Source organism: Anomaloglossus baeobatrachus, chromosome 2 (assembly GCF_048569485.1).
Source record: "Anomaloglossus baeobatrachus isolate aAnoBae1 chromosome 2, aAnoBae1.hap1, whole genome shotgun sequence".
Lineage (NCBI taxonomy): Eukaryota > Metazoa > Chordata > Amphibia > Anura > Aromobatidae > Anomaloglossus > Anomaloglossus baeobatrachus.
The window spans coordinates 637,769,903-637,841,991 of NC_134354.1; positions in this window are offsets into that span (position 1 = coordinate 637,769,903).

The following is a 72,089-nucleotide window of genomic DNA, read 5'->3' on the forward strand; positions in this document are numbered from 1 at the left end:
GCGGTGTCCAAGTGAGCTGGGCCTTTATTTTTGCCGTGACTTATGGTACTAAGTGAGAGACTAGCTCATTACTATGATCATTTTCAGTGTAGTGTTTTTCAACCTAACCACATAAACGATCTGCAAGCGTAAATAGATTGTGAGGTATAACCTTATTGTTTAATAATATAGTGTGACAACAGCAAAGGGCGATTGACACTCCCCTGACTGAAGGACTGGGAACAGCTTATTGCTGACAGGTTTTATTTATGATAGTATTCAGTGATTGCATGTATTTGATCAGTAGTGTGCAACTGTGAAACGTACCAACTGGCATTTAAAGGGGTATTCCCATCTCCAAGATCTGTGTACGCAGATTGGCAACCGCGGCCATTTTCTTGAAGTCCATTGCGTCAACCGCCGGCAATTGAAAGCAGCCCACAGTCCGCTAACAGATGAATAGCACTCGCCACCGCGACACCCCCCACGAGCCCGCAGTATCGCTCACCCTCCGCTGCCGCACACAGACCCTCTTGAGCCGCGACACCACCTTCTCTGAGCCCGCCGGCAGATCAATGACACCTGCCACCATGACAACCCATGAGCCCACAGTATTGCCAACCCTCCGCTACTGCACACTGACCCTCCTGAGCTGCTTCACTGCACTGACACCCCCTCCTAGTTCTCCGTATCGCCGACCCTGCACCACCACTACCGCCCCGGTAAGCCATATGCCCCCAGATATAGGGGAAAAAAGTGCGTCTTACAAACCGGAAGATACGATAACATTTACCTCATGTGTTTTTTTTACATCAGCAGCATCTGTAAAATGTTCTTTTATTTTGTTAGAAGCTTTAAAATTCTAGCAGTATTTTTTTCCACGAAATTTACAAAACCTGTTTTTTTTAAGGTATCTATTCAGTTTTGAAGTGATTTGGGGGAATCTATATATATTAATACCATTTTAAAAACAGAACCCTTCAACATATTCAAACCAGCTGTCTGTCGGTAGTTTATTAACTCATCAGGTGCGTTTCAGGAATTAATGCAAAGTGGCATGACATTAAAGAAAAATGGTATTTTTACCACCTAAATGTAGCTAACTTCTGCAAAGGTCACTATCTGGCAGCCTCTGAGGCCATTATTTGGCTGTGAATTGGCATGGGAACAATCGTGACTGCACAATCATGATCTCAAGATGTCATAGGGGTTCAAAAGGCTTCCCCACACGGTGTTAACCATCTAGATGCCACAGTCACTTTGCAGCATCTAAGGGGTTAAAAGACAATGGTTGGTGCCAACAGCAACACTGATCGTGTCAGCTATAGTGTACAGCCAACAGTTGCTGCATTTTCACACTTCGGGGATGCTATTCAGTTTTAAGTCAAGTTGGTGGTCGCCAAAGGGTTAATTTATTTGAGCCTGCGGGGAACAGTTTTGTGAAAAGGGACAAGCCCTTTATGAGTTCTGGGAATGGCGGTTACATTATATAATGCTGTCCATATTGTTCCCATCAGGGCCAAAGTATACAAAATCTCAGAAAAAGAGATTGTGAAGCCAGTTCACTTTGTATAAATAAAGAATAGTAATTATATCGTATGAATAATCCCTTAGGCACTAGGTGATCAGTAGAAACTCATTTCTGGCATTGCTGCTCGAGAAACGTTGCAATGATCTGTAATAACACGGTGCCAAACGGCAGTGAATACACTGTACATCTGTGCTCCTGTGTTGTGTAATTCACGCTGCCTGTGTAAGTAGTGGCCTTTTTACGTATATGACTTGCGTAATTCATTTATTGGAACGTTTCCTTTAGGTCATCCAGGTTTAGATGTCCTTTATGAAACATAAATAATCCTAATTTATGACATGACCGAGCACAGTTTTCACGGTTATAGCATTTTAACTCTTTTCCATATTTTTTTAAATTAATTTTTACTTAAATCTGTAATAGTTGTGGCATCCTTCCTGTAGACTAATTCCTCTTTTACTATTGTATCTGCAGGTATGTGTGGTGCCCCTGAGGCTTCAGTCGCCACAGGGTACTGCACCTCACTTAAGGTGCAGTATTCATCTCAGGTAAGGAAGGGGTTAATCACCAGTGTTTCCACATTCCACCTTACATACAGCTTTGGTGCTTTCTCACTGGGGGGCTGGACTAGGGTAGGCGGGTGGTGGCCATCCAGATGCATGGGTCTTTCCCAGTCACTAGGACAACTACCTGGGGGCAGGCACCACTTGGGGTAGAAGTAGGAGCAACCTTTACACAATCTTCAGCCAAGTTGGGACTTCAGTTCTGACAAAAGCACACCAGCATCTTCCTTCTTTCTTCTCTACGGGGCTGTGCCTTGGAACGAGATCTCAGCCCAGGTTCCTCACTTCCACAGGGGCAATTCTTAGGAAAGGACATTTCCAAATACCGGTGGCTATCTCCAACTTATCCGAGATTGACTGGGGCCCATCATGGTGGTGACCGGTATCTCCTGGGCGAACCAGGACTATGAGTAAAGAAAGCTTGAACCTGCAGAGACTGTCCTTGCCGGCGCCCTGCACTTCAGTGCACGCCATCAATACCACCCTCATCATCCTCCCCGGGGCCCGATCCACCTGTGCAGAGCAGAAACATCTTAGCTGCTATAACCATCCGCCCCGGAGGACAGCGACAGCAGTGGCGGCTATTCCTTGGCCGCGTACCGCAGGTGGCGTCACGAGACAAACCAACCTCCACCATCATCACCCTTCCCACTTCTTTATTGTACGCCTAGGGCGAGGGCCACCCGTGACATCCCCAGACACATAAAAAATGGTGGACCCTAGCTCTAGTGAGTGAGGACACCTCCTGCACTCATCTGCCGCTGACCCTACGCTCCTAACCAGGCCCTATACAGTCTCCTCAACTGTCACCAAACAGGAACCTGTGACCCTAAGAAAAACCCTGTAGTGGCCCTGACTAGTGCGTTGGCTGGTGGCAGACGCTAGCTCCATGGCTGCACTAATACGCATAGGTAAAGGAAAGACAAACGGGGAAAACAACAAAGCATAAAGTCCAAATGCATGAACAAGCCTTCACAGGTCCTTTCACCAATGTGGACAGAGAACAAATTGCTTTGTTTCTTTATCAAAGCTTGCTGGGAGACCTGGCTATTGAAGCACAAGGGGGTGTGTCTACAAAGCAGGTACAGCTAACCTCAACTGCAGCAGAGACTGCTGGAGAAGCTGCCAGCAGAAAACTGACATTACCTATTTAGGTACTGAAGGAAATGAAACTACATTTAAATATGGATAACCTGATAGAGATGAGAGGCTGTCACTAGTCTCCAAAAACAGGGAGATGACCTCGACAATTTGATCCTTTGTCATTGTTCCATATTTACATTTAGGCTATGTGCCCACGGGAGCTTGCTCCTGCGGATTTTGCCATGGAAAACCTGCGGATTTATCTGGATTTTCCAGATAAATCCGCAAGTTTGAGCAAGTACAGACACTCCCCATGTTACCCTATGGGACATGGGGAGTGTTTGTGTCCATGCTGCGGAATGTGCGGCTGCTGAATATGCTGCGGATGTCTCGCAGCCGCACATAACTGCATGTCAATTATTCCTGTGGATTTACCTGCGGAAATCCAGTCTCTCCACTATGCAGATAGAGGCTTACCTGCCTTGGTCCCATACTTGCCTGCCTTGATAGCAGACACCCGAGTCACTTTTCCTCCCGGTGCAAAGGACGTCACGGCAGTGGAGCTAGGAGCAGGAAGGAGGAAGTGGGCGGGGCCTGCATGAGCTCAGGTCATGTGACAGCCACAGCTAGTTCAGGCCCGCCCACCTTCTCCTGCACAGTGCAGACGCTGACAGACACGGTCGCCAAAAAGTGAAGTGCTGCGTGATGGAGGTAAGTATGAACTCCCCCGATCACTCAGCACTTGTTCTGCATTGAGAGATGCAATGCTGAAGCCATGGTACTGTATCCTCAATACAGAATGCCCGCAGCACATCCGCAGCATGTAAACAGACAAAAGTTGTGCTGCAGATTTCTGGGATCTCCTGTGGAATGTCCTGCGGATATAACCGCAGGACACTTTCCCCGTGGGCACATAGCCTTAGGCCGGCTTTGCACACTACGACATCGCAGGTGCGATGTCGGTGGGGGTCAAATCAAAAGTGACACACATCCGGCGTCACTTGCGATGTCGTAGTGTGTAAAACCTTTTGATACGATGAACGAACGCAAAAGCGTCGTTATCGTATCAACTGTTTAGTCTCCAACATTTCCATAATGCCGATGCAGCGACAGGTACGATGTTGTTCCTCGTTCCTGCGGCAGCACACATCGCTGTGTGTAAAGCCGCAGGAGCGAGGAACATCACCTTACCTGCGTCCTGGCTGCTATGAGAAGGAAGGAGGTGGGCGGGATGTTTACATCCTGCTCATCTCCGCCCCTCCGTTGCTATTGGCCGCCTGCCGTGTGACGTCGCTGTGACGCCGCACGGCCCGCCCCCTTAGGAAGGAGGCGGTTTGCCAGCCAGAGCGACGTCACAGGACAGGTGAGTGCATGTGAAGCTGCCATAGCGATAATGTTCGCTACGGCAGCTATCACAAGATATCGCACGTACGACGGGGGCGGGGACTATCGCACTCGACATCGCAGCATCGACATGCGATGTCGTAATGTGCAAAGCCCGCCTTAGTGTACAAAGACAGATGGGTGAGATAAAGAGGGGAAAGTGAGTCAGAAAGGAGAAGGAAAAGGAAAAAAAAGTTACAAAAATGTAACAGTAATAGAAAAGAAAGAAAAAGATGGACGGAAAAATGGAGAAAAAGGGTGAAGGATAAAGAATAAGATGAAGGAAAAGAGAAGGAAAAAGCTGGTGTAAAAAAAAAAAAAAATCACAATTTTATTTATTGCGCAAATTTTACAACATTTTTACCCCGTTTTTTTCTTGAGTAAACTGTTAAATTATTTCCACCTACAGGGTGAGAACTGTTATGACAGCCCACTCACACAAGGATGAACAAACCAGGAGAGATATAATACCTGCAATCAACAGATCCCTAGTCAGACTAGTAGAAGCCAAAAATCTGACCTTGAAGTGTTCCTGCCTGACTGTGAAGGTTGGCACCCTAAGAATATGCAATAGTGCCCCACTCAAAGTTGGCTGACATTGAGTGACCTTGTCTGTACCTTCAACTATAACCAAAGTATAACATAAAACAACAATGACCATAAAGGAAGTGTACACAGGCAGAGGGTTAGACACCAGGCTAATAACGTGTAAATGTGGCACCCCTGAAGCTCTGGTTGCCAAAGGGTACTGCACCTCCATTAAGGTGCGGTATCTATCTCAGGAAAGGAGGGGGTTAATCACTGGTGTAAAACATTCATTCACACTACATACAGCTTAGAAGCCTTCACATAGGGTGGGTTGGCTGAGGGTAGGCAGGGGGTGGTTATAACGGTAATGGGACTTCCTGGTCACCTGGGGGGTGGGTTCCACTTGGGGTAGAAATAGGCACAACACACTCACAACAGAAACAGACCCATCAGTACCATAGTTCTGGCAATGCATCTTGGGAAGAATTGGACTTTACTGGGCCCAGGGGCTTGGAGCGGGAGCTCAGCCAGTGTACCTAACTGCTGAGGGGGACACCATAGAAATAGGACACTCTTACTCTCCTTCTCCTTTCACAACGCCGGTGGTGACCTCTTACCGAATCTGGGATTGACCGAAGCCCATCACGGCAGTGAGCAATGTGACCGGGCTGGCAGCTGAAGTTGTGAGAAAACTATACCATGAACCCGCAGAGACTGTTTTGGCTCTTCCTTTCTGCTGCCACCGCCCAGCGATAAGCACCAACGGCTATTACAACCCTCTTCATCCACCCAGGGCCCGCTCCGCCTATGGGGAGCGACACCATCCCGGCTGCCATAACACCTGCCCCGGAGAGGAACCTGGCAGCGGTGGCTATTTCCTGACCGCATACCACAGGTGGCGTCACGACAAACTTTTCCTAATACCCCGCTTCCCCCACCATTTAACTGTACGCCTCGAGGCAACGGAACCGGGCAAGGCCACCTTGTGACAATGCCTGACCTGACCTGAAACGGCCCGGCCCAGCGACGAGTAGGTTAACCGCCTGCCCCGTGGGGCGCTACATAAACACAGGGAACATATACTGTAGAAAAACAAAAGAAAGTCAAAAGATTTATGGAATACATGGAAAACCCCCAAATCCCAAACGTAACAGACAGTGAAGGATACTGGGAAGGGAAACTCACTAACAAAGCGCAAGGAAAAGCAAATGAGAATTATTCAGCAAGGTAATCCTTAACTGAAGATCTGGGACTCCAAACATTTTTCCAGGGATATATTCAGCGATAAAGGCATGTGCATGGTGAGTATAATTAGCATCTCCCAAGATGTGATATGGTAAGCAAAATAAAAAACTGAATGAAAGTTAAAAGAAGAGTAAAGCAAAACAAAATAACCATCATCATTTACAGGTTGTGGTTCAATACAGAGGGAAACCGACCACACACCACAAGGTCACCAGATCGAGCCCTGGAATCAAGCCATGATAAGACTATGTGGACGTCTATATGCATCCTCTACATCAGGGGTCTCAAACACGCGGCCCGCGGGCCGCATGCGGCCCTTCAGGTGGCTTCTTGCGGCCCGCAGGCCCGTGGACCTGGTAAAGATGGCGACCGGTGCAGGGGCCACAGCTGCCAGTTATTTATTTCAGCCTACAGTTTTGTCTTTGCCGCGCACAGTGAAGTTCTCGCTGCAGAACGCAATAACAGCTGCCTGCCAATCAGAGGCAAGCACCTGCTGCATATGACCTCAGATGATTGCCTGTGATTGGCCAGTGGCTGTTGTGCAGTGAGAACTGCTCTGCACGCGCCGGCGGAAAGTTCAGCGATGACAGCAGTTGTGATCATTACCGGGTCCACGTGCCTGCGTGCCGCTGACAGCAGGTGCGAAGAATGTTTTCGTGTGTGTGTGGTGTGTGTGTTTCTGTTGCTGGATGAGGCTGATGAGTGTGTGTGTGTGTGTGTGTGTGTGTGTGTGTTAGCTGAGGCTGCACAGGGTGGGGGGTGTGTGTGTTAGCTGAGGCTGCACAGGGTGGGGGGGTGTGTGTTAGCTGAGGCTGCACAGGGTGGGGGGGTGTGTGTTAGCTGAGGCTGCACAGGGTGGGGGGGTGTGTGTTAGCTGAGGCTGCACAGGGTGGGGCGGTGTGTGTCAGCTGAGGCTGCACAGGGTGGGTGTGTGTGTGTTAGCTGAGGCTGCACAGGGTGGGGGGGGTGTGTGTTAGCTGAGGCTGCACAGGGTGGGGGTGTGTGTGTTAGCTGAGGCTGCACAGGGTGGAGGGGGGGGTGTTAGTTGAGGCTGCACAGGGTGGGGGGGGTGTTAGCTGAGGCTGCACAGGGTGGGGGGGTGTGTTAGCTGAGGCTGCACAGGGTGTGGGGGGGTGTTAGCTGAGGCTGCACAGGGTGGGGGGGGTGTTAGCTGAGGCTGCACAGGGTGGGGGGGTATTAGCTGAGGCTGCACAGCGTGGGGGGTGTGTTAGCTGAGGCTGCACAGGGTGGGGGGGGTGTTAGCTGAGGCTGCACAGGGTGGGGGGGGGTGTTAGCTGAGGCTGCACAGGGTGGGGGGGGGGTGTTAGCTGAGGCTGCACAGGGTGGGGGGTGTGTGTGTTAGCTGAGGCTGCACAGGGTGGGGGGGGTGTTAGCTGAGGTTGCACAGGGTGGGGGGGGTGTGTTAGCTGAGGCTGCACAGGGTGGGGGTGTGTGTGTGAGCTGAGGCTGCACAGGGTGGGGGGGTGAGCTGAGGCTGCAGAGGGTGGGTGTGTGTGTGTGTGTGAGCTGAGGCTGCACAGGGTGGGGGTGTGTGTGTGTGAGCTGAGGCTGAAGTGGTGTGTGTGTGTGAGCTGAGGCTTGAACAGGGTGGTGGTTGTGTAGTGAGCTGAGGCTGCACAGGGGTGGGGTGTGGTTGTGTGTGTGTGAGCTGAGGCTGCACAAGGGTGGGTGTGTGTGTGTGTGTGGTGTGAGCTGAGGCTGCACAGGGTGGGGTGTGTGTGTGTGTGTGAGCTGAGGCTTGCACAGGGTGTGGGGTATGTGTGTTGGTGAGCTGAGGCTGCACAGGGTGGGGTAGGTGTGTGTGATTAGCTGATGCACATGTGTGTGTGTGCTGTGTAGGTGTGTGTTGTGGTGTGAGTGTGAGGCTGAGGCGTGCTCAGTGTGTGTGTGTGTGTGTGTGAGCTGAGGCTGCACAGGGTGTGTGTGTGTGTGTGTGTGTGAGCTGAGGCTGCACAGGGGTGTGTGTGTGTGTGTGTTAGCTGAGGGCTGGGGCACCATTGCTACTGGTAGTGTGTGCATGTAAGATGCTCATTGGTGGCACATAAGGGGACATTACATGACAAAGATGTGCCACATTACTCATGCGATGTATTGTCAAAAAGCCTGTATTACTTACAAAAAGGGGAAAGAATGTAGAAAAAAGTGTGTATGTATGTATATATATATATATATATATATATATATATATATATATATATATATACACACATACACATTTGTTATAATGGACAAATGAAAAATGTTCAAAAACAGTGATTCAAGGGTGTATAGAAAGAAAAAATGGTACCACTACCAATGTCACTTTGTCCTGAAAGGAATGCGGCCCCTCAAATTATTTTTTTCCTGTGTGCGGCCCATACACCCAGCCGAGTTTGAGACCCCTGCTCTACATTATGTTTTTTTTTCCAGGCAGGTCTGCTCTGAAACTTTCCTGGAAAAATGGACTAACTTAATTTTCAAAAGAATGAATGTATGCATTTCTACGTAAAATTACTAGCTAATCATATTTTCAGCGCCTATTTAATGCTTCAAGGTTTCCAAAGACACCAAGCAATTAAAAGAAGCGAACTGAAAATTCTTCAGTTGTCTTTTTCTTTGAAGATCCTCCATGCTTGCAATATAAGTCAATGGGAAGGCTCATAAGCTACCTTGGTATCTTTTTAAACATTTTGCTAGGGTTTTCCTTAAAAAACTCTAGCATTTTCTTCATTGTTAAATTGAGTTACAAAAGAAACATCTGTAAAAAATATATGCCAAAAACACTTGAAAAAAAATTAAAGCTAAAAATACACCCAAGGCCAAAATCATTGAAACAATGTTCAGGGACAACAACAAAAGAACTACTAAAAAAGACACTTCAGAAAGAAATGCCAATATTTCTTGAAGTGTCTTTAAAGGGTCTTGTTTAAAAAAACTTGATGGTTTCACTCGCCTGAAAAACACATGCGCAATAATACATTTCTGATTAATTTTGTAAAAGCATAAGAAAAAACTGTCAACCACTTATATTAGAAGACAGTCATATTAACTATAAAACAGAGGCAATTCTGGTACAATTTTTTTACTATGTTGGGAGGTAATACACCTCTGAAAGTCATAAGTGATGACAGTTTGAATATTTTTTTTAACGTCTTCACCACCTACCCTGTTTTTACCTTCTTGACCGGGCCAATTTTTTCTATACTGACCGGTGTCATTTAACTCTGGAACACTCAACGAACCCTATTGATTCTGAGACAGTTTTTTTTGTGACATATTGGACTTCATGGTAGTGGTAAATTTAGGATATTTTTTGTGTTTATTTATGAAAATATTGGAAATTTGGCAATATTTTGAAAATTTCGCAATTTTCAAACTTTGAATTTTTATGCCCTTAAACCAGAGAGTTATGTCACACAAAATAGTTAATAAATAATATTTCCCATGTCTACTTCACATCAGCACAGTTTTTGAAACATCATTTTTTTGTTAGAAAGTCAGATGGGTTAAAAGTTTTTCACCAATTTCTAATTTTTCCAACAAAATTTACAAAACAATTTTTTTAGGGACCACATCACATGTGAAGTGACTTTGAGAGGCCTAGGTGACAGAAAATACGCCAACGTGATACCATTCTAAAAACTGCAGCCTTCATACAGCTTAAAACCTCATCCAAGAAGTTTATTAATACTCTAGATGCTTCACAGGAACTAATGCACTGTGGAAGGAAAAAATGAAAATTTGACTTTTTACCCCAAATTTTGCATTTTCACAATGGTAACAAGAGAAAATGCGCCTTACAATAATTGTGCAATTTCTCCTGAGTATGCTGATACTCCACATGTAATGGAAAACTACTGTTTGGGTGCACGGCAGGGCTCGGAATAAAAGGGGCACCATTTGAATTTTAGACCGCAAAACTGTCTGGAATAGATAGCGGATGCCACGTCATGGTTGGAGAGCCCTCAGCTACAGGATACAGCCTGACTCCATCCTGATTTCGTCAGTAGTAGTTAGAGTGTAGAAAAGTGTACAAGTGGGTAGTATAGCGAGCAGGAGAAGTGTGCAAGCAGTCACATATCTGGCCCCGAAGAAAGTGGGTGTTTGTGGCATTCGAGACCTGATCCTCAGGTTCAAACTGGGAGCAGAGCACGTGAGAAGGACTCCAGTTGGGGACGGGTAGAGGGTCACCACGTTCTGCAGTCATATGAGATCCAAACGCTATAGAAGTTTCCCGGTCAGTGGGCTTATTCCAGCGGTACTAGTGCTCAAGTGTAGGCTTGGTATAGACGTGGGTGAACAGGTTGGCACCGAAACCATGGTAGACGAGGCAAGTCTGATGGCGGTCAACATCGTTATAGAGAACAAGTCCTTGTGGGTGGGACGAAATCCTGACAAGGGAGGACTATATGACTTTATCATGTGGGACTCTTTTGCCAGACAGTAAGGAGGAAGATGGACAAACAGCAATAGTAGTAACAGGAATTATAGAGCAGCCTACAGTAAAAGTGTCTCTTAAAGTGGAATATGCTGTACAGAATATGCCCTAGTATTTTGCCAGCATTATTGATGTGTTCAAAGTACTGTGCATAACTGTTAGTAAAAGAAAGAAATGAAACAAGTAGCCGTGTCTGTGACTCCCATGCGGGAAAGTACTGGTCTGCACGATGGTCTAATCACATGTATGGCTGGCAGTGTCACACACAAAGACCACACACCCAGCCAGGATTACAGTGAAAAATCCCTTTTCCCTTGCATTTTGGAGGTGGCCCTGGGCGCAGACCACTGAAGGACTGCTAAGATGACCAAAAGTTTGGACACACCTTCTCATTCAAAGAGTTTTCTTTATTTTCATGACTCTAAAAATTGTAGATTCACATTGAAGACATCAAAACTGTGAATGAAAACATGTGGAATGAAATACTTAAAAAATGTGAAACAACTGAAAATATGTCATATATTCTAGGTTCTTCAAAGTAGCTACCTTTTGCTTTGATTACTGCTTTGCACACTCTAGGCATTCTCTTGATGAGCTTCAAGAGGTAGTCACTGGAAATGGTTTTCCAACAGTCTTGAAGGAGTTCCCAGAGATGCTTAGCACTTGTTGGCCATTTTGCCTTGACTCAGTGGTCCAGCTCACCCCAAACCATCTCGATTGGGTTCAGGTCTGGTGACTGTGGAGGCCAGGTCATCTGGCGTAGCACCTCATCACTCTCCTTCTTAGTCAAATAGCCCTTAGGCTGTGTCCGCACTTTGCAGTTCTATTCCGCAGCGTGTAAGTCACTGCGTGTGCGTCTCAGAACGCAGCCGAAAAAGCTGCGCTCTGAGACGCATTCGGCAGAACGCAAAGTGCGGACATTCTTGGAAAGAATTCATGCATTTTGGATGCTTTCTCTGCCATAGACAGAGTGGGAAAAGCATCCAGAACGCACATTTTTCACAGTACGCACCCACTTGGCTCTGCAGCATCCCCATAGACTCTCAGAAGAGCCGAGTGGGACCGCACTGTCATTGACATGGCTGGATGCGGGACAGTGCCGCGCGATCAGAATGAACTCGGATGAACTTCACCCGACTTCATTGTGATCGCGCGGCTCTGTGCGTGTGCCGCGGCTTGATTTGCGGTCACACGAGAAGGACTCACCTGTGATCGCAAATCCCCTGAGTGACTGCAGTGAGCCACGCGATCAGCTGTGCTTTCACTCAGGTTACTCGCGGTCACAGCTGCAGTCCTCCACCTGAGAGCGGTGGCTGCGAGTAACCTCAGTGACAGCACAGCTGATCTCGCCACTCACCTCAGTTGCTGCATGGAGTTCACAGGAGCGGCGGTGGTCTACTTCCGCTCCTGTCAGCTTCCGATGTAGCAGAGCTGGAAGCGTCGTGGAACCTTGCGTGGATTACGTCGGACCTGGAGGTGTTTTTGAGGGATTAATAAAGTGGTGAAAGAGGGTGTTTTCTTGTCTTTAATTTCAAATAAAGGATTTTTTGGATGTGTGTGTTTATTTACTTTAACTTACAGGTTCATCATGGAAGGTATCTTAGGGAGACCCCTGCATGAATAACCTAGGACTTAGTGGCAGCTATGGGCTGCTGCCATTAACTCCTTATTACCCCGTTTGCCACCGCACCAGGGCAATTCGGGATGAGCCAGTAAAGTCCCAGGACTGTCGCATCTAATGGATGCGGCAATTCCAGGCGGCTGCTGGCAGATATTGTTAGGCTGGGGAGCTCCCCATAACGTGGAGCTCCCCATCCTGAGAATACCAGCCTTCAGCCATGTGGCTTTACCCTGGCTGGTATCCAAATGGGGGGGGACCGCACGTCGTTTTTTTTTCATCTATTTATTTTTTTTCCTGCTCGATATAGATATGCCCACCGGCGGCTGTGATTGGTTGCAGTGAGACAGCTGTCATTCAGCGTGGGGGCGTGTCTGACTTCTACCAATCATAGGCGCCGGTGGGCGGGTAAAGCAGGGAATACGTAATGGATTACTGAGCTGCCGGCATTTTCAAAAGAGAAGCCGCCACAGTGTGAATGCCGTGCAGCGCCGCGCCGGTGATCGTGGATCGGTGAGTATAAGAGAGGGGGTGGGAGGGAGAGACCGACATGGACAGAGAAAGAGATAGAGACAGAGACAGAGAGAGAGACAGACCGACCGACAAAGAATGAAAGACCTGCCTTTGTTATGTTAAATAAAAACATGTGGATTGCAATAATAATGCAATGCAAGCGCACTGCTTAAAATTTTGGCAGCGATTTACTACAACTCATTGATTTCAATGGGTGTAGAACGCAGCCAAAATGGCAAAAACAATTGACATGCTGCTTCTTTGAACTCATGGTTTTTGCCCAAAATTATGCAAATTAAACGCAGCGTTTGGAAACGCAAAGTGCGGACAAGAAATTCACATTTTCCATAGACTTTGCTGGAAAATCAAAACGCATGCCTTTTGGCAAAAAAACGCTGCAATTCAAAACGGACCTAAAAAGCAGCTGAAAAGCAGGTGGAAACGGAAAGTGCGGACACAGCCTTACACAGCCTGGAGGTGTGTTTGGGGTCATTGTCCTGTTGAAAAATAAATGATGGTCCAACTAAATGCAAACCGGATAGAATAGCATGCCGCTGCAAGATGCTGTGGTAGCCATGCTGGTTCAGTATGCCTTCAATTTTGAATAAATCCCCAACAGTGTCACCAGCAACACACCCCCACACCATCACACCTCCTCCTCCATGCTTCACGGTGGGAACCAGGCATGTAGAGTCCATCCGTTCACCTTTAAGATGCCTTCTGTTTCCCCATGCCTTGAATAACATACATACCAATTTTCAGCCAGTTCTGTCCAGTCGGTCAGTCTGCACACGGCTACAAACACCTTAGGTTATTTTATGGCCACCTTGTACCCTGCACAGTACCTATCCTGTTGTCGGATGGGCTGCATTGGATTTTGGAAGGGTAATTTTTGATTTAGTATTTTCTACATTCATATCTAATATATAAAAGCTGAATGTGTGTGTGTGTGTGTATGTGTGTATGTCCGGGATTGGCATCTGCACCGTCGCAGCTACAGCCACAAAATTTTGCACACTCACACGTCTGGACCCCGAGAGTGTCATAGGCTATGTTTTGAGGGGAAATTTTAACCCCGCGCTTTACAGTTATTCGCCAAAAAACCTGCCTTCATTAAAGCGAATGGAGCTGGAAGCCACAGTGCAGCCAGAACTTCAGAAGAATGCGCAGCCATGCCCTTATATGGAATGTTGGCGTGTCACAATGCAGCCAGGGAAAGAGGCAGACACAGAGAGGGTAAGAAACAGACATAGACAGGGTTAGAGACAGACACAAAGAGACAGACACAGACAAAGAGACAGAGTGACAGGGAAGAGAGGGAAAAAGAGAGACAGGTTAAGAGACAGACACAGACAGGTAAAGAGACAGACACAGACAAAGAAACAGAGACAGACACAGGGAAACAGACAGACAGGGAAAGAGAGGGAAAGAGACAGACAGGGTAAGAGACAGACAAAGACAGGTAAAGAGACAGACAAAGAGACAGACACAGGGAAAGAGACAGAGGGAAAGAGGGAAAGCGACAGACAGGGAAAGAGAGGGAAAGAGACAGACAGGGAAAGAAAGGGACAGAGACCGACAGAAAGAAACAGACAGCAAAAGTGACAGAGATAGATAGACAGACAGGGAAAGAGATAGACAGATAGGGAAAGAGATTGAGACAGACGGAGAAAGAGACAGAGACAGTCAGAGACAGACAGTGAAAGAGACAGACAGAGATAGAGAGAGAGACAGAGATATATACAGAGGGGGAGATAGACAGAGAATGGGAGAGAAACAGAGAGACAGTTACTATCCCGGTGTAATACTTATATATGTTCTGAGGATTTCGATAGCGTAGGGCAATGACAATCAGAGACGAGTTCTTGGTACAAGATATTTTATAATATGTAACCACGGTAGATACACAACGGAAAACACAGCGGTACAAATACACACAATACCTTCCCGAAACGGAGCGAAGGGAATTCCCGGGGCCACGCACCGAACTCCCCCAGGGAGACCACCAGAGCGAACCCCTATACAGGGACTGTCCGGCAATCACCCCGGAAGGCCTAAATGCGCAGCAGCCGGGACACAAGGGGCAAGCGGTAAAAGTCCAGGAGTGTCCGTACGGAATGAATGTCCAGAGTGGTTACGAACCAGAGAGAACCGGGCAGAGTGCTGACCGAAGATGGCAGACGGAATCCGGGCACAGCTTGAGAAACCGGGTAAGGTCCAGAGTCGGTCGGTCGGTAGTCTTTAGGAGGATCCAAAGGCAAACAGGATTAGCAGCAGCAAAGCAGGAGCACACAGCAAGCAGTATACTCAGGCACTGGACTAGGCTTAGAGGCGGCCTTTTAAGCAGCTGGACAGGAAGTAGGGCAACAGAACAGTAAACTCCATGTTAACCGAGGGCAAGCTCATTCAAAAGAGAACTGGAAAACCTGGAAACCTGACACCCGGACAGCGGATATTGTGTGCAGAATAAATTTTTGTTAATACATTCTATTTTGTTAACAACAGTTATTAACCCGGGCGAAGCCGGGCAGTACAGCTAGTGGGCTAATAAAAATAAATCTTGAAAAACCTGTTTACATTGGTTATCCCAAGTTTGGAAGTTATTCCCTATCTTCTGAATAGGTGATGACTTTCTATTGACTGTGGATCTGACCAATCCCGAGAAAGGTAGCTTTGAAGAGCACCATCTAACTGGAGCTGTGGTCGATCATACGCACTGCTGCACCATTCACATGTGACTCTTCAAATAACTCCTTAAAGTGAGGGGTGGGGGGCATGACAACGTAAACACAAAATTCACTTATCAGGTCGGGGGGGTTATAGTATGTGGGCTGGTGGGGTTTGTGCACCCGGACTTTGTTTTGGTCCCAGTCTGGCCATTTCTGTAATTAGAGTTTTACCTCACATAAGAGCTGATTCAGATAAACACAGCTCAGCTCTGCTGTATAATGTCCTCAAGTTGCTTGTTAGCTAAAAAGAGTAGGCATTCCCATCTGTTTGCTGTGTTGTCTATGGGAGTAATCACTGCAGCTCGTGCCCCTCCCCGAATTACCAGTTTGCGAGATATCAATAGAGCATGCATAAGTCACATGATGATGTTATTCATCATGTACACAGAACACCTTATTCTGAAAAGAACAGTTAGGGTACTTTCACACATCCGGATTTTTGCTCTGCGGCACAATACGGCGTTCTGCAGAAAAACCGCAACCGGCTTTTGTAACGCCGATTGCGGTTTTTTTTGCATTGACTTACATTAGTGCCGCATTGTGCCGTAGGGGCTTGCGTTCGGTCCGGTTTTTGCCGCATGCGGCAGATTTAGCCGATGCGGCGGCCGGATCGAACGTACCCTGCAACGTTTTTTGCTCCGGCAAAAAACACCGCATCGCGCCGCATCCGGCCGCTGCGGCGCATTTTTCAATGCATCCCTATGGAGGCCGGATGCGGCGCGATGCGGAAAAAACCGCATCCGGTCGCCGCATGCGGTATTTTCCACTGCGCATGCTCAGTAGCATGCCGCAACCGGAAAAAACCGGACCGGCCGCATGTAAAAACTGATGCAAAGGATGCGGTGTTTTCACCGCATCCGTTGCATAGTTTTCACAGCCGGATTGAGCCGCAGGGCTCAAACCGGATGTGTGAAAGTAGCCTTACCCTCTAACTTCCTATCAGTGTTTTAAATGTTGTGTCACAGTAAGCCCACATGGGGGTGCCAATGTGTTATTCTGTTATTCATGTGTAAATAGGATGGTGTTTACATGTGTAATTTTCATACAGGAGACAGAAGACTAGTGGGATTAGGATTTATTCTGGTTTAATGACCGTACTGTGCAATAGCTGTAATTCAGGAAAATCAGTGCATATTAATGTCTAATGCAGTAAAATTTAAATACACAATAGGTAAAAGGAAAACATGCTTTTTAAAGGGGTTGTCCACTTCATGGGGGAAACAATCCCTGTTTCTCCCATGTAATATAATGACACTTAGGATATGTTCACACGAGCGTATGACTCAGATGAGTGTAGTGTAAGAAAATCTGACATTTCACTCGGACCAATGTTATTCAATGAGAGAGAGCAGATTCTGGATGAGAGAAAAGTCACAGCATGCTACGATTGTGAGTGAGAGCCGTGTCACTTGCACCCATATAAGTCTATGGGTGCGAGTGAAACATCGGACTGCACTCAGATGAAATCCGAGTGTAGTGCGATAACTGCATCAGCTGACAATGGAGGAGATGGGGTGATTAATCCCTTGCTCTACTCCGTAGCTCTCACCCTCTCCTCTGCAGCTGTGAGCTTAACGCAGGATCAAATCCCAGTTGCATGACACTCAGCTCATGCTGGCAGCACAGCGGGAGCCAAGAGTCATTAGCATACTACATCCGATGCACTCGCAACGGGTGCCAAACGATCATGTGAATACAGCCTTATACTCACCTACGGTGCAGGCGGCATTCCAGTGATGTCGGCATTGGCTTACCCGGGGATCATGTGATGCGATCCCTACAGCCAATCAGTCCTGGTTTCACTCTCCCCTCCTTTGAGCAAATCAGACACGTCCAGAGGAAATGAGAGCTATTGCTGCTTTCTCTCTTCCTGCAGATGTCAATTACGTCCATAGGAGGGGGAAAGTGAAGCCAGTGCCTATTGGCCACATTAATCGGGAACCCTGGGAAAGCCTGTCAGGAGAGTATAGTGTTAACATTTTACTCATCCTGATTGTTCTTGTACAGTGGCAATTGGGGTAATGTAAAGGGTTAAAGACAGCTGTGATTTGTAAAAAATCACAGCTGCCACACAGCCCTGGATTAGTAATGGGGAGAGGTCTATGAGACCCCCCTATTACTAACCCTGAGAGTAAAAAGAAATAAAAACAAAACAGAGAAAAATTCTTTATTAAAAAAACACAACCCTCCGACACCCTTTTTCTCCAATTTATTAACTCCCAAATCACTCAGGTCCAACGTAATCCACACCACGTCCCATGATGATCCCGGCTCTGCTACATACTGAAGTTCGCAATGCGTGGGCACATTATAGAACATGACCGCCCGCTGCATCTTCAGGCAGACACTCACTGATCTGCAGCAGTGAGCAGTGACGCTCCTGAGTTTACCTGCAGTCACAGCTTGAGGTTCCCACAGTACCCCACCTGTGACCACAGTGAAACTCCCCTCATGATCTCAATGAGACCTGTATCTCCTGGCAGTATAATTCATTTTTTCTGCCAAGAGATGCAGATTTGGTGCTGGAATTTACACCCCAAATTCCTCCACCAATACTGCATCTCATGGCAAAAAAATGCATCAAAACCACAGTTCTGATGCTATTTTAGTGTGGTTTTCTGCAAGGAGACGCAGTTTGGTGCAAAAATATGATGCAGACATTTTTGCACCAAATCTGCGTCTCCTTGCAGAAAACTGCACCTAAACTGAATATTTTTCCAGGAGATGCAGATTTGGTGCTGAAATGTATGTGATCCGCCCCACTCGGTACTCGGTTCCGGGAGTTGGTTAATGGGATTATGTCACGGGGGCCTGTGCCCGGTACCGTGGCCCTGGTGGTCGCTGAAAGTCAGTAAATAATAATAATAATAATAAAAAAAAAAATAGAATAAAAAAATAAAAGTATTTCGTAACGCCACCTACGGTTCCAGTATGGTTACTGGGGCTGCAGGTCAGACCTCCGGAGAGATGGGACGGCAGCCAGTTGTTTACGCTTCCCGTAGGTGAAGCGGGATCCCCAGGGCAGTTATAGTAGTCTTTACACAGATATGGCAGTTTTTCTTCACAGCCTTTTCAACTGTCACTTTAGTGCAGCAGCGTATGGCTCCTCAGATGAGAGAAATGTCACACCAATTGATTAACTCTGACCAGGTTTTACTTGCAGGTATTATTAAAAGGGATACAGTTTCTGATGTGACAGCTTTTAGTGATCTGGGAACAGTTCAGGATCTCTGCACCAGGTTAGTTGTGAGGCCTCCATGCTGCGCTGTGTCTCTCCTTGGTCCTAGGCTGCCTGGAGCTATACCTTGTCCCTTTCTTTCTCTCTTCACCTGTATGGCAGGTGGCGGGAGCTTCTCTAAGGGGCACTGCTGTACTCACTGCGGTCCCAAAGCTCTGTGTAGCGGCTTTGCCTTCAGGTGCTGCTGCGGCCAGGAGATCTGTAGTCTCCTTGGCCTCCGGTCTTTATTGCTGGGCAGATTAGATCCCTTACAATCTCGGACGCCGGTGTCCAGTAGTCAGCGCTGTTCCTCGGCGATGAACCGGTCTGGCTCCACCTTCCCGGTCACTCCTCTTTATTCTGACTCTTGGATCCCTCAGTCTGTCTCACAGCTACTCGTACGGGCTAAGAACAGCCCTCTCCATCTTGATGTGTTCAACTCCTTGCTCGAGCTCAACTCTCAACTGTCTGACTCCACCTCCAGACCTGGATTTAAAGGGGACTTCACCTGAGCTTGGCTTGTAGAGCTCCCCCTCCAGGCTTGGAGTGGAAGTGTTGTTTGTGGGATTACCTGATGTGGAGATCCTTCCCAGTCCCAGGTACAGGTATATTTGTGGCAACCGAACCCTGGGGTGCCACATGTGCACCAAATTCCTGCACCAAATCTGTATCTTCTGGCAAAAAAACACATCAAAATGCCGTGTGAACCCACATTAAAGGCACAAAGACGACCAAGGATGTATATACTGTATATGTCCTTGTCCTTGTTTGTGAAGGAGTTAAAAGTTGTGATCAGTTCCACAGTCAGCTCCTGGCCTTGTTTTCATGGTAATTATCAACTGTGATGCCCTGGCAAAATCAGGTAGTCTCAGATGACTGTACCCCCCTCCTGGGTGCAGGAATCACCTTCTCCTTGGGATTCCACCAACACACCACAGACAGGTAACACCAGCCACAAAAGCCTTGTCACCCCCCCCGGGACAATAGGGACACACCAGTGGGCAGGACCAGGCGGATGGGAGCGTCCACCTAGGGGTCCTGAGGTGTCAGGGGAGGGAACACGTTAGTTGAAGTCAGAACATAGTAGACAGTGGCGTGGAGAGGAGTGTGAAGTGTGGTCAGGGGTTTGAGCCCCTGGACTACCGGACTACCTGAGCTGACTAGGTGGCAGACAGCAGAGCAGGGCCACAGGCGACGGAGATCCGGTCATGGGAGACCTTAAGTAGACCGGGGCAGGGTTGTAGCCCGCCGGTGCCGACAGCGGGGATCCAGTCCAGAGGCCGTGCACAGTCGGGGTACCTGGACTCCAGGGCAAGGACCGCTTCAAGCACCTTACCGATTAGCCAGCAGGGGACAAGGTTCCAGACTTTGTCCCACAAGTAGCCCAGAGAGCGAAACGGAAGCCCAACGTGGTGGATAGGGTGTCCGCCAGAACCCACAGAAATCCCAAGGGTCAGATTTTGCGGGCAACGGTTCCCACTGTATACAAGACACAGGGGAGTGGATTTCTCCCGTTTTATGCGGGTTAAGTCAACACACAAGAAACTACAAGTGCAGGAGGAAGGGCCCCTGCCCTGTCAACCCATGTGCGGGACCAGCACACCCCTCCAGAGGCTTCCGGCATCCGGCCTTGGTTTACTACATGGACTTTGTGTGATTTATTACCACAGTGAGTACACCGGTGCCATCCGGTCCATTTGTAAAGACTGCGCCCTGCGATCCCGCACCATCCTCTGGGCCCCTGGACTACACCTACCCTACCCGTGGAGGGGAATCCACCTTGCTGCCCAGCTCCATCAGCCCCGGGCGTCCCATACCAAGGCAGTGGCGGTGTCTCCAACCCTCACCGCAACCCACGGGTGGCGTCACTGACAAACTCTTCCCCTGTAAATAACCCCCTTTTATTTGTTGTAGGCAACGGGCCGCTGCATGAGCCCCGGATCCGGCTGCCACTCGAGCCCCAGCCACGATCCCGGATCCGAGCGCCTCGGGCAGCCCTTCCTGACGTGGTCAGTCACCCCCCTGCCCGCGACACAACGACCTCCCTCTTTGGGGAACACATATGTAGTCAATCTGTTTCTTTTAGGCCCCTTTTGATGATATCCATGTGTAGAGTCTCTGTGATTTTGGAGGAAGGTGTTAATGATGGAGTTGATTTGTCATTCAAAAGTGAATGAATCTTCCTCTAGTCTTGTTTCATTCACCAAGGCCAAAGTTTCAAACAATGGTACCATGTTTGCCGTGGCCCACTTTAGCATGCAAGTTTCCCATGATAATGGGTAAGTTTTCTTTTGGCATCTTGTTTCCTCTTGAACTTCGTAGAATAGTTCAAAGCCTTCCTCCTCAGCATCTGTTGGTGCGTAGACTTGTATAACTGTGACATGGATTGGCGCTCCTTGTAGTTGTCATCGGGATGACTCTATCACTGACTGCATTGTATTTTTGGACAGTGCTGGCCAATCTTCAGTTGAGAATAAAAGCAATATTGTTTTGTCTTAGATTATTGTTGCCAGAAATGTTCACCCAATGTTTGTTTGCCGGCAAATATCTGGATTAAGTCCATCTTAATTCAGGTCGAGTTCGGTTCTGACCATTTTGGCTTTGATGATGTCGAGTTTGCCTTGGTTCATGCTTTGTACATTCCAAGGTCTCAACTTTATAATATCTATGCAGCTATTGATCTTCTCTTGCGACCAAGCAACACCAGCACCAAGATGACCTTGTGGCTGTGATTCTGACACGTCATGAGCATTGATCATACTTAGGTTGACTATCGGCTCGTAGCCACAAACATTTTGGGTGCCTTCTGATCTAGAGGCACATCCTCCAGCTCTCTATTGAATTCTTTTAGTTGTACTTTCCATAAAGTTTGTACTTTCCATCTGGCAGTGCCAATACTGAGATTGAAACTCAGCCTTAAACTTAGAAACCACACACCATGCTGCCCCACGTCTCTAGATGTGGGTCTCTATTGCTATTATTACCTGCTTACAGGAAATTAATATTTACTACAAGACCTTTTTTCCAATGATATCACTATATAAGATTTATTATTATTATTATTATTATTATTATTAATAATAATAATAATTAATAATAATATCCATACCCCAAAAAATAATATTATAATATTACAGACAAATACCATCAGACCATAACCAAATAATATTTACTCATAAGGAAGTTATCAACTATCAAAAAAACACTAATGTGGTCTCAAAGTGTCTCCAATCAAGAATCCATATCAAACACTTCAAAAGACCATATTAAATTTTGAATTATCAATCTTTATTAACATGTTAATAAAGATTGATAATTCAAAATTTAATATGTTCTTTTAAAGTGTTTGATATGGATTCATAACCAAATAATACCAACATATAAACAGAATTGAAAATAATGCCATATTGATCATCAAAACCACTGTACTAGGACTAATATAACAACCAAGAGGGACTATATAAATGGTAATGCCAGTTGTACACCAGTTCTCTGCTGACTATACACTGATGAGCAAAAGGATAAAAATATTTTGACTTTTAGACTCCATATCTCACCATCTCACCATCAGCTTTGAGCGAGAGACTACCTTCATTTTATAGACAATCATCTTGGCTATCTCACACATAAATTAATTTGCAACTATTTAGCATATGATTAGTTATGCAGAATCTTATCATGTCACTGCACTGTTACTGTATTGCTCCTAAAAATAAAAATGTAAACTTTTAATTTTTTGTTAGTATTTTGTAAATCCACCTTTGGCTTTCAACATTGCATGAATCCTTCTGGGCATAGTCTTGATCAGATTCAAGCATCTAAAATCTGATCCCATGTCTCTTCTACACGTTTGCAATGTTGGTGCATACTGGTCGACTCACTTGGCTATGTATACAGCTTTTTCTTCAACTCTACCCACAAGTGTTTGATTGGGCTGAGGTCTGGGGATGGTGGGGGCCAATCCAGCACCTCTACTTCATTGTCATTGAACCATTTCTTCACCAATTTCGACGTATGCTTTGGGTCGTTGTCCTGCTTGAATATTATGTCATCCTTTTCCTACACATAGTACTCGAGCGTACAAAGTAACTCCTCTTGTAGGACACTCACATATAGCTCATCATTGAGACCTCCATCAATCCTGGTGACATATCTAACACCTTTGGCTGTGAAACATCCCCATATCATCACTCTTCTGCCCCTCTCACAGATACCAAAATTTTAACAATCAACAGGCAACCTTGGAACACGAGCCAGACTAAAGAACTGAGACGGGCTTCCTGAATTGCTGAGCACAGGTGGAAGAGGTCTCATTCCACTGCGCACTTCATTGCATATAAACAGCCCTCACCACTTTCAAGTCTGCACTCACTGCTGCAAAACAAACCTACTTCTCATCCCTCATATCCTCTCTATCTCACAACCCTAAACAGCTATTCAACACTTTCAATTCTCTCCTCCGTCCCCCAGCACCACCTCCCTCTCCTTTCATCTCAGCTAAAGACTTTGCCTCTTTCTTCAAGTAGAAGATTGATAACATCAGAGCAAGCATTGGCTCACAATCCCCACAGCCCCTAATCATATCTTCTCAGCCCTTTTCCTCCAAATCCAGCTTCTCCCCCATGAAAGAAGATCATCTTTCCACTCTACTCTCAAGATCATGACTCACTCCAGGGCTATGGGTTACTCGGTCCCGAATGGTGTATCGCTGGGATATGTCACTGGTTGGCCGTTGCCCAGTTCCGTGACCCTGGGGATCACTTTAAAGAGGGGTTATTTACAGGGGAATTTTAGTTAAAGTTTTTGTCGTGATGCCACTTGCGGGTTGCTATTTTAGTGGAGCCGCTACTGGGGCTGGTGGTAGTGGCAGCCTGGATGTTGGGCCCACCACAAGTAGGGCCAGGCCCCAGGGGATAGATGATATTGTTGGGCACGGAAAGAATGTATGCCACACAAGGGATTGCAGTGTAACTGGTTCCTTTTACTTACAGCGTTGTTATGGCTTGCAACCCGATGAAGGCTGGTCCTCACCACTGGTCCCCTTAGTTCCAGTGTCGGTGTGATGACCTGGTGGCTGTCTTCACCTGCACCTTTCTCTGGTTGGTGGGTCCTCATGGCATGGAGCATCTGGGGGTCCCCTCCTGGTAGTTTCTTTCAGTCTTAGTCCGTATAACAAGTAGCTTGAACCCAGTGGGGTCAGTTTCTCTGGTCCTTTTCCCCAGTTCTCCCGTTGCTACTGTGTCCCGAACTTTAAGGGCAGTGAGGTCCTGGATGGTCCCCTCACTGTACAGATTTTATCAGGTCTGCCTGGAGAGTTTGTCTGACCTAGGTCTCTGTACCGCGTTGGTGCTATGGTTCCGAGAGTACTCCACCGTACTCCACCGGTAACCACACGCCTGGGCCCTCAGGTCACCGTTACACTCTCCTGTCAGTACGGTTACGTCACCTCTCACTTCCATTTACTGACTGTCTGATCCCTCCCCCCTGGTTGTCGTCAAGTGGACTGGATCAGCTCCACCCCTAGGTGACCATCCATTGGGTCCAACCCTAGTCTGTCACCAGTCTTTGGGAATGGGCAAAAACAGGGAATAGAATAAATGTGTTGCTGTTACCGGCACTGGTCTTCTGGGTCCCTGGGGGTAGGCCTTGCATCCTGGCTAAGATGCAGTTTCCTGTAGCTCCTGATGGCTTCAGTGGCACTACAATCACACCTAACCACCTGTGCACTTGACCCACTCCCGTCGCACCTCATCCCCAACATCCCCGCAGTCCGCATCCCAGCCGTAACCCATCTCTTCAACCTATCAATAACAACTAGTGTATTCCCTTCATGCTTTAAACATGCTTTGATCACACCCATCCTCAAAAATCCCTCTCTTGACCCATCCTCTGTGTCTAGCTACCGCCCCATATCACTTCTCCCCTATGCCTCAAAACTACTGGAACAGCATATCCATCTTGAACTGTCCTCATACCTCTCATGCTGCTCCATCTTTGACCAGCTACAATCTGGCTTCCGACCGTATCACTCTACTGAAACTGCCTTAACTAAAATCACCAATGACCTACTAACTGCCAAGCGACACTACTCCATCCTCCTTCTCCTGGACCTGTCCTCTGCCTTTGACACAGTAGACCACTCACTCCTATTACACATTCTCTCCTCTCTGGGCATCACAGACTTGGCCCTATCTTGGATCTCTTCACAGTTTACCGACCGAGCTTTCAGCGTCTCCCACTCTCACACCACCTCCTTATCCCACCCTCTATCCGTTGGTGTCCCACAAGGTTCAGTTCTTGGACCCTTGCTGTTCTCCATCTACACCTTCGGCTTGGAACAGCTCATAGAGTCCCATGGCTTTCAGTATCATCTCTATGTTGATGATACGCTGATCTACCTCTCTGGACCTGACATTACCTCCTTACTAACCAAAATCCCACAATGTCTGTCTGCTATTTCATCCTTCTCTGCGCGATTCCTAAAGCTTAACATGGACAAAACAGAACTAATTACCTTTCCTCCTCCTCATTCAACTCCTCCACCAAGCCTATCCATCAAAGTTGATGGCTGCTCACTCTCCCCAGTCTCACAAGCTCGTTGCCTTGGAGTAACCCTCGACTCTGCTCTATCCTTCAAGCCGCACATCCAAGTCCTCTTTACTTCATGCCGACTACAACTCAAAAATATCTCCCGGATCTTTCCTTAACCAAGAATCAGCAAAAACATTAGTACATGCCCTCATCATCTCCCGCCTCAACTACTGCAATCTCCTGCTCTCTGGCCTCCCTTCCAACACTTTTGCACCCCTCCAATCTATCCTTAACTGTGCGGCCTGCTTAATCCACCTCTCCCCTCACTATTCCCCAGCCTTGCCACTCTGCCAATCCCTTCACAGGCTTCCATTGCCCAAAGACTCCAGTTCAAATCATTAACCATGACCTACAAAGCCATTCACAACCTGTCTCCTCCTTAGATCTGTGACCTAGTCTCCCGGTACCTATCTGCACGCAACCTCAGATCCTCACAAGATCTCCTTCTCCACTCCTCTCTTATCTCCTCTTCCCAAAATCGCATACAAGATTTCTCCCGTGCCTCCCCCATACTCTGGAACGCTCTACCCCAGCATATCAGACTCTCTCCTACTGTATAAAGCTTCAAGAGGAACCTGAAGACCTACCTCTTCCGACAAGCCTACAACCTACAATAATCCTCAGTCCAGTACACCACTGCTCTGTCCTCATCTATTGTACCCTCATCCACTCCCTGTAGACTGTGAGCCCTCGCGGGCAGGGTCTTCTCTCCTCCTGTACCAGTCTGTTTTGTGTTGTTAATGATTGTTGTACTACTTTATGTATACCCTTTTCACTTGTACAGCGCCATGGAATAAATGGCGCTATAATAATTAATAATAATCTATATATATAATTGCCTTATTCTGTCTGTCTGTCTTGCACCAAAATTGTGTCCTTACGGTGACACAAAGCTGATTGGCCGCTGGGCTCGCCATGGCCCCGCCCCCCGCACGGATTGGCCGCTCGCCCAGGCAACTCGCCCACGCCCCGCCCCCTTCACGCAATGCACGCTCGCTCTGGCCCCACCCCCCGCACGCATTCCCCGAACCGACTGACACGGAGCCACGACTCCCAGGTGAGTACTGTACCCCCGGGAGCCCACATCAGCGTACGCCACCAACCCAGCCGAAACATACCCTCGCATTGCTGGGGTTGCCGCCGTATGCTGGTGTGGGCTCCCGTGCGAGCGGGGGACGGGATACGCTGGTAACCATGGTAGCATAGTTACCAGCGCATCAAGGTCCTGCAGCGGCGGAACATACACACACGCACGCACACACACCACACACACATCAGATCACATCGCATCCACACACTCACAACATCCTGGGATATCGCTTGCTTCTCGGCGGCGATACTGTGCAGTGAACTTCCAGGACCTGCCGGAGGATCACATGGCCAGAAGCATGTGGTATCTCCGGATGTTGTGAGTGTGAGCGCGTATGTGCAATATCGTCAGTGTGTGTGTGCGTGTATGCGATCGGGTGTGTGTGAGTGTATGCGATCGGGTGTGTGTGAGTGTATGCGATCGGGTGTGTGTGAGTGTATGCGATCGGGTGTGTGTGAGTGTATGCGATCGGGTGTGTGTGTGTGTATGCGATCGGATCTGTGTCGGGAGAGGAGCACGGCGTGCTGGAGGAGGCTGGGAGGAGAGAGGCTGATCCTGGGGAAGGCTGGGAGGGGGAGGCTGAGAGAAGAGAGGCTGATGCTGGGGGAGGCTGAGGCTGGGGTAGGCTGGGAGGAGAGAGGCTGATGCTGGGAGGAGAGAGGCTGATGCTGGGAGGAGAGAGGCTGATGCTGGGGAAGGCTGGGAGGGGGAGGCTGAGAGAAGAGAGGCTGATGCTGGGGGAGGCTGAGGCTGGGGTAGGCTGGGAGGAGAGAGGCTGATGCTAGGGACAGAAAAGGCTGATGCTGGGAGGAGAGAGGCTGATGCTGGGAGGAGAGAGGCTGATGCTGGGAGGAGAGAGGCTGATGCTGGGAGGAGAGAGGCTGATGCTGCAGGCAGAGAGGCTGATGCTGCGGGCAAAGAGGCTGATGCTGCGGGCAGAGAGGCTGATGCTGGTGCAGCATGGGGGATGGAGCACGATGGGGGGGGTGCGCAGCATGGGGGATGGAGCACGATGGGGAGTGCGCATCATGGGGGATGGAGCACGTTTGGGAGTGCGCAGCATGGCGGATGGACCACGTTTGGGAGTGCGCAGCATGGGGGATGGAGCATGTTTGGGAGTGCGCAGCATGGCGGATGGAGCACATTTGGGAGTGCGCAGCATGGCGGATGGAGCACGTTTGGGAGTGCGCAGCATGGCGGATGGACCACGTTTGGGAGTGCCCAGCATAGCGGATGGACCACGTTTGGGAGTGCGCAGCATGGGTGATGCAGCACGATGGGGAGTGCGCAGTATGGCGGATAGAGCGCGTTTGGGAGTGCGCAGCATGGCGGATGGAGCACGTTTGGGAGTGCGCAGCATGGCGGATGGAGCACGTTTGGGAGTGCGCAGTATGGCGGATAGAGCACGTTTGGGAGTGCGCAGCATGGCGGATGGACCATGTTTGGGAGTGCCCAGCATAGCGGATGGAGCACGTTTGGGAGTGCGCAGCATGGCGGATGGAGCACGATGGGGGGGTGCGCAGCATGGGGGATGGAGCACGATGGGGAGTGCGCATCATGGGGGATGGAGCACGTTTGGGAGTGCGCAGCATGGCGGATGGACCACGTTTGGGAGTGCGCAGCATGGGGGATGGAGCACGTTTGGGAGTGCGCAGCCTGGCGGATGGACCACGTTTGGGAGTGCGCAGCATGGCGGATGGACCACGTTTGGGAGTGCGCAGCATGGCGGATGGAGCACGTTTGGGAGTGCGCAGCATGGCGGGTGGAGCACGATGGGGGGTGCGCAGCATGGCGGATGGAGCACGATGGGGAGTGCGCAGTATGGCGGGTGGAGCATGTTTGGGAGTGCGCAGCATGGCGGATGGAGCACGTTTGGGAGTGCGCAGCATGGCGGATGGAGCACGATGGGGAGTGCGCAGCATGGCGGATGGAGCACGTTTGGGAGTGCGCAACATGGCGGATGGAGCACGTTTGGGAGTGCGCAGCATGGGGGATGCAGCACGATGCGGAGTGCGCAGTATGGCGGATGGAGCACGTTTGGGAGTGCGCAGCATGGCGGATGGACCACGTTTGGGAGTGCGCAGCATGGAGGATGGAGCACGTTTGGGAGTGCGCAGCATGGTGGATGGAGCACGATGGGGAGTGCGCAGCATGGGGGATGGAGCACGATGGGGGGTGCGCAGCATAGGGGATGGAGCACGATCGGCGGTGCACACCTCCCCCCAACACACACACACACACACGCGCGCACTGCACAACACACACACACACACTGGGAGCCACAAACACCGCCCTACACAGACACCCACACACACAGACAACGCTGCACACACACAACACCCAACACACAAACACCGCGGCATACATAAATATACGGACATACCGCACAACACACACATTGCACAAAACATACCTCCCCCCAAAAACACACCACACACACACAAACCGCGCAACACACACACACAACGCTACAGACACACAGCGCTCCACAAACAACGCAACACACATACAACACCGCTCTCACCCCCCGCCACACCCAGACAACACCCAGAACATGTACAGCGCCCTACACAAACACTTGGTAAGTACACACAACAACATCTATATATATAACAAAAATCATACATGAACTACACAATACGTAAATTCTAGAATACCCGATGCGTAGAATCGGGCCACCTTCTAGTAATAATAATAATAACCTAACTTGAAAGTTTATTCAATTTCTCGATTCGTTAGCCCCTTTGCACTTGCTTCTTCCATATCTATTTGCACCCATCAGAGTCTAGTCAATAGACTTTCGTCTGATCACTCCAAAGCAACCATTTTCAATCTTCTATTGTCCACTTTTTGTTTCTTTATTTACTTTTTTTGCAAACTCGAGCTGACACCTTTTATGATGATATTGAAGTCGAAGCTTCTTCACCTTACTTCGAGTCACCATTCCAGACTTGTGTAACCTGTGTCGCACTGACATCTCTGATCTCATTATTACGAAGCATATGACCCACTGCAATGTTTATAGCGCCAGAACTGATAGACCTTGTGATGAGCCGACTTTTTGATTCCAATATTTTGCCTGAATGTCCATCTCTTGGCTTTTGAATGAATGGATTGACGGACTTCATTTCGTATTTTTCCAACTGTCATGGCACTCACATGATCTAGTTTGGCAATTTTCTTGGCTGACAGACTACTATTGATGAACTGGACGCTGCCGTTTTTCTTTTCTTGGGAAATCTTCTTCATGGCTGCTCCTATATTCAAACCAGTGACTTTTCACTTGGTAATGAACCTAATAATGCACTGAGCTATTAGGGAATGTGAGAACAGGTTGTAAATTGTAGTATACAGGAAGAAAAAGATTTTTCAAAGACCAGAAGCAAAACAGTAACAATGTAGTGACATGACATGAATCTGCATAACTAATCATATGCTAACTAACTGAAAGTTAAATTTATGTATGACATAGTCAAGATGATTGTCTCTAAAATCTGTAGTGGATGGTTAGATATGGAGCCTGAAACTCAAACGTTCAAAACATTGTTACTCTTTTGCTCTGCAGTGTATTTGTATATACTATCCACATACTCACCAATGAAGCTCTCGCTGATTGTAGTCATTAATTTTCCTTTTTCTTTCCCAACTGGCCCAAACCACCTTGACCTCTTCTTCCATACACAGCTTGTCTCTGAAAAATGTAACACAGACACACCTTTGGCTTACTGATTTTTCAGCTCCCTTTTCACATTCCACCACCTCTGCATACAGTAAATCATATATGCTACAACCAGTGCCCTAGACTATAACAATGCCCCTATGTGCCCTGAACAGTAATAGTAATCACTTTTTTGTGCCCCCATATAATAAAGGTGCTCCCTTTGTGCTCCTAAACAGTAACACCATTCTCTCTGTATTTCGTTGTAGTAGTAATGCTCCACTATGCTGCATTACACTTATACAGCACCCTATAGAAATAATTTCCTCCTGTGCCTCCTTATAATAATAATAATGCCTCTGTGGGGTATGACCCCATACCTCCTTATAATGACCCCCCCTCAGCCTGTGATTTTCAATAGTAAAAATAATAATAATAATAATAATGTCTCCTGTGTTTCCATTATAATGATAACGACCCTGCAGTGTGCCTTCTTATAAAAATGCTTCCCTATTGTAACTTCTTATAATAATGACCCTCTGTGCCGCTTTAATGTAATAATGCCCCTGAGCAGCGGTGTATATAAAAGTCATGGGGCCCCATAGCAAGAGTCCTATCATGGCACATTATTGCAGTCACAGACATACTAAGTCAGGGAAAGTGATATGTAATTTAGCACTTACACAGGTATTTTGCCCCTAGTGAATCCGTTTAGTATTCTCACCAATAGAATAGTCCTTATATAGTCCCCTCAGAGTATGATGACCCTTAGAAATGCTCCCACACAGTATGATGGTCCCATAGACCTCACACAGTATGATGGTCACCACTGCCCCCATAAAGTGTGATGGTCACCACACTCCCCTAAACAGTATAGTTACCACATGCCCTCTATACATTATGATTTTCATCCCAACCCCCACCCAGTATGATGACCACCAGATCTACTCACACAGTATGATGGACCACACAGCTCCCCACACAGTATAAAGGACACAACAGTCTTACACAGAGTATGTTGGACTCCACAGTCTTCCACACAGTATGATGAACCCCACAGTCCTCCACATTATATGATGGACCCCTCAGCCATCCACACAGCATAATGGCCAAAATAAACCCACACTGTCATGATTTACTCCAGGCTCAGCTGCCGCTGAGCCTTTGTTAGTTTCACATCTCTGATACATGTTAGGAGTTAATCCTTCCTGCCTCATTCTGGCGGTCAGGCCACTATATTATGGCACTGCATCTCTGGAACTACGCCAGTGATATTTCCGGCTCCGCTTGTGAGTGACCTGTTGTCTGCCCTGCCCCCTCCTGACCTCCGTGTTCACCTGACCTGTTGTTGGCCTCTGTTCTCTGTTCCTGTCCTGTCAGTGTATCTCCTGCTGTCTCCTTACAGTTCCCTGCTTGTCTGTCTCCCTGTTCGTTCCTTGTCTGCTTACCTTAGATTCCGTTCCTGTCCTCTTCCCAATTCTCCCCACTTCTGCGCTCTTGACTTCCTGGCTACCAACTCCTTGCTTCCACCTGACTATGTTTTGACTTTGTCCCTGTGTATTTACGAGACCTCATGTTGTGATCCGGTGTCCTGACGATTCTACTGCCATCTGGTGGGCCTGAGTAGTATTATCTCTGATAGGGAATACTCTGCTCATACGGTTTCTCTACTCTACTGCCCTCTAGTGGTTTACCTGCTAACTAGCTTCTCATGTAGTTTCAGGAATCTTCTCTGTACCACATTACTGCGCTGTACTGCTTTAGGACATCCTAGAGTACAGTGTGACACACATGTAGCACCTAGCCATATGGGGTACTCGGTTCCGGGCAGTGTACGTCTGAGGAATGTCACAGTGGTGGCCGTTACCCAGTTCCGTGCCCTGGGCCCTTTTTGTAATGGGGATATTTACAGGGGATGTTGAGAAAATGTTTATTTGTGACGCCACTTGCGGTGTTGCGGCTAAGTATAGGCAGCTGCCGCTGCAGAATGTCAGAACTGGGGCTGGTGGTATTAGCAGCTAGTATGGTAGTCACTCCACAAGTAGGGTATTGCCCTAGCGGGTGTATGGTGCAGTGGGCGTTGGAAGAAGGGAGTCAAGACAGGTATTCAGTGCAACTGGTTTACTCACTTGGGATGTTAACTGGTTGCCCGAGGCCGGCTGGTTTCGCCTCCAGGTCCCCTTCGTCCCATTGCCAGTCTGGTTCTCTGGTACCTTCCTCCCCTGCACCTGTCTCTGGTAAGTGGGTTCCCATGGTATAGAACACTGGGGGTCTGCATTCTGTGGTTTGTCCAGTTCTGTCCGCCTGACATTAGCGTGAACCCTGTGGGGTTGGATTCTCTGGTCCTGTCCCCGGTTCTCCCTTTGCTACTGAGTCTTCGGATTCTTTATTGTCAGCAAGGTCCTTGATGGTCCCCTTTGCTGTGCAGGTGTTAACAGGTCAACTTGAAGCTCTTCCTGTCCTAGGGTCCTTTACCCCGTCGGTGCGTAGTTCTGTGAGTACTTCACCGTACTCCACAACCACTTCTCCTGGGAACCAGGTCACCGTTAACCCGAGTCAGGGAGTCACTTTACTTCCACCTTCACACCTCTGCTATCAACTCTAGACCGACTACTCTCCACAGTCTGCCCCTCTCACCTGGTTAACTAGTGGACTGGAGTGGCTCCACCTCTAGGCGGCCATCCATTGGTCCCACCCTAGCTATGTACTATTGTATGGGGGATTGTTGGGGAAAACTGGGATTACCTGGGTTTTTGGTGTTACAGGCACTGGGGTTCTGGGTCCCTAAGGGGGTAGGCCCTGCATCCCTTGTGGGGATGCAGTATCTTGTAGTACCCTGATGGCTTCAGGGACGCTACACACACACACACTATGATGTCCACCACAGCCACTCAACACTGTATGATGTCCAATACAGCCCAACATGCTCAATATTCATAGCCGTTATAAATCTACGGGTCATACTATTCCTGCATATGAAGCTGATTTTACAATTTCTAGAAAATACTAAGTAAGAGAAATCATTTTGTATGCATCATTGGCTGATGTATGTACGGAAGTATTTTTATAATGCGTTTGTCAATCTTTTTTATAAAAACAGGTACACTTTATGATTCATAACTTGTGCTCATCAAAGATTTGCTTCAATCTTTAGTTCTAAAATGCAGCTTGTTGCAACTATTTTCGATTTACTGTAAAAAAAAGTTACAAAAATATGCATGTGATAAACATTTGCAATTAAACACAATTAGTCTAAATAGAGTAATCCTGATGTGTGGTTGATTGGCTTGATTTTTACCATGGAAGAGTTGACTTTATAAATTATTGATTTGATTTTTTGCATTCCTTATTCCCTCAGTCACACCTGTTATTCCTGCTTACTAATGAGCGACAGATAGATCAGGGCGCTGTGAAGTCTCAAGGTTAAAATCTTCCGGTTTCTAGCTTTGGGTGACCACAAGCAGGTTATTCCGTAATAAAGCAGTAAAATAAGGCTCCATTTTATTTCCTCTTTACCTGCAAATGGATTTTCCATTTCTTTAAGACTACATTCACACATCTGTGTGAAATGTTCTAGATCTGTACATTTTTTTTTTCTTGAATAGCGCACTGGCCCATAGAGTTTCATTGATCCATTCACGCATTCATTTTAAAAACGAATCCGCGTCTCCGGTCTATGAAATTCTGTAACGTTCAGTCCAGAAGTGGATCCACCGGACCGTGCACCGGACTCCCCCAGAGAGACAACCAGAAGCGAACCGCTATACAGGGACTGTCTGGTGGCCCCCCGAGAGGGCCTAGATGCACAGCAGCCGGGACACAAGTAAGTTCGGGTTCCACGTCCTTCAAATGTCCATATGGGATATGGCTACTAGTCCGACGGTAGTCGTGGGCAGGACGTATGACTGGAAACGGGTATGGGTGCTGAGTGGTAACAACAGATGGAGTCTGGGTCCAGCGAGGAGTGCAGGCTGATGTTGCCAGATGGAATTCAGAACCGACGACGGATACAGGCTGGTGGAAGATGATTGGATCCCCACCTGATAGTCACCGGGGCAACTCCTGGGAAACCAGCAGGCTGGACGCACTCAGGTAGGCAGTCGGACAATGTGGGCAGAGACAGGGTTAACCTGGGTACGAAGCACAGAAGGACCTGAAAACTTAGTGCAAGAGACAAACTACAAGAACACGTTGAACAGGCACCGCCCACAAGAAAAAGGAAGTCTTATATACCCTATAAAAGGTAAAAAAGTTTTTTTCAGCTCACCCGGTAATCAGTAGAACTGGTTCCTCTGTCCAGGACGGTGCAAGGAGGTGGGCTCCGTGTTCAGGAGTGGAATGGCAATAGATTTTGGAAAGGTGTTTCCTGTCCAGCAACATATCCAGAGATGGTTTGATTAAAATTTCATTTTATTTTAGAAAAAACATAAAACTAACATGACGTTAGATGGACATCCAGAGCAGATAAAAAAACGTCTTACGCGTTTCAAGCCAGTGTGGCTCTTAATCTTAGACATATGCTGTTTGAATAAGACAATATGTATAGAAAATACCTGATCACTCCCTTGAACATCATATCCTGTTTGGACACACAGGTTGTGCTAATCACTCTCTCAGAGTAGCAGCAGCAAAACATTATGACCCATAGGTCTCTGCAAGTCATTTAACCCATCATAAGCCATTGAACATAGCAAATCCTTATGAGACAAAATTGTTCAATCATAAAGTCATCAATTAATTTTCTTACTAGAGGAGCAACTTCTTACCAACATACACAACCCCAGAAACACGGACTGCAAACATACAGTACAGAGATATGTACACATAGACATATACACCGATACGGTATACACCTACACACACACACCCCTGCGTACAGCCGTATACACATACACAGACCTCTGCATACAGCCATATACACATACACACACCCCTGCGTACAGCCGTATACACATACACACACCCCTGCGTACAGCCATATACACACACACACATACACCCCTGCGTACAGCCGTATACACACACACATACACCCCTCGTACAGCCGTATACACACACACCCCTGCGTACAGCAGTATACACATACACACACCCCTGCATACAGTCATAAATGACCCGCCCCAGGGCCGTGGAGTACTCGGTTCCGGGTGTTGGTTAATGGGATTATGTCACGGCGGCCTGTGCCCGGTTCCGTGGCCCTGGTGGTTGCTGAAAGTCAATAAATAATAATAAAAAAAAAAAATAAAAATAATAAAGAAAAATAAATAAATAAATAAATAAATGTATTTCGTGATGCCACCTACGGTTCCAGTATGGTTACTGGGGCTGCAGGTCAGACCTCTGGGGTGATGGTTAGGCAGCCAGTTGTTTACGCTTCCCGTAGAAGAAGCGGGGTCCCCAGGGCAGTTTTAGTAGTACACAGATATGGCGTTTTTTCCTCACAGCCTTTTCAACTGTCACTTTAGTGCAGCAGCCTATGGCTCCTCAGATGAAGAAATAAAGTATGTCACACCAATTCATTAACTCTGACCAGGTTTTACTTGCAGGTGTTATTTAAAATGGGTTCAGTTTCTGATGTTACAGTTTTTGGGTGATCTGGGAACAGTTCAGGATCTCTGCACCAGGTCAGTTGTGTGGCCTCCCTGCTGCGCTATGTCTCTCCTTCGTACTAGGCTGCCTGGAGCTATACCTTGTCCCTCTCTCACTGTCTTCACCTGTATGGCAGGCGGCGGGAGCTTCTCTAAGGGGCACTGCTGTACTCACTGCGATCCCTAAGCTCTGTGTAGCGGCTTTGCCTTCAGGTGCTGCTGCGGCCAGGAGATCTGGAGTCTCCCTGGCCTCCGGTGTTTATTGCTGGGCAGATTAGATCCCTCACAATCTCAGACGCCGGTGTCCGGTAATCAGCGCTGTTCCTTGGGGATGAACCGGTCTGGCTCCACCTCCCCGGTCTCTCCTCTTTTGCCTCACTCTTGATCCCTCAGGCGGTCACACAGTTACTTGTGCGGGCTAAGCACAGCCCTCTCCATTTTGATGTCTTCCCTCACTTTCTGCTCACACAGTCTCCTTTTTTCCAACTGTCAACTGTCTCTCTGATTCCGCCTCCAAACCTGGCTTTAAAGGGGACCTCACCTGAACTCGACTTGTAGAGCTCCCCCTCCAGGCTTGGAGTGGAAATGTTGTATGTAGGATTACCTGATGTGGAGATCCTTCCCTGCCCAGGTACAGGTATATTTGTGGCAACTGAACCCTGGGGTGCCACATATACACATACACACACACCCCTGCGTACAGCCGTATACACACACCACTGAGTACAGCCATATACACAAACACCCCTGCATCCTGCCGTATACACAGACACACACACCTGCGTACAGCCGTATACACAGACACACACACCTGCGTACAGCCGTATACATACACATAGACACACACACCTGCATACAGCCATATACACACACACACACATCCGCGTACAGCCGTATATACATAGACACACACACACCTGCGTACAGCCGTATACACATAGACACACACCTGCGTACAGCCGTATACACACACAGACATACTCCTGCGTACAGACTGTGAGACTGTGACCGGGGTTATCTATGACGGCCGGTATGTCTCGCCCCGGTTGTGCTCACTCCATGATAGAAAGTAACTCCACTCCAGGGTTAATGCTGTTTCCCTACAGGCTGAAGGAAGGGTTAAATGGAAACAGGAACAAGGGCGGGGGTGCCGGGTGTGAGGGAGTGAACACAACTCCCTGAGTTCTCTGCCGGAGAGGCACATGTGTACTGTTGTGGACTTTTGTTTGGATATTAAACCGTGTGCTGTGACCCTTGGTGCCTGGATCCCGTGTCTTCTGCTGCGCAGCCGACCACGCTACCTCACATATGGTGGAGAATCGGCGGGCATGCCAGCCCGGTGAGGTGTAGCTTCCATTTCTGGTGACCCGGTAGCACATGTCCTGGATTCAAGCGGCTAAACTACAGCCCAAACCCGGCGACGCCATGGAGGAAATACTAAAGCAGCAGCAACAGATCAATGCACACCTGCTCCGGTCGTTGGATCATCAGCAGCATTCTTTGAAATTGCAGGAACAAAGGCACCAAGAACAGATGGTTCTCCTGGCCAAGTCGATCCGTGCCGGACCGGCAGCAACAACCCCGGGACCGGGTGACGACGGCAGCGTCCGGAAAGCGGTGAGACAAGCGTTGCAAAAGATGACCCCGGGGGATGATGTGGAAGCGTTCCTGGCGGTGTTTGAGCGGGTGGCCGAGCGGGAAAAGCTGCCGACCCCCCAGTGGGCTGAGGTATTATCGCCCTATCTGACGGGGGAACCCCAAAAAGCATACCTGGACCTCTGTACCGAGGACGCCATTGACTATGCGACCCTGAAAGCCGAAATACTGGCTCGATTGGGGGTGAATACCTATGTACGGGCTCAGCGGGTAAATCAGTGGTTCTATGAGGAAGCCAAACCCGTACGCTCCCAGGCCTATGACTTGTTGCATCTTGTAAAAAAGTGGTTGCAGCCTGATACTCTGAGCCCGGCGCAAATGGTGGAAAGGGTAGTAGTTGATCGTTTTGTGCGCACTTTACCCGTCATCATTCAACGGTGGGTAGGACAGGGTGACCCGAGTACCCTGGACCAATTAGTGTCCCTGGTAGAGCGGCATGTGGCTACGCAGGACTTGATACGGGACACTGAGACTTTGCGTACCGCCCGTTGGTCCGGCCCCTCCAAGCCTAGGGCCAAGGACCCACCGCTGACAACGGTGCAGGAGTCCGCTACCGTCCCGTCTGAGGCCGCGCCCGCCGTTCCTGAGGTCCGGAAGGTTCTGTACCCTAAATGACAACTCGTCAAGGGGGTTTCCTTCCCTATTAGATGTTGGCGGTGCCAGCGGGTGGGACATATGGAAGCCCAGTGTCCACTCACCACGGAGCCCATGGATTGTGGGGTTACCCGGCGGGGTTCAATGTATGCTCAGGTGGTGTGTACCGCTGACCTGGTCTCCCCAGAGACGGAGCCCCACTTGTGCCAAATACAGGTGAATGGATGTCCGGTTACAGGATTGTTGGATTCCGGAAGTTTAGTGACCCTTGTGCGATCAACCTTGAGGGCTAAAGTAAAGGCCACAGGACGTACCGTGGGGGTGGTTTGCATACATGGGGACCGCCGAGACTATCCCACGGGGATTGTCACCATCACAGCACCTTGCGGTCAGGTGCAACATGAGGTGGGACTTATTAACACTCTTCCCTATGACGTGATCCTAGGAAGGGATCTGCCCTATTTTTGGACTTTATGGAAGGGACCTCCTAAGTCCCCTCAGATATTGGTCAGTCCGGGACCTGAGCCCTACAATCCTGAATCCGGGACGCCTGCCGTAGGGGTCCCCATGATAGGGACAGAATGTGAACCCGATAGGTCGCCCCTAGAGGTATTGGCAGGAGAGGCTGAGACGGTCGAGCCCATCCCGGAGTTGGAGGCGTCCCCGGATACGTTTGGGACAGCCCAACTCCAGGACCCTACATTAATACATGCCCGGAGTCGGGTGACAGTAGTTGACGGGGTGGCACAGCTGCCCGGTGCCCAGGTAAGGTACCCCCATTTCGCTCTTAAGCAGGATTTACTCTACCGGGTAGATGAAATACGGGGCGTGGGGGTAGAGCAGTTGGTGGTGCCCCAGCCGTATCGCCGGCGGGTCCTCGACTTGGCTCATAAACACCTGATGAGTGGCCACCTAGGGGTCAAGAAAACGCAGGAGCGAATATTGCAAAGGTTCTATTGGCCCGGGGTCTTTGGGGAGGTAAAACGGTTCTGCGAAACCTGCTAAGTGTCAGCTTACCGCACCCCTGACCCACTTTCGCAGTCCGTTGGTACCGTTACCCATTATAGAAGTCCCTTTTGAACGGATAGGGATGGATCTGGTGGGGCCCCTCGTAAAGTCTGCTCGAGGGCACCAACACATCCTAGTGATCGTTGACTATGCCACCCGGTATCCAGAGGCGATACCTCTCAGACATACTGCGGCGAAGCTTATAGCTCGGGAGTTGTTTGCTGTGTTCTGCCGGGTGGGGTTGCCCAAGGAGATCTTTACGGATCAGGGGACCCCCTTCATGTCTAAAGTGACCAAAGAGCTATGCCGGCTACTCCAGATCAAGCAGTTGCGCACGTCTGTGTATCATCCTCAGACGGATGGGTTAGTAGAACGATTCAATAAAACCCTGAAAACCATGCTCAAAAGGGTGATCTCCAAAGACAGGAAAGACTGGGATATGATGCTTCCCTATTTGATGTTTGCCATACGAGAGGTGCCACAGGCATCCACGGGGTTTTCGCCTTTTGAATTGTTATACGGACGACATCCCCGGGGATTGTTGGACCTGGCAAAGGAAACATGGGAGCAAGAGCCCACCCCCCATAAAAGTGTGATTGAACACATTTTAGGAATGCAGAACCGCATAAGCGCGGTCATGCCAATTGTGAAGGAGCATTTACAGGAGGCTCAGGCCGCGCAAAGCGGCCGCTACAATAGACAAGCCACCGTGCGGACCTTTAAACCCGGGGATCGGGTGTTGGTATTAATCCCCACGGCGGAGAGTAAATTCCTGGCTCAGTGGCAAGGCCCCTACGAGATAAAGGAAAGAGTCGGGGTGGTTAACTATAAAGTATTGCAGCCCGGTAGGCGGAAACCTGAACAAATATACCATGTCAACCTATTAAAACCTTGGCAGGAACGGGAAAGCCTGATGGTTGTTTTTTCCCCATCTCCCTCCTCTTCGGGTCGTTCACATCCGGCTCCAACGACCTCCGGAGAGGACGAACCGGAAGTAAGGATTGGAGAAGCCCTCACCAAGACACAGAGGCGAGAGGCCAGACGGTTGGTTCAGCAGAACCCCGATGTCTTCTTCGAGCTGCCTGGTAGGACCAGTCTGATACGACATGATATTGTCACCGAGCCCCACCTGAAGGTACGCCTGAAGTCATACCGCGTGCCGGAGGCTCGAAGACAAGCCATATCAGAGGAAGTGAAGACAATGCTACGCCTGGGGGTCATCGAGAAATCCCGGAGTGAGTGGGCTAGTCCCATTGTCCTAATACCAAAACCCGATGGCTCCTTAAGGTTCTGCAATGACTTTAGGAGATTGAACGAAATATCCAAGTTCGATCTCTACCCCATGCCCCGGGTGGATGAGCTGATTGATAGGCTGGGACAGGCGCGATATTTTACCACGCTCGACCTGACCAAGGGGTACTGGCAGGTGCCACTGACGGAGTCCGCCAAGGAGAAAACCGCTTTTGTTACGCCGGAGGGTCTCTTCCACTATGTTGTCTTGCCTTTTGGGTTACATGGCGCTTCGGCCACGTTCCAGAGGTTGATGGACTTGGTGCTGGAACCCCACCAGGCGTATGCATCAGCGTACCTTGATGACATCATTATTTACAGCTCCGAGTGGCAGACCCACTTGGAACAGGTACAAGCGGTGGTGGACGCGCTTCGAACAGCCGGATTGACAGCCAATCCCAAGAAATGTGCGTTGGGACTCACGGAAGCCCGCTACTTGGGCTACGTGATAGGCCAAGGAGTGATTAAGCCCCAAATTAACAAGGTTGAGGCGATCCAGAAGTGGCCTAGACCCCTGACCACGAAGCAGGTTAGGGCCTTCCTGGGTATCGTGGGGTACTACAGGAGGTTTGTAAAAGATTTTGCGGGACTATCAGCCCCCTTGACGGACCTTCTCAAAGGCAAGAAGTCCGTCATGGTGCGCTGGACTCCGCAGGCCGAGGACTCCTTCCGGACCCTGAAGGGGGTCCTGTGCGGACAGCCCGTTCTTGTAAACCCTGATTTCCGGAAGGAGTTCATAGTACAGACTGACGCCTCGGAGGTCGGCCTGGGGGCAGTGCTGTCTCAGGTGGTTCAGGGGGAGGAACACCCCGTCACCTTCTTAAGTAGGAAGCTCACCCCTCCCGAGCGGAATTATAGCATAGTGGAGAAGGAGTGCCTGGCGATCAAGTGGGCCTTGGAGTCCCTACGCTATTACCTGCTGGGACGGCAGTTTCGCTTGGTGACGGATCACTCTCCACTGGTCTGGATGAGGTCCGCCAAGGAACGGAATGCCCGGGTTACCCGGTGGTTCCTTTCTCTGCAGAACTTCCGGTTTACGGTTGAACATAGGGCCGGTGGGTTGCAGGGCAACGCCGATGCCTTGTCCCGCGGCCCGTGTTTGATGGCGGGAGTTCAACCACGCACGCTTGAACTGAGGGGGGGGGTATGTGAGACTGTGACCGGGGTTATCTATGACGGCCGGTATGTCTCGCCCCGGTTGTGCTCACTCCATGATAGAAAATAACTCCACTCCAGGGTTAATGCTGTTTCCCTACAGGCTGAAGGAAGGGTTAAATGGAAACAGGAACAAGGGCGGGGGTGCCGGGTGTGATGGAGTGAACACAACTCCCTGAGTTCTCTGCCGGAGAGGCACATGTGTACTGTTGTGGACTTTTGTTTGGATATTAAACTGTGTGCTGTGACCCTTGGTGCCTGGATCCCGTGTCTTCTGCTGCGCAGCCGACCACGCTATCTCACAAGAACATATACACACACATCCGCGTACAGTCGTATACTGTACACACACACCTGCGTACAGCTGTATACAAATAGACACACACCTGCGTACAGCCGTATACACACAGACATACCCCTGCGTACAGCCATATACACACACATCCGCGTACAGCCGTATACTGTACACACACACCTGCGTACAGCTGTATACACATAGACACACACCTGCGTACAGCCGTATACACACACACAGACATACCCCTGCGTACAGCCATATACACACACATCCACGTACAGCCGTATACTGTACACACAGACACACACACGCACATCCGTGTACAGCCGTATACACATACACACCCCTGCGTACAGCTGTATACACACACATATACACAGACACATACATAGATATAGTCACATAGAAGTGTATACATATTTGAAAACATTCACATATAAAAATTCATACACAGACACAATCCTATACACTCAGACACATACTGGGGGGGCTTTTTACTTTTGATGATTGGGGGACACTTCTCTCTTCTTCTCTCCCGTGCAGCCACAGACTTCTTTGATGGTAAATCCCACGGGCTAAAGGACATGTGGTGACGTCACGCTCATGTGATCATAAGGGGCGGGGCCTCAGCAATACAGCTGAAAACAGAAAGAAACTCCAGGTGTCCTGGAGTTCTTTATAATAGAAGCGGGGGTCTGAGGTAAGACTTCCAGATGGGGCGTTCAGGGGGGCGCAGAGGGAGAGGGAGGGTTGGGGGGGGGGCGCAGTCTGCATGATTATAGTGGACCGGAGGAAACATGGCCACGCTCACTAACAAAGCCGGTTACGCCCACTACCCAGGCAGCTCCTAGAAACTGAGATGTAGCTGCAAACCTTGTCTGATGCTCCTCGGCTGGATGGAGGCAGCGCGTGTTGCATGACGTCCTAATAGCACACGTGGCCGCGCACTGTGCACTGCGAACGGCCGGGTCTCCTGAACTATACAGTCGGTCATGTGCCTGTGCCCGGCCACAGTACAGGAGACACGGCCGCGCGCAATTCACTGTGCGCGGCCATGTGTGTTATAATGACATTATGCAGCAGGCGGCCGGCCCTCTACAATACCTGGGAGAGTAGCCCGGAGGGCAATTGCTGCCCGCCCCTGACTGTGGTCATATAAAAAATGCCTCGATGCTCCTGACAAACTGCTGGAGTTAGGATTTAGGATGTCATACAGATGCTCCCCTATGCGTTTCCTCAAAGTGCGGCTCGTGCAACCTATATATTGTTTCTGGCATTTTTCACATGTTATAACATAGACACAATAATCCGTGCCACAGTTAATAAAAGAATTGATCCTGTGGTGCTTTCCCGTGATGGAGTTAACGCTCTCTTTGGTATTATACATATAGGCGCATATACCACATTGCTTTTTGCCGCATTTGAAGGAACCGCATATACCCTATACATGTAATCAGCCATATCCTGTTTCAGCGACGCTGGCCCTTTAAGAAGAGGTGAGTGAGCGCGCCCACGCCCTAGTGCGCATGCGCGAGGCTCGAGCGCCGGTGACCAGTGCAGGACGCAGAGGAGGAGGGGAGGAGATGCAAGGGAGCCAGAAGCAGAGTCCCGGACCGCATCGGGACGCTGGGACCAACGGGCAGGGAGCACGGAGGACGCACAGGAGGGAGAGCGAAAGCAGCAGCCGCAGCCAGAGCGCCTGGGGACCGGATCGGTGAGTGACGGGCGCCGCCGGGATCCCGGAAGCGTGACAGACTGTTTTGCTAATATTTTTAACACTAAGGTTCAGATACGGCTTTAAAGAAGGCAAATAAGTAATTTTATTATAAAGGTTAATATGAAATACAAACTTAAAGGAAAAGTATGATATTGCGTACACTTTTGTATATTGAACATACAAAGGTTAAGTACAGTTAAATATACTTACATCACCAAGGAGCTTTGGACATCATCTGTCTGGAAGTCAGAGAAGTATGACATAGACAGAGACTCCTGGACATCACTGACCGGACGTCTCACGGTGCAGGTAACACGAGCTTCTGTCTGTGCTATACTTCAGCTGATCTTAAAAAGGCTTGAACAATATTACAAGCGTTAAAGTTAATGTGTTGTAGTCTTATTGATCCATGCCCTTTGATGGCCAGTCACTGGGCATAGATGAACCAGAGATACACCACACATCAGACAATGGGGTAATAAACCCACAGCATTCAAGTCTCCCAAGAATACACATCAGGTATTTGAGCTAGGTAAATGGATATATTGTTTGTCTGTATATTCAAGACAAACACACAGAAATCCTTAAGTATATACAAGATTTTGTAACCATGTACACTTTGTCTGATTAATCAATGTTATAGTATAACATAATTTATAAACTCAAAAATAGCCATTTTTATATTTGCAATACATTCCACCCTTGGCTATTTTGAGCCATACATTATTTATACAATGTCCCATGCCCTAACGGCATAGTTTTAGCGGATGATACAACAACACAAAGCAATGCATGCACAATAGCAAAAATTACTCCTAATATATATAATGCATATATCCAAAAATCAGGTAACTAAGAAAATACACATTCCCACCATCTACCATTATCTTGTGTAATGTAATTAATCTAGTATAAATCCATCTCTACTTGTGATAAATATAGCCACCAAACAAGAGAATTGTCCTATTGCTTTAGCTGCATATGCTGCTACAGTGAGTGTTCCTACAATTATTATAGATAATCCTTGTATCTATGATTTCGTTAACAATTTTACATTTTTTGTATATAATGAAACAGTCATTATATTGTTAATCTCATATTATTTCCTGCCCTCATACGTTTGCATTTTTTTTATTTGTATGAGAGTCACAAATAATAGCAATCTGTTTATGCCCTGTCTTATTCTGTATTTTTAATTGTTGACATCTGCCTATTTTGCTTTAACAAGTCCTCTGATAGATCAGCTCATGTAACCCTTTGAGTCCTTAGGGCAATCATCTCTTCTGTTAGAGAATGTTCCCCAGTGCAGTTCATATAGGCACAATACAGATTGGAGATGAAGTTTTGGGTCACATCTTCTTCTTCTAGGTCTTCATTTATGTAAAGGGGTCAGTAGCGCCTCGATACAAGTTTCTCATATATTGTCATCACTGGTAGTCTTTATTATACAAAAATGGCTCGTATTCATCACCTGAGCCAGGTAAACCCATAGATTCTGTTTGGTTTTCAATAAGGCCACATTTTCCATGGTTGGTCTCTGTTTTCGGTCTGAAGGTTGCTTGGCTTCTGACGGAAGTAGATCCATGCCCATGGTGGCGCCAATGATACAACATTTCCAGAGTTTGATCTAAAGGGACAAAAATACACATATTACTCATCTGTCAGTTGGGATGAATTCCCACTTTTCTTGTTTCATAACTGTCAGCACATTGTCTGCTCCTCGAGCAATGACTTCAGCAGGTTCTGGAATACCTTTGTCACTCAATTGTTTCACCCAAATTTTTGCACAATCATTGATAGGATGTGAAGATCCAAATCATTTATCTTCTCTGCAGAACTGAAGGAGCCCTCCCTCTGACTATCTACATTTTAGAAATAGACAGTACCATCAACTGATTAACATGTCACTGTCTCCACTATTCATTAGAATTACCTTAATTAATAATCCTGATCTATCCCTTCTCTTATTAACTGAGTTCAGTTGAAGGCCAAATCTGACCTTTGGACTATGAGACCATCATACTGAGAGGGCATTTACAAGCCTACTGTGGTCCTGATTGAACATACACATAAAACAAACAACAACCATTAGGTAAATACAATACCCATTCTTCACAATGGGATGATTACTTGTTTCATTGTTTTAGCCTGATTGCTCTAATAACATGTAAAACTCTGGTCTCCAGTCTAAAAAGAAAGCACAAACATGATTAGCATACAAGCTCAAATAATGCACAAAACACAATTTTATCCAGTCCATTATCCATATGCTAAAAGATTCACATCTAACTTGACAGCCTAAAAAGTTCACTATTTACCCAACCATATTGGTATATTGTGCTGTATTAATTATCAGCATGGGTATGTAAATATGAGACCAACCAAACAATAGCAAAAATAATTGCCCTTCCAATAGACTGAACACAGGGATTCTCCTGGTTTCCAGTCTCTCTGTTAACATTTGGATGGCTCTGTATTGTTTATGAGCAGGAATGGCTTTTGTAATACTTATCTCTTTACATATCTCTGTACATTCTGTATTGGTGGCAATCTCCTCTGTGGTCTCAATATTACCCTTATCTTTTTCAATCTCCTCTGTGGTCTCAATATTACCCTTATAAATTTCAATCTCCTCTGTGGTCTCAATATTACCCTTATCTTTTTCAATCTCCTCTGTGGTCTCAATATTACCCTTATCAATTTCCCCCCATCTATCTTCCATTTCAGATGGAGACATCTTGGTGGAAGATGATGATGACCTCTTCTGCTGGGCTTTGATTTCCTGCACCAAACATTTGACTTCAGTGTAAAGATCCAACACCCCCGGTGCTGTAGGCTTTGCTGGTGACGATGAGAAAGTGGGCCCTCTTTCTCCCCGTGTCCTGCTTCGCCTGCGCTGTGGAGATTCAGAATCTTTTGCTGCAACCTTTTTATTATGGGAAACCCCTGACTTTTTATTGAGTCCTCTCCTTTGATACAATTTTCTCTTTTGATACAATTTCCACATCTCGTCAGTACTAATCCCGTCTATTTTATCCCAGGGAACACCATCCTTTATCAGGGCCATAAACATATCTCTCCTGGTAACACGGGATCTACCATTTGTACTACTTTTGACATTGTTACACTGTTCTTCAAAATTAAGCTGACCTCTCTGTTTGGGACCCCATTCTCCCAGACCCCCTAACTGTCGGATCGCCTCCAATGTATTGGAGATGGGTTTCCCAGTGTGATTTACCATTAATGCTATCATTACATGTTTATAAGCTGGAGGGGCATTTCTAATGATACAATTTCTAATAGATACACTTACAACAACTTGCATGTAATCGTCATATGTACTTGCTGAAATAGCATTTTTCATAGCCTCCTCCTTCAATCTCCGAGCACAATCTTTCAATGTAAACCATGGTTTTTCATTAGGCGGCCAGTCCGCCTCAGATGGGTATTTATGCTGCAATGCCATAGCCACAACATCCAACACACTACACACCACATGTGGTCGCTGAACTATCAAGGAACAAAATGCCTCCTTCACTACAGGCTCATGGCTGAGTTGAACAAACTTTGGGCCATCCACAGCATCCAGATGCACTCCATGAGCCCCCGTCTCCCATAATCTGACTATCCAAGCTATCAAAGGTTCATTTGACCTTTGTGAAAAACGATCAAGAAGCTGACTGCAATCCTCTACCATATTCCTGTTCTGTTTACCTGTAGCTGTTTCTACAACTTGTCTATGGTATATAGGATGAACTCTTATTGGGTTAAGATGAGGATCACTTTCCTTCTCCCCACTGACATGTTCATCCTTCTGGTCTGGGTCGGTGACGTTTTCAGAATCAGATGAGTTCTGTACCTCACCATTCCCCTCATCTGAGTTCCCCTCTGTCCCTGCTCTGGCTATGGCCAAAGCTACTTCCTTTCTATTCTCCTTCCCTCTCTTCTTTCTGTATTTATACTGCTCTATACATACAGCAGACTTGTCTGCATCATGCTCATATCCATCACATTTGTCCACTGACAACTTATTCTGACACTGTGCTGTAACCAGTGCAGTCTGGACCTCACACAACTGTCTCTCTAATTCCTGAACTTTTGTTACCATACGTATCTTTTCCTGATGCTGTTTTCTATATGCAGACAACAGGATCCATCCACGCCTACCAACAGCGCCCAATTCTTTACCTTTCTCCACTTTCACTTTCTGCAAGCATTCAACCACATCAACAGGTTCAGCATTTTTCAAACATTTGTCCCATGGTTCACTCAAACCAACACTATGCGACCACTTGGTTGCCAAAATATCATAGGGACTCTGTTCCCAACCTGGAATCTCAATGCATTCACTCACAACCACTTTTTTCTTAAAAAGAGGCATATTTTACGCAATATCACACTAACAAAAATACTCAAAGCCTTCTGCGTATATCCTGCCGACTACGCCAAATGTTTTGCTAATATTTTTAACACTAAGGTTCAGATACGGCTTTAAAGAAGGCAAATAAGTAATTTTATTATAAAGGTTAATATGAAATACAAACTTAAAGGAAAAGTATGATATTGCGTACACTTTTGTATATTGAACATACAAAGGTTAAGTACAGTTAAATATACTTACATCACCAAGGAGCTTTGGACATCATCTGTCTGGAAGTCAGAGAAGTATGACATAGACAGAGACTCCTGGACATCACTGACCGGACGTCTCACGGTGCAGGTAACACGAGCTTCTGTCTGTGCTATACTTCAGCTGATCTTAAAAAGGCTTGAACAATATTACAAGCGTTAAAGTTAATGTGTTGTAGTCTTATTGATCCATGCCCTTTGATGGCCAGTCACTGGGCATAGATGAACCAGAGATACACCACACATCAGACAATGGGGTAATAAACCCACAGCATTCAAGTCTCCCAAGAATACACATCAGGTATTTGAGCTAGGTAAATGGATATATTGTTTGTCTGTATATTCAAGACAAACACACAGAAATCCTTAAGTATATACAAGATTTTGTAACCATGTACACTTTGTCTGTCTGATTAATCAATGTTATAGTATAACATAATTTATAAACTCAAAAATAGCCATTTTTATATTTGCAATACACAGACTCATAGCATGCCCTATTCTCATCCATTTTGTGAATCAGACTTGGCCATTAATGTCTATGGGAATCTGTTCATAATTTTCAGGGTATTTTATAGAATGTTTTTTTGTCATGTGGTAGTTGTCGCCTTTTTTTTTTAGCCGAATTCTTCAAAATGGAGAATGTGGTTCATGAATTTTCCAAAAAGTAAAAAATGATCTTTGAATTTTTAGCTTAAAAAGTCTCCCATTTTTTTTTCAAAATTGAACAACATTTGTGCTAAGAGACTTGGCAGGCAAAAACAAAATCACTTAACATGGAGGACTAAATTTTATGACTTTTTAAATATTTGAAGTTACTGAATCGCTAAAGAACAACTAAAAACTGCAAATTTTGCTCACTATGACAAACAATGAAAAAAACATAGGCAAATGTGACGCCCTGGACTAGCCAGGTAGTAACAGATAGATGCCCGCACTATTCCTGTCCCCCAATAAGGTGTCATCAGCCAAACTTTAAACCCTAGTCACCCCTCTCAGGACTTAATGTTCACACCAGGGGGCAGAGCCAGGCAGTGGCCATGCCCACGAGGAGTTCAGAGAGCCTGAGGCGGGAAAAACGGGGGATCAGTTTAGGAGGTGAAGTAGAGTGGAGGCAGGCCTGTGTGTCAGGTCTGCAACTAACTGACAGGTGCCGGGTTGGAGCCAGGGCACCTTGGCTAGGAGGCAAACGGTGGCCTTAGCCTACAGGAGCCGGGACGACGGTTCTGTGGAACCGTGGTGGACCGGCACAGGGTAGTGGCCCGCCGGTACCGACCCGGGGAACCGACTCGGAAACCAGAGCACAAAGGACGGTACTCAGACCCTTAAACTAGGTCCAGAATCCACTGGACTGAGTTAATTAACTGATTGCGGTCTGGACTATAGGTCCTTTCCCACCCAAGTCCTGACTGAAGACAACAGCCCACCGAGGGGGATAGAAAGCCACCGCACAGGCAGAGAGATCCCACGGGCCAGCGTTTGCGGGCAAAAGGGCTCTCCCAACATCTACCAAGCCGGGGAGCGGACTCCTGACGCTGCAAGTGCAGGCAGCCCAAGTACACAACACTGTGCAGGAGAAAGGCCAAGACCACCGAACCGGGTGGGGGACCAGACGCAGCCGGCTGCGGGCACCGACCACCATCTACTTGGTTTACCAAAGACTTGTGTGTGTCAATAACCGTGAGTTCAATAGTGCCATCCGGCCGCGCACCGCCCAGCTATCCCAAACGGGTCCCGGGGCCATCATCCCTACCCACGGAGGGGTTAACATCTTGCTGCACTACCATCTCCCCCGGGTGCCCAGTAATCGCAGTGGTGGTGTCCAACTTCACCACAACCCGTGGGTGGCGTCACGAACTCAAACACGGCTCCGGTCGTGCCCCTACCTACCCCCCTCCAAAAGTGCCAGCACCCCTTTCAGAGTGAAGTGACGCCGGGTCCGGAGGTGCTCGAGCCACCCACCAACGAGCTCGGATCCGAGCGGCTCGGCTGCAGCCGAGCGCGGGGTGGTACACAAATACATGTAAAATGGACTTTAATAATGATGCAAATTAAAGGAAGAATTTTTCGCAAATGAAAAACTGGCAGAAAAAAAGCTAGAAGCTAGACAAAAGAAAGCAAAGTTTCCATTTATGTTTCATCTGTTTTTAACGGATCCATTGTTAAGGGTCAATGGATAAAGAAAAGTTTAGAAAGTTTATCTCCTTCAGTCCTGAAAACAGGATTAGAAATAAAATACAAACGCAACCCAGTTGAAAATTCTCACAATTTGTGGAATTCTGACGGATGTGTGAATGTAGCTGAATACCAAAGGAAACTAGACCCATCAAGGAATTGTTATAGCTGTGTTAAGCATTTTGAACCCATACATACTACACAGAGCTTTTTAAAATCTGAATGCGAAAATGATGGTTATGTTTTTTCAAAGGGAAGGTGCCGCGTTTTTTAATTTTTGTATTAATAATAGTGATTATGTAATCAATTATTTTTAATTCAAAATTAAATTCAGAATTTTTTTTTGTTGCACTTTTGGAGTAGTGCTTTAAATCTAAAGCAGGCTTTACACGCTACGATATCGTTAAGGAATTATCGTCGGGGTCACGTTGTTTGTAACGCACATCCGACGTCATTAACGATATCGTAGAGTGTAACAGTTGTGTGCGACCTAAAATGATCGCAAAAGCGGCAAAAATCGTTTGCCGCGGAGAGGTTGTCGTAAAACAAAAAATCGTTTACCTCTCATTAGCAATGTTGTTCATCGTTCCTGCGGCAGCACACATCGCTATGTGTGACACCGCAGGAGCAAGGAACATCTCCTTAACTGCCTCCACTGGCTATGCGGAAGAAAGGAGGTGGGTGGGATGTTACGTCCCGCTCATCTACGCCCCTCCGCTTCTATTGGACGGCTGCCGTGTGACGTCGCTGTGACACCGCATGACCCGCCCCCTTAGAAAGGAGGCGGATCGCCGGCCAGAGCGTCGTCGCAGGGCAGGTAAGTAGTGTGACGGGGGTAAGCGAGGTTGTGCGCGACGGGCAGCGATTTTCCCGTGTTGCACAACCGACAGGGGCGGGTACAATTGCTTGCGATCTCGCGAGATTGCAGTGTGTAAAGACCGCTTAAGTCCCCTTCCCCGTCTTAAACTCATCTTCTGGCAACTTTGCCTTCTATTGCTGCCATTACAGTTGGTCTCGGCGATTTGCGACTTTTCCAGCACGCTCTAGTGTTTCATGTATAATGTGACATCAGGTGGGAGCCGTGGGCGAGTGTTGTATATTCGGCTACAGAAAAATGAAAGTTTTGGATGTGTGTGTATGTGGCAATGTTACCATGAGCACCTTCACCTTCAGGCCAGTCCCATTCCTCTCCTCACCAGGTTCATGAGACTTCCACTCAAGCACGACAGACATGTTTATAAATACGAGGCATGCTTTACTTGACATAACACTTAAGCACCAAGAACAACAGGCAGCAAACTTCACGGTCTATTCTGTATGCGACAGTTTCCTCGTACTTTCCTGCCCCTCTTCCTGGCGGGGAAACAAACATGCTCACCCTCCTGTCCACTCAATAGTGGCATCTGATCTGGTCCCTGCTGCTGATTCCGAGTGACTGCGCACACGGCACAGGTCTCCCTGGAGTGCACATAGGGTGCCCTCACACCTACTCTTAAAGGGCAAGGGTGCCCTAACCTATAAGTGCCTCGCAGCCTGTGACTGAGAGAAACTAGGTGCTTAAGGTACGTGCCTGAGCAACATGGTTTACTGCTACAGACACTTTGCTAGCTGTCTGATGCTTTTCTGTTATCCTGTATCTGTAGCGCCCCGGTGTTAGTCGGGCTGCTCGGATCCGGGATCGTGGTGGCTCGAGGGGCCCGGACCCGGGTGGGCGGACACTTTGATCCGTGAAAAGGGGGTATTTACAGGGGAGAAGTTCGTGAAACTACCTGTGGGTTGCGGTAATGGGGGTAGCAGCCAGAAGTTAGTCCCTTCACAGGTAGGGAAGGCCCTGGGCTCAGGGGTGTTGGTGATTGTTTGGGAGAGCAGGATGCAGGGGGATCAGGTTACTCACTGCGGTAATCGTGGTGCTGGATGAAGTTTATAAAGTAGACACACACACTGCAGGTAAACCAAAGTCTCTGTGTATTACCGTCACTGCAGGGAGCCTGTCCAGGTATCCGCTCCCATCGGTGTCACTTGGTAGTCCGGAGCCTACCTCCGTGCACAACTTATTTGTCTGTTTGTGGCCCCGTGGCTTGAAGCTGTTAGGGCCCCGCTCACTATGTGTAGTGTAACTGTGCTCTTTATGGCTGGCACTTGGGACTTCAGTGGGCTGCTTTTCGGCTGGAAAACTCTGTCCCCCACATTGTGCGGATGCCCCCAATCTCTGAGCTCTGTAGAAAGGTCCCTGAAGGTCTCCTTCCTCTGCAGGTTAATTGCCAGGACGTTGAATCAGCTCCTGACCTAAGGTCTTGTACCCCGCCGTGTTCGGTACCGGTCAGTTTCTTTTGGGCTTGCTGGTGCCGACAATCCTCCTAGACTATGTCCGTCGCACCCTCTTCCAATGTCACTGCCACCGGTCCCCGACTCCTCAGGTCCCGGACTACCATCTGCGACCCATCCTCGGTCTAGCTCCCGGGAGCTACCACTCTAGGTCCTCACTCTTTAAGGGCTGCCACTGAACTCCTACTTCCTCCTAACCACCAGTCTGCCTGACCCCTAGGTGGGTGGCCCTATTCCAGCTTGACCAACCCACTGTTGTGTCTGACAGGTCATGATGTGAGGTGTTGATTGGGATTTGTGGTGCTGATGGAGGTGACACCGGTTTCTGGGAACCTGGAACCATGGGGGGTAGGTCCTGCACCCTGGGTGACAGTATGCAGTTCCCTTTGGCACCATGATATATTCAGGGGCGCCACATATCTAAACCTGTACCTGTGCTTGCTAAACTGTACCTGTATCCTAGAACCTGCCATACCTGCGTCACTTGTCTGTACTTGATATATCAGCTGAACGTGTTGCACCTGTCAGTATCTGCTGTCCCAAGTGCCATTCCAGCTGTACCTACTACATCTGCTGCATTAGCTGTTCCCTTTATACCAGCCTGAACCAGTCATCCAGTCTATATCAGCCATCCTGCCTGAGCCTGTCTGCACCAGAGACTGTACCTACCTGCATCTGTGCCTGTACCTTAATTCCCTACCACTGGAGTCAGTTGTCACGGTACTGTGTCTCCCTGAGTAGCACCTAGTGACTACCTTCCAACACAAGCCTATCCTCACTATCTGTCATGGCCGTCTTTCTGTATCTAGAGACTTATGACAGGATCTGGGCCAGAGTCTCTCTTTGCCATCTCAGTCTCCTCACATTAAACATAATTCCCTTTCCTTTGGTGTTGAATGGGTTAATGTCAGTTTCACTTTCCAGCAGCTTCGGACTCCTGGCCTCAGGTGCTTCTGGTCGGTGACCATTCCCTTTTCCTATATATGGTTATATCTCCGAGTAGAGGGTGCAGGGTATTCTGATTCATTCTGAAGCTAGACCTTGAGATGGAAGGAGGTGCTGAAGCTCTTGTTGTGTGAAGTGGTGTAGGCTGCAGTCCTGCAGCCATGTTGGGCTTTATCCTTTGTTGTTTCCCCTGTCTGTCATACCTTCCCCTCTTGTTGTATTAGTGCAGCAGTGGGAGTAGCGATCCTCACCTGCCAGCTCACTAGCCAGGGTTATTTCAGGGTCTCAGGGCTTCAGGTTTCCTGTTTGGCAACAGGTGCAGAACCTTTATAGGAGAATAGGGTACAACCGCACGTGAGTGCAGGAGATGTCCCATTATCCCCTGCTCTATCAAATGACACATATGATACAGAATACAGGTACGGACCAGTGCACTCGTTCACTGCCTGGGTAAGACAAATGATCAAGCCTAAACTTAATATGTTCACGCTTTGGAACTATGCCCAAAGAGCACACCCTCAAATTCGGCCATGGGGGGGTCACGGAGTGGACCCGCCATACGTCCAGGATCGACTTCCTTACCTATTTTCTCCTTCACTACCACAGGATCTTTCCTTGCTGATTTCAAATTACCTGGCCTGAAAACTGGAGCCTGAGGATCAAATGGGATCTTGCATTGTCCCTCATTAAATTGCCAACAATAACCTTTTCTTTGAAATTCCGTGAATCAGCCTGCTGATAAAGAAATCCTGGCATTCCCACAAAGGAGCTGTGAAGTGGGAGCCATGATAAAGTGCATCCACAAGGATATGTCCTAATGGTGCCAATTTTATGCTGTTTAAACTGTTCATCATACCTAAGCCATGCACATTGTAAGCCTCACCAATCCATATAACCAAATGGCCGAACAATGTTCGGACTCTTTTTCCAGTATCACACTTGCCAAGATCGCAAATGCCTGCAAGCAGTTGGAAAACATCCTTAGAATTAATCAATACCTACATTTTTCCTCCCCCTCCTTCTCCTTCTTGGAATTGCTAACCTTCACCTTAAAATTTCCCCAGAGGAAGTAGTGAAAAAAATGTCACATTCCTCCTGGGGACCTGAGGAGAAGCCCAGAAGGTCTCCTTGATCTCTGCCAGGCTCCTTGACTTTCCTCCAGTGAATAGCGCTCTGGCAGTCGTGAACACTGAGTGCGCGATGGGGGGGGGGGGGGTTGAAGGCACTGTTCCCACTCCTAGAGGAGCTGTGCAGGTCGTACGCATCTGCTTGGACTCGGCACCGTGGACTTCAGATGCAGCCCTCACCATCTCCAACAAGGCCGCAACATCAAACATGGTTCCTGCTGGTCCATATGCTGTTGATGCTTTCAATTCTTGCTGGATCCAAGTGGAGGTACAGTGACGAGGAGCAAAAGGGTAACAGTGTTTTGTACTTTTGACTTTCAGGCTCCATATCTCACCATCCACTACATATTTGAGCCTGAAACCACCTTTATATTATAGACAATCATCTTGGCTATCTCATACATAAATCTGACTTCCAACTATTTAGCATATGATTAGTTATGCGTATTCTTGTCATGTTACTGCATTGTTACTGTTGTGCTCTTGGTGGTGGAAAAATATTTTCCTTCCAAGATACTACAAATTACAACCTGTTATCATATTCCCTACTAGCTCAGTGATTTATTAGGTTGATTCCCAAGCAAAAGGTCACTGGTTTGAATCGAGGAGCAGCCATGAATAAGATTGCACAAGAAAAGAGGCCAAGAAAAATGCCAAATTGCATCATGTGAGTGCCATGACAGTTGGATGAATATGAAATGAAGTCCTTCCATACATACAAAAGCCAAGAGGTGGTGATCCCTTTGGTAAAGGTATGATATCGCTACTCTACTCGACCCTGAACCAACCACTGACTACTATGAAACTTAAGGTAATAGGCCAATGGGAAGCAGATCTGGGAGTCTCTATGACTACGGACAGATGGTTTCAATGGTACAGCACTATTACCAAGGCTAATAACCAAATAGCGTTATCAGTCTCTCAAGCTTTTCCATCGGGCTTACTATATACCGTCATTTCTCCTTACCATTTACCCAAATTTCACTGATAGATGCTTCAGAAATTGTAGTAATTCTAGTGATATAGGGCATATCTGGTGGTCATGCCCAGTGGTGCACAAATTTTGGAATGAGGTCACCTCTCTAATGAACATGATGGCAGAGCATACCATTGCAATGTCCATTGAGCTGCTGCTTTTTGTGTATAAGCCAACAGGAATCCTTAAATTTTTTTTACAGTATATTGTGCTGGTGGCCAAAATACATTTAGCCAGTTGTTGGAAGACACCAACCCTTTCCATGGTAGAGGTTAAGCAGCTTCTCAACCTCATTATGCTATATGAAAAAATAGATGCCTCTAGATATGATGAGCTGGAACAATTTCATGCTATCTGGGACCCTTGGCTGCAGACCGATAATTCCGCTGACCTGGCCACGATTGTGTCCTTTTCTATGTGACCCCCTCATAGATTCTCCGGAGGATACTTGCAGGTTCGTGAATGGTTGGTATCACTGCTGTGACTTCATTGATTATCTCATGGAACCCTTTCTCCCCTTAATTACGCGTCTACACCCCACACTTTTTCCCCACTGTTATATCCTATCTCCATATAATTTTGAGAAACAATCCATTGATTGATATCTGTTTATCTACAAAGATGGTCCCCTTATGCATGACTTTTTTTTACTTATGTAAACTTTTTTTAGATATTCTGTCTTTTTTTTCTCAATAAAATCTTGTTACAACTAAAAGTCAAGAGGTGAACATCCAGTCAAAATATCAGAGTCAACAAATCTGCTCATCACAAAGTCTATCAGTTCTGGTACTACAAACATGGTGGTGGAGGTGGCTTGTATGATTCGTATCAGTGATATTATTATTATTATTATTTTTTATTATTATAGCACCATCAATTCCATGGCGCTTTACATGTGAAAGGGGTGTACATAACAGGGACAAGTGCAATAATAATAAACAATATATCTCAGATATCCCAGATATCTGTGTGACACACACTACACAAGTCTGGAATGGTGACCAGAAAAAAGGTGAATAAGCCTCGACTTCAATATCATCATGATAAGAGTTGGCTTGAGTTTGCAAAGAAGTATGAAAAGTTGACAGTAGCAGATTGGAAACAGGTTACATACAGTAGTTACATACTGCAGTTACATAGGTTGAAAAAGACCTAGGTCCATATAGTTCAACCTTCCTCCATCATATATATTTTCTCACTAAATCATTTATAACTGACAATGTTGTGTGTACTGAGGAAATCATCCAGCCCTTTTATAGTTACATAATTACATAGGTGATTTGGAGCAATGAGATGAAAGTCAATAGACTAGGCTCTGATGGGTGAAAATGGGTCTGGAAGAAACATGGGGAAAAGGGGGCTAACGGATCGAGAAATTGAAGAACCTGTCAAGTTCGGTGGAGAAAGTCTTTTGATATGGGGTTGCTTCCCAGCCAAATCGATTGGTTAATTTACCAGGATTGATAATGGTCTCAATGCTGAGCTATACGTGAGTATCCTACAAGACAAGTTACTTCGTACCCTCGAGTATTATGGGTATGAAAAGGACAACATAGTGTTCCAGCACGACAAAGACTCAAAGCTTTCTTCGAGATTGCCGAAGAAATAGTTCAATGACAATGAAGTACAGGTACTGGTTTGATCCCCACAGTCCCCAGACCTCAACCCAATTGAACACTTTGGGTAGAGTTGAAAAAAACCCTGCATACATACCCAAGTGAGTCTATCAGTATGCACCAACATTGGGACAATGCAGAAGAGACTGGGAGTCAGATTTCGGTCAAGCCATGCTTGAATCTGATTTATAACATAGTTGAGTAGAGAGCAGTGAAATAATATAAATATTAAAACATAACCTTTAATATCTATATATATAATTGCCTTATTCTGTCTGTCTGTCTGTCTGTCATGCTCCAAAATTGTGTCTTTACGGTGACACAAAGCTGATTGGCTGCTGGGCTCGCCATGGCCCCGCCCCCCCCCCACGGATTGGCCTCTCGTCCCGTCTCTCTGCAGGCCCCGCCCCCCTCACGCAATGCACGCTCGCTCTGGCCCAACTGACACAGAGCTCCGACTCCCAGGTGAGTACACACACACATAAGATCACACTCACTCTCACACACACCTCACACATCACATCCACACACTCACAACATCCTGGGATATCGCTTGCTTCTACACCGGCTCCGTCACGATCCCAGCAGCGCCAGACATAACCTTGCGATGCTGGGATCGTGACGGAGCCGGTGAACGCTGGTAACCATTATACACATCGCGTAACTAAGGTCCCTTAGTTACCCGATGTGTATCATAGTTACCAGTGTACACCGGCTCCCGGTACACATGTGCAGGGAGCCGGCATTATACTCCTCTCCCCCCAGGACTACTCCTCCTATTACAGTCCTCCTATTATACTCCTCTCTGACTATAATAGGAGAACTATTATAGCATGGGGGATGGAGCACGATGGGGGGTGCGCAGCATGGGGGATGTAGCACGATGGGGTGCGCAGCATGGGGGATGTAGCACGATGGGGTGCGCAGCATGGGGGATGTAGCGCGATGGGGTGCGCAGCATGGGGGATGGAGCACGATGGGGGGTGCGCAGCATGGGGGATGTAGCACGATGGGGGATGCGCAGCATGGGGGATGTAGCACGATGGGGGGTGCGCAGCATGGGGGATGGAGCACGATGGGGGGTGCGCAGCATGGGGGATGTAGCACGATGGGGGATGCGCAGCATGGGGGATGTAGCACGATGGGGAGTGCGCAGCATGGGGGATGTAGCACGATGGGGTGCGCAGCATGGGGGATGGAGCACGATGGGGAGTGCGCAGCATGGGGGATGGAGCACGATGGGGAGTGCGCAGCATGGGGGATGTAGCACGATGGGGTGCGCAGCATGGGGGATGTAGCACGATGGGGAGTGCGCAGCATGGGGGATGGAGCACGATAGGGAGTGCGCAGCATGGGGGATGTAGCACGATGGGGTGCGCAGCATGGGGGATGTAGCACGATGGGGAGTGCGCAGCATGGGGGATGTAGCACGATGGGGAGTGCGCAGCATGGGGGATGTAGCACGATGGGGTGCGCAGCATGGGGGATGTAGCACGATGGGGAGTGCGCAGCATGGGGGATGGAGCACGATGGGGAGTGCGCAGCATGGGGGATGTAGCACGATGGGGGGTGCGCAGCATGGGGGATGGAGCACGATGGGGGGTGCGCAGCATGGGGGATGGAGCACGGTGGGGGGTGCGCAGCATGGGGGATGTAGCACGATGGGGAGTGCTCAGCATGGGGGATGTAGCACGATGGGGAGTGCGCAGCATGGGGGATGTAGCACGATGGGGAGTGCGCAGCATGTGGGATGTAGCACGATGGGGAGTGTGCAGCATGGGGGATGTAGCACGATGGGGAGTGCGCAGCATGGGGGATGTAGCACGATGGGGAGTGCGCAGCATGGGGGATGTAGCACGATGGGGAGGTGCGCAGCATGGGGGATGTAGCACGATGGGGAGTGCGCAGCATGGGGGATGTAGCACGATGGGGAGTGCGCAGCATGGCGGATGGAGCACGATGGCGGGTGCGTAGCATGGGGGATGTAGCACGATGGGGTATGTAGCACGATGGGGGATGTAGCACGATGGGGGGTGCGCAGCATGGGGGATGTAGCGTGATGGGGAGTGCGCAGCATGGGGGATGTAGCACGATGGGGAATGCGCAGCATGGGGGATGTAGCACGATGGGGAGTGCGCAGCATGGGGGATGTAGCACGATGGGGAGTGCGCAGCATGGCGGATGTAGCACGATGGGGAGTGCGCAGCATGGCGGATGGAGCACAATGGCGGGTGCGCAGCATGGGGGATGTAGCACGATGGGGAGTGCGCAGCATGGGGGATGTAGCACGATGGGGTGCGCAGCATGGGGGATGGAGCACGATGGGGAGTGCGCAGCATGGGGGATGGAGCACGATGGGGAGTGCGCAGCATGGGGGATGTAGCACGATGGGGTGCGCAGCATGGGGGATGTAGCACGATGGGGAGTGCGCAGCATGGGGGATGGAGCACGATGGGGAGTGCACAGCATGGGGGATGTAGCACGATGGGGTGCGCAGCATGGGGGATGTAGCACGATGGGGAGTGCGCAGCATGGGGGATGTAGCACGATGGGGAGTGCGCAGCATGGGGGATGTAGCACGATGGGGTGCGCAGCATGGGGGATGTAGCACGATGGGGAGTGCGCAGCATGGGGGATGGAGCACGATGGGGAGTGCGCAGCATGGGGGATGTAGCACGATGGGGGGTGCGCAGCATGGGGGATGGAGCACGATGAGGGGTGCGCAGCATGGGGGATGGAGCACAGTGGGGAGTGCGCAGCATGGGGGATGTAGCACGATGGGGAGTGCTCAGCATGGGGGATGTAGCACGATGGGGAGTGCGCAGCATGGGGGATGTAGCACGATGGGGAGTGCGCAGCATGGGGGATGTAGCACGATGGGGAGTGTGCAGCATGGGGGATGTAGCACGATGGGGAGTGCGCAGCATGGGGGATGTAGCACGATGGGGAGTGCGCAGCATGGGGGATGTAGCACGATGGGGAGGTGCGCAGCATGGGGGATGTAGCACGATGGGGAGTGCGCAGCATGGGGGATGTAGCACGATGGGGAGTGCGCAGCATGGCGGATGGAGCACGATGGTGGGTGCGCAGCATGGGGGATATAGCACGATGGGGTATGTAGCACGATGGGGTATGTAGCACGATGGGGGGTGCGCAGCATGGGGGATGTAGCACGATGGGGAGTGCGCAGCATGGGGGATGTAGCACAATGGGGAGTGCGCAGCATGGGGGATGTAGCACGATGGGGAGTGCGCAGCATGGGGGATGTAGCACGATGGGGAGTGCGCAGCATGGCGGATGTAGCACGATGGGGAGTGCGCAGCATGGCGGATGGAGCACAATGGCGGGTGCGCAGCATGGGGGATGTAGCACGATGGGGAGTGCGCAGCATGGGGGATGTAGCACGATGGGGAGTGCGCAGCATGGGGGATGTAGCACGATGGGGGATGTAGCACGATGGGGGATGTAGCACGATGGGGGGGTGCGCAGCATGGGGGATGTAGCACGATGGGGTGCGAAGCATGGGGGATGTAGCACGATGGGGTGCGCAGCATTGGGGATGTAGCACGATGGGGTGCGCAGCATGGGGGATGTAGCACAATGGGGGGTGGCAGCATGGGGGATGTAGCACGATGGGGTGCGCAGCATGGGGGATGTAGCACGATGGGGAGTGCGCAGCATGGGGGATGTAGCACGATGGGGGGTGCGCAGCATGGGGGATGGAGCACGATGGGGGGTGCGCAGCATGGGGGATGGAGCACGATGGGGGTGCGCAGCATGGGGGATGTAGCACGATGGGGAGTGCGCAGCATGGAGGATGTAGCACGATGGGGAGTGCGCAGCATGGGGGATGTAGCACGATGGGGAGTGCGCAGCATGGGGGATGTAGCATGATGGGGAGTGCGCAGCATGGGGGATGTAGCACGATGGGGAGGTGCGCAGCATGGGGGATGTAGCACGATGGGGAGGTGCGCAGCATGGGGGATGGAGCACGATGGGGGGTGCGCAGCATGGCAGATGTAGCACGATGGGGGGGTGCGCAGCATGGGGGATGTAGCACGATGGGGAGTGCGCAGCATGGGGGATGTAGCACGATGGGGGATGTAGCACGATGGGGGATGTAGCACGATGGGGGGGTGCGCAGCATGGGGGATGTAGCACGATGGGGTATGTAGCACGATGGGGGATGTAGCACGATGGGGGGTGCGCAGCATGGGGGATGTAGCGCGATGGGGAGTGCGCAGCATGGGGGATGTAGCACGATGGGGAATGCGCAGCATGGGGGATGTAGCACGATGGGTAGTGCGCAGCATGGCGGATGTAGCACGATGGGGAGTGCGCAGCATGGCGGATGGAGCACAATGGCGGGTGCGCAGCATGGGGGATGTAGCACGATGGGGAGTGCGCAGCATGGGGGATGTAGCACGATGGGGTGCGCAGCATGGGGGATGGAGCACGATGGGGAGTGCGCAGCATGGGGGATGGAGCACGATGGGGAGTGCGCAGCATGGGGGATGTAGCACGATGGGGTGCGCAGCATGGGGGATGTAGCACGATGGGGAGTGCGCAGCATGGGGGATGGAGCACGATGGGGAGTGCGCAGCATGGGGGATGTAGCACGATGGGGTGCGCAGCATGGGGGATGTAGCACGATGGGGAGTGCGCAGCATGGGGGATGTAGCACGATGGGGAGTGCGCAGCATGGGGGATGTAGCACGATGGGGTGCGCAGCATGGGGGATGTAGCACGATGGGGAGTGCGCAGCATGGGGGATGTAGCACGATGGGGAGTGCGCAGCATGGGGGATGTAGCACGATGGGGAGTGCGCAGCATGGGGGATGTAGCACGATGGGGGGTGCGCAGCATGGGGGATGGAGCACGATGGGGGGTGCGCAGCATGGGGGATGGAGCACGGTGGTGGGGGGTGCGCAGCATGGGAAATGTAGCACGATGGGGAGTGCTCAGCATGGGGGATGTAGCACGATGGGGAGTGCGCAGCATGGGGGATGTAGCACGATGGGGAGTGCGCAGCATGGGGGATGTAGCACGATGGGGAGTGTGCAGCATGGGGGATGTAGCACGATGGGGAGTGCGCAGCATGGGGGATGTAGCACGATGGGGAGTGCGCAGCATGGGGGATGTAGCACGATGGGGAGGTGCGCAGCATGGGGGATGTAGCACGATGGGGAGTGCGCAGCATGGGGGATGTAGCACGATGGGGAGTGCGCAGCATGGCGGATGGAGCACGATGGTGGGTGCGCAGCATGGGGGATATAGCACGATGGGGTATGTAGCACGATGGGGGATGTAGCACGATGGGGGGTGCGCAGCATGGGGGATGTAGCACGATGGGGAGTGCGCAGCATGGGGGATGTAGCACGATGGGGAGTGCGCAGCATGGGGGATGTAGCACGATGGGGAGTGCGCAGCATGGGGGATGTAGCACGATGGGGAGTGCGCAGCATGGCGGATGTAGCACGATGGGGAGTGCGCAGCATGGCGGATGGAGCACAATGGCGGGTGCGCAGCATGGGGGATGTAGCACGATGGGGAGTGCGCAGCATGGGGGATGTAGCACGATGGGGAGTGCGCAGCATGGGGGATGTAGCACGATGGGGGATGTAGCACGATGGGGGATGTAGCACGATGGGGGGTGCGCAGCATGGGGGATGTAGCACGATGGGGTGCGAAGCATGGGGGATGTAGCACGATGGGGTGCGCAGCATTGGGGATGTAGCACGATGGGGTGCGCAGCATGGGGGATGTAGCACGATGGGGGGTGGCAGCATGGGGGATGTAGCACGATGGGGTGCGCAGCATGGGGGATGTAGCACGATGGGGAGTGCGCAGCATGGGGGATGTAGCACGATGGGGGGTGCGCAGCATGGGGGATGGAGCACGATGGGGGGTGCGCAGCATGGGGGATGGAGCACGATGGGGGTGCGCAGCATGGGGGATGTAGCACGATGGGGAGTGCGCAGCATGGAGGATGTAGCACGATGGGAAGTGCGCAGCATGGGGGATGTAGCACGATGGGGAGTGCGCAGCATGGGGGATGTAGCATGATGGGGAGTGCGCAGCATGGGGGATGTAGCACGATGGGGAGGTGCGCAGCATGGGGGATGTAGCACGATGGGGAGGTGCGCAGCATGGGGGATGGAGCACGATGGGGGGTGCGCAGCATGGCGGATGTAGCACGATGGGGGGGTGCGCAGCATGGGGGATGTAGCACGATGGGGAGTGCGCAGCATGGGGGATGTAGCACGATGGGGGATGTAGCACGATGGGGGATGTAGCACGATGGGGGGTGCGCAGCATGGGGGATGTAGCACGATGGGGTGCGCAGCATGGGGGATGTAGCACGATGGGGTGCGCAGCATGGGGGATGTAGCACGATGGGGTGCACAGCATGGGGGATGTAGCACGATGGGGGGTGCGCAGCATGGGGGATGTAGCACGATGGGGAGTGCGCAGCATGGGGGATGTAGCACGATGGGGGATGTAGCACGATGGGGGATGTAGCACGATGGGGGGTGCGCAGCATGGGGGATGTAGCACGATGGGGTGCGAAGCATGGGGGATGTAGCACGATGGGGTGCGCAGCATTGGGGATGTAGCACGATGGGGTGCGCAGCATGGGGGATGTAGCACGATGGGGGGTGTGCAGCATGGGGGATGTAGCACGATGGGGTGCGCAGCATGGGGGATGTAGCACGATGGGGAGTGCGCAGCATGGGGGATGTAGCACGATGGGGGGTGCGCAGCATGGGGGATGGAGCACGATGGGGGGTGCGCAGCATGGGGGATGGAGCATGATGGGGGTGCGCAGCATGGGGTATGTAGCACGATGGGGAGTGCGCAGCATGGAGGATGTAGCACGATGGGGAGTGCGCAGCATGGGGGATGTAGCACGCTGGGGAGTGCGCAGCATGGGGGATGTAGCACGATGGGGATTGCGCAGCATGGGGGATGTAGCACGATGGGGAGGTGCGCAGCATGGGGGATGTAGCACGATGGGGAGGTGAGCAGCATGGGGGATGGAGCACGATGGGGGGTGCGCAGCATGGGGGATGTAGCACGATGGGGGGTGCGCAGCATGTTGGATGTAGCACGATGGGGAGTGCGCAGCATGGGGGATGTAGCACGATGGGGAATGTAGCACGATGGGGGATGTAGCACGATGGGGGGTGCGCAGCATGGGGGATGTAGCACGATGGGGTGCGCAGCATGGGGGATGTAGCACGATGGGGTGCGCAGCATGGGGGATGTAGCACGATGGGGTGCGCAGCATGGGGGATGTAGCACGATGGGGGGTGCGCAGCATGGGGGATGTAGCACGATGGGGTGCGCAGCATGGGGGATGTAGCACGATGGGGAGTGCGCAGCATGGGGGATGTAGCACGATGGGGAGTGCGCAGCATGGGGGATGTAGCACGATGGGGGGTGCGCAGCATGGGGGATGGAGCACGATGGGGGTGCGTAGCATGGGGGATGTAGCACGATGGGGAGTGCGCAGCATGGAGGATGTAGCACGATGGGGAGTGCGCAGCATGGGGGATGAAGCACGATGGGGAGGTGCGCAGCATGGCGGATGGAACACGATGGTGGGTGCGCAGCATGGGGGATGTAGCACGATGGGGAGTGCGCAGCATGGGGGATGTAGCACGATGGGGGATGTAGGACGATGGGGGATGTAGCACGATGGGGGGTGCGCAGCATGGGGGATGTAGCATGATGGGGAGTGCGCAGCATGGGGGATGTAGCACGATGGGGAGTGCGCAGCATGGGGGATGTAGCACGATGGGGAGTGCGCAGCATGGGGGATGTAGCACGATGGGGAGTGCGCAGCATGGGGGATGTAGCACGATGGGGAGTGCGCAGCATGGGGGATGTAGCACGATGGGGAGGTGCGCAGCATGGGGGATGTAGCACGATGGGGAGTGCGCAGCATGGGGGATGTAGCACGATGGGGAGTGCGCAGCATGGCGGATGGAGCACGATGGCGGGTGCGCAGCATGGGGGATGTAGCACGATGGGGAGTGCGCAGCATGGGGGATGTAGCACGATGGGGGATGTAGCACGATGGGGGATGTAGCATGATGGGGGGTGCGTAGCATGGGGGATGTAGCACGATGGGGAGTGCGCAGCATGGGGGATGTAGCAATATGGGGAGTGCGCAGCATGGGGGATGTAGCACGATGGGGAGTGCGCAGCATGGGGGATGTAGCACGATGGGGGGTGCGCAGCATGGGGGATGTAGCACGATGGGGGGTGCGCAGCATGGGGGATGGAGCATGATGGGGAGTGCGCAGCATGGAGGATGGAGCACGATGGGGAGTGCGCAGCATGGGGGATGGAGCACGATGGGGGGTGCGCAGCATGGGGGATGGAGCACGATGGGGAATGTGCAGCATGGGGGATGGAGCACGATGGGGAATGTGCAGCATAGGGTATGGGGCATGATGGGGGGTGTGCAGCATGGGGGATGGAGCACGATGGGGAGTGCGCAGCATGGGGGATGGAGCACGATGGGGGGTGCGCAGCATGGGGGATGGAGCACGATGGGGAATGTGCAGCATAGGGGATGGGGCATGATGGGGGGTGCGCAGCATGGGGGATGGAGCACGATGGGAGGTGCACACCTCCCCCCAACACACACACACACACACACAGGGAACCACAAACACCGCCATACACAGACACCCACACACACAGACAACGCTGCACACACACAACACCCAACACACAAACACCGCGGCATACATAAATATACGCACATACCATGCAACACACACACATTGCACAAAACATACCTCCCCCCAAAACACACCACACACACACAAACCGCGCAACACACACACACACACAACGCTACAGACACACAGCGCTCCACAAACAACGCAACACACATACAACACCGCTCTCACCCCCCGCCACACCCAGACAACACCCAGAACATGTACAGCCCCTACACAAACACTTGGTAACTACACACAACAACATCTATATATATATATAACAAAAATCATACATGAACTACACAATACGTAAATTCTAGAATACCCGATGCGTAGAATCGGGCCACCTTCTAGTGATCAGATAAAACCTTTTAAACAAAAACGTGCTCATATAAAACACACTGTCAGTTTATCAGTGGATGTGTGGCATCCTATATTACAGACAGGCTACCCTATTAATGCCACTTCTCCTCCCAATGGGGAGAGAGATAATTAGTATTGGATGGGCAATACTGCTTAATGCAAAGAAAGAGAAAAATAACTCTCATTCAGCCATAGGCTGATCTCACCACATCCAGTAGATCACCTTCGGCAGGGAAATAGGACCATCCCAGTCAGAGTGAAGGGGTTAGGAGCAAGGCCTCATGTAGTGGGGACCCACTAACCCTCGACCCACAAGCTCCCGCCCTTACAAGGGCAGTCCACAGCTGTCCCTAAACTGTGACTGCTCCACATTGATTCCGGTGCTCCCTACGCGTTTCACCGCTGTCGGCTCATCAGGGGAGACGTCCACCACAATGTCAAATACTAGAACTAAATAAGGGTCTCCCACCAATTCCAGATGGGACCACTAACTGACTGACCAGATCTCACCACTGACCAGGGTATAAAAACCTTTGGTCCTATAGTTTAATCCAATCAGAATCCACTCGTTTGTTAAACAGTCATCCAATAGAAAAAGTGCCTACCTTAAACTCCAACAGCATTCACGCCCCTGCCAGGTTACACAGTGGCGTTCCCATGGCTGTCGGCGTACGTAGCAAGAAAGGAAAAACACTTCCTGTTTCCAGCCTGTATTGCGGTCATGTGATGAAAAGTCACCTGATTCTGAGACTAACAGCAGAATCAAAATTAGTTACTCTCCTGCTTCTCTCTCAGTCTGCCCTGTGTAAACTCAGTGCGGTGTCAAGGCCCCTGGTCCTGGGACTAATTCCTCCAGCCGCCCATCCCCAGGACCAGTCTGCTTTAGCTCTGCTCAGGCTGTCTGCTCTCTTCTGTGTCTCAGACTGATCTGACTAGAAACTGTTTGTGTTTGCTCACTTCCTCAGGCAGCCCCCACCCTTAGGATGACCAATTGGTGGTTGCCCCAGCAACCAGGAATTCCCCAGACTGTCCAGCTTCCTTTATAACTGTCTGACTCACTGACTAGATTTTGTGTAAGTGAAACAAACACCAGTGTTTAACTCCTTCATCACCCAGGATAAAGCATCGCATCTTAAGTCAGATACAATACCCTGTAGCGGCTGAGCCTCAGGGGCGCCACATCATCATGGGCCCATATTGGTAAATATGCCTCCCGTTATGTCGCACATCTAAAAAAGTAAACAATACTACTCACCTTCCATCTGTTCTCCTGTTGTGCGGCGTTCTCTTTGATGCTTGCAAATGACTTTGGTGTGTAAGCTGAATTCAGCTGCCAGATAATTCAAAATAAATATTCACTGCTCCCCATGCCCAAGATTTTGGGCTTGGGGAGCAGTAAATATTAATTTTCTTTAATAGCGGACACCCTTGATCACCCAAGTTGCTGAAGTAAGCCAGCTGCTGTAGTGATCAGTGTGTTTGCTATTAAAGAAAATTAATATTTACTGCTCCACATGCTCATAATCCCTCCTACTTCTCGGCATTGGGTGTTCAAAGGTGAGTGGGATTATGTTCATTGGGGGCAGCGAATATTCATTCTCTATTAGTGGGCACATGTGTTTGCCCCAGTCACCAGCTTCCTGCAGCGGTGATCCTGCCTTCTGTGACACGTTGCACGCCTGCTGCACCCCCCCCCCAAGCCAGGTACATTCGGACTATAAGATGCACCCCCTATTTTCCTCCCAAATTTTCTGGGGAAAAAGTGCATCTTATAGTCCAAAAAATATGGTAAGCACATTATAAAAAGTTTGCCCATGTTTAAATTGTATTACTCCTCATGCTTGCTCTGTCTAAAAAAATCCCAAAAAACAATCAGCGCTGCCACAGTCTTCATTGATATTACGGCAGTGGTGATGTCACATCTACAGCAAATAATTGCTGCAGCCAATCACTGGGTTGAGTGGTCTTGTGCAGTCACTGTTGAGCCCAGAGATTGCCTGCAGTGATCATGTGCTGTAGATGTGACATTACCGCTGCAGACTGAAGGCAACAGTTAAGGGGCAGCACTGTAGCAGAAGAGGGTATATTGGGGTATTTTTTAAAAAGAGCAAGCCTTTTGACTAATAAAATGCAATACTAGACAGCTTTTGTAAATGTGAACCTTTCCTATATCTAACATTGCATTTCCTTTAACATAGAATGAAGGTGAGTGAAATTATTGTTTTTCGCAGAAAATATTTTATTTTGTAAAAATGTTTTTTTGTTTTTTTTTAATGTTCACAGAAAACTTTAAGCCTTAAAAACAAGGGGCTTCATAGCACAGAAGGCCAATTGTAAATATAAATAGAGATGGTTGGTGTGCGGCAGTATGCCTCCCTCTCCCGTAGACCCATCTGATTCTCCTAATTATCGTATTCTTTGCCAGTCTATCAGAGCCAAGATGTGGCATGATAACAGCTGCAGCTGATAATGAAAAAATAACGTGATTGGAAATGTGTTTGGCCATATTTGGAATAAAAAAAAAACATATTGTAAATGTTATTATCACAATCAAAGTCTTGTATTTTGTTCTTAATAGAATAGTATTAATTCAAAGCATAGATTCTGTTTAACCCTTCAGGATCTGCCTTTTATTGTCTTTCGGCTTTTTGCTATAGCTTCACCTATTTCTAAGTTGCTAGGTTTTTCTTTAGTTTTTTTTGCATAAGCATAGCTGTATTGGGGCATGATTTTGTGCGATGAGTAGTAGTATGGAATGACTCCATTCACTTTACTATATAATGTACTGAAAACAGGAACCAGATTCCAATTACATGAAACGGTGAAAGAAAAGACACAATTCCGCTATTGTTATTAGGTTTTATTTGTACAACGCACATTCTGCTGTAAAAATGGCCTAGCAACATGATTTGTTGGGTCTGTACAATTGTAGTAATATTAAACTTATTTCTTTATTTTATTTTAGTGATTAATGGAACCTGTCAGGTGTAATATGCACCCTGAACCCCGAGCAGTTCTAAATACATATTGCTAATCCCTGCCTAACCGTCCCTGTATCTAGTAGCATACATAAAGAGATCTTTAGAAAAAGTCATTCTAAAGATCGTTTATGATATGTTAATGAGGCCAGGGACTAGTCGCAAGGGCATTAGTTCCCTTGGCTAGTCGGCCACCTTAGCATGTTAGTACGCCCCTATGGGCGTGCTAACATGCTAATGAATGCGAAGCGTCAGTGGCATGGTTGGGGCTCACCTGCTGCCATCGTGCCCGGTGCTGGATTTCAGCTCAGTGAGCATGATTCCCGAATTTCCTGTCATGCGCACTATGAAGCCGGGTGTACACGTCCCAGGTTCAAACTGGTGTAGTGTGCATGACCGAAAGTGCCAGGGACTTCTGATCATGTGCACTGACCTTAGGCCCGGCGTTCTGAGGTAGTGAAATGGATACAAGTACGTGTGCACTGCCGATCATGATGCTGGGCAATAGGCATGGAACAGCATGTTAGCCCCCCTTGTGTGTGTGCTAACATGATAAGAGGGCGGAATGAGCGCAGGAACTACTGCCCTTGCGACTAGTCCCTGCGCTCATTAGCATATTATAAAGGAACTTTAGAAATACTTTTTCTAAAGATCTCTTTATCTATGCTAGTTTATACAGGGACGGTTATGCAGGGATTAGCAATATACACCCAGAACTGCTCATGGTTGTGGGTGCATATTGCACCTAACAGGTTCATTTTAAAATAATGGTTTGTGACACCATTTCCTGAGACAATAACATTTTACATTTTTCATTGTACCTGTTTAATGGTTTGTCTAACATGACGTGCTATTATTGTTAGTAATACCATTTTGGATTCTAAAAAAAGAAAGACAGTTCCGCTGCTTTGATTTTTTTTCTTTACGTTTTTTACTCGTTTACTTTAAGAGTTGATTCATTTTATATTTTCATAGCTCAGATTTTTATGGACACAGTGATGCCAAAAATGTTTTTTGTTTTTTTTATTTATTAATTTATTTATGGATTGGGAAAAGAGGGGCGATTCAAAATTTTCTGAGTTTTGTTTGTTTTTATAATTTCCTTTAAAGCACACTAACCAATCACCAGGGCTTTCCTATATAACCTAAAGCCAGTGCTATCAGGCTGATTCTCTACATACCTTTAGGTCTCAGCTAGGATGTTTAGGTTTAAAATCCAAACAAGTAAAGTTTATAAAATTATCAGCTTATTGAATGACAGCAGCTGTGGGATCAGATAATAGCTGGGGTGGGTACTCATTGTTATCCCCTCCCCCTGTTATTTATGCTACTCTATTATAGAATCGATTTACTTTTTGATTAGAAGGACCTGAGCTGATGTCATACCCATGTGACCAGAAGGGGCGGAGCCTCTACCTTCAGAAAATGTTGCTTCCTGGTATCAGCACTGTTGGCTGAGGCCCCGCCCCTTCTGGTCACATGGGTATGATATCAGCACAGATTCTTCTAGTCAAAAAGTAAATCGAGTGTATATATAATAGAATTAGGATAAATAACAGGGGGAGGGTACAACTATCAGTACCCACCACAGCTATAAGCTGATCTACAGCTGCTGTCACTCAACAAGCTGCTGATTATACAGTTTACTTGCTTGGATTCTAAAACCTATACATCGGAGGTGACAACTAAAGGAATGTCTAGAATCAGCATGATAGTCACAGCATAGCACTGGCTTTAGATTATATAGGAAAATCCTGGTGATTGGTGCGCTCTAATATTTTTTTTAAAGTTTTTTATGATTGCATTTATACTTTTAGTCCCCCTTGGAAACTTAAACCAGAGATTGCTGATTACTTGAATTATATACTGCAATGCATTAGTGTTACAAGATATAGTAAAATTAATAATCCAGCACCTCCACCAATCAGCTGTTATTTACTGCATTGGCGGCTGGATGTAAACACTTTGCCCCAATTCATCAAACATTTTTATGACAGAATTGTAGAGTTAAAAGCTTTGAAAAGGCATAAAATTTAGACACAATGCGAGGTGGTGCTACAATTTGACCACTTTTGGTGTTTACATATGATTTTTTTCCTTGCTCCGATAAAGTGAGCAGAGTTATGAACAGTAGCTCTGTTGAAAGTTACTACATTTGGCCACCATCAGAACAAGTAACGGCTCATCAGTAAGGGCTGTTACTGATGACTAGAGATGAGCGAGTATCAAAAGAATATAAAAGTGGTAAGCAGTAGAGTTGAGCGCGGTTCGCGGTTCGAGGTTCTCCATTTCGCGGCTCGAGTGATTTTGGGGGCTGTTCTAGATAGAACTAGAACTCGAGCTTTTTGCTAAAGCTCAATAGTTCTAGATACGTTCGAGAACGGTTCTAGCAACAAAAAGACCAGCTAATTACTAGCTGGCTTTCCGCTGTAATAGTGCAAGTCACTCTGTGACTCACACTATTATGAAATTTCAGTGTATAGTGTGCGGGAACAGCGAGCGCATTCAGATCACTGCTGTATGGATAATGGCGATCGCCATTTTTTTTTTTTCCTTGTCTTCCTTCCCTAAGCGCGCACGTGTAGTGGGGCGGGCCAGCATGTCAGCCAATCCCAGACACACACACAGCTAAGTGTACTTTTAGCCAGAGAAGCAACGGCATGTGTGATAGGATGTCCATGTCACATGTCCCTCAATTATAAAAACGAGTATCTGCCCGTCCGGACGCCATTATCTCTTCTGCGT